Source organism: Sphaerodactylus townsendi, linkage group LG04 (assembly GCF_021028975.2).
Source record: "Sphaerodactylus townsendi isolate TG3544 linkage group LG04, MPM_Stown_v2.3, whole genome shotgun sequence".
In the NCBI taxonomy this organism is placed as follows: domain Eukaryota; kingdom Metazoa; phylum Chordata; class Lepidosauria; order Squamata; family Sphaerodactylidae; genus Sphaerodactylus; species Sphaerodactylus townsendi.
In genome coordinates this window covers 9,103,344-9,172,710 of record NC_059428.1, presented here as the reverse complement: position 1 = coordinate 9,172,710, position 69,367 = coordinate 9,103,344, and the positions used below count along the sequence as shown (strand labels likewise).

Here is a 69,367-nt window from a genome sequence, read left to right as displayed (position 1 = left end):
TAGGCTTGTCAGAAGTCAGAAGTGACTTGGTGCCACTTGGCACACACACAGATAGGCTCTTCAAGGGGGCACACAACAAGGCATTAAAAATTTAAAATGGCATTAGTGTGTGTGTTTGCATATGTATATTGTAAATGTTTTATATGTGTGTTGTGAGCCACCTGAAAAGGGAGGGGCAGCATATTAAATTGAATAAATTATACACGTGTGTGTATAAAATTTGCTTTGTGAGGATAATTTTTTAGAATTTTTTCAGTTTAATAGTCTTTATTCATTTTAAAATTAAAAAAACAATACATTTCGTAATAAAACAAGAGAGATTAAGTACAAATCTATGGTGCCGGATACATTTTCATATTCATCATTAATACATTCTTCAAATAATGAAACATTTAATATGAAATGATTAAAAAAAGACTTCCACTCAATGTCAAGAAGTGGTCCAAAAAGAAAAGAAAAGAAAGAAACACGGAAAAAATCAGCAACAAAAAGAGAAAAAACCATAGTACATATAAAACTTTATTATTTACTTTACTATCAGTAACATCAAATGAAGATAATTTTGTAGGGATAACTCTTACAGGCTCTCCTCCTTTGTTGTGTTTGCTTGTGTGTCTCCAGATTCTTTGTGTGTGTGTTTGTATACATATAAGCACACACACATAATTATATTTATATGTATAACGTGTGTGCACACACAGAGCCCTTTGGGGGAGGGCAGTATATAGAACTTAGTAGTAGTAGTAGTAGTAGTAGTAGTAGTAGTAGTAGTAGTAGTAACAACAACAACAACAAATAAATAAATAAATAAATAAATAAATAAATAAACAACTGCGATTTGAAAATCGAGCTTCAGCGTCTATGGCACAAACCAGCTGAGGTTGTCCCAGTGGTAATCAGCACGCTGGGCGCCATCCCCAAAACACTAGGGCAGCACTTGAAACATCTTCGAATTGACAAAATTAGCATCTGTCATATTCAGAAGGCAGCCCTGCTGGGATCTGCACGAATACTACGCTGATACATTACAACTTCCTAGGCCTCTGGGTGAGGCTCGAATTGTAATGAAGGCCAACAACCAGCTAAAGATCTGGCAGCTGTGAAATCTACAATAATAATGATAATAATAATAAAGCATCTGTCAAATTCAGAAGGCAGCTCTGCTGGGATCTGCACGAATACTACGCCGATACAGTACAACTTCCTAGGCCTCTGGGTGAGGCTCGAATTGTAGTGAAGGCCAACAACCAGCTAAAGATCTGGCAGCTGTGAAATCTACAGTAGTAATAATAATAATAATAATAATAATAATAATAATAATAATAATAATAATAATAATAATAATGTATATATGTGTGTATGTATAACACACATACCCACAATACGAAACTGTAGACATGCAACCAAGTACAACCAGGGATGAGGGCTTATAAGAATTATTCTTACAAAATCATCCTTACAAAGCAAATTGACACATGGAAGCAATTTGTTGGGTGTCATGTTGGAAGTCGCTGTTATGGGTCCCCTCTCCTGTTCTTGAAAGGAGAATGTTAATGGCAAACATGTTCTAAACTCTCTGTTATCCTATAGAACATATTTGTCAGAAAGGCAAGCTGACGGAAGGAAAACCTGTTCTCCCCCCAAAAGTCGGGGGGTGGGATCAACCTCTTTTTTATCCCGCCTTTGAGTGTCCTCTTTGGATCTTTTCCCTTCCTTTGGGACACAGTGAAGATCTCTGCGTAACTGTGATTTCCACAACTGTTGGGCAGATGGATGTTTTACCGTTGCCGGCTGCTTCCCCTCCCTCATTTCTCTCCCCCCCCCTTCCCAGCATCTGTGCCAGGCACGGCTTCCCTCCCTTCTTAGTCTGGCTTCCCCCCAATTCATTCCACTCCTCCACAAACAGTTCCCCGAAGCGCCCTGAGCCCATCCCTTCCCGGGGCCCCGGCAGACTTCTTTCTACCCACACGTAGGTGTAGCCTCTTTAATCTCTCTCTCTCTCTCTCTCTCTTTATTCTCTGACCCATTTTTTTTAAACCGGTGGCAAATCTCTTTTTTTGCTGGCCCTTTCCTGGTTCTTCGTCTAGCAGCTCCCCTGCGCTTCTTCGGGAGCTGAAAGCATTCATATCACGAAGCGAGTGCGTACCTGTGCGTCTCCCAGCGGCAGGTGGTGCCGGTGCCGTGCCTTCCAAAAAAGAAGTGCGCGCGTGAGTGTGTGGGCGGAAGAGTTTAAAGCAAACCATTCGGGACAAGTACAGATACCTTTGTTGGCACAGAACTAAAGTATACACATAGTCAGAAAGATTTATACGTTAAAGCGGTGTAAAAGTCATGGTGAAAACTGATGTTACAAAAAAGTAAAGTTAGTGATTATGTTGCATCCTTATTCATGATTCACACAGATCTTCACTTTTAAAAGTTTCAAGATTTAATAATTACATTAGACATAAGAACAAGCCAGCTGGATCAGATCAGAGTCCATCTAGTCCAGCTCTCTGCTACTCGCAGTGGCCCACCAGGTGCCTTTGGGAGCTTACATGCAAGAGGTGAAAGCAATGGCCTGCTGCTGCTGCTGCTCCCAAGCACCTGGACTGTTAAGGCATTTGCAATCTCAGATCAAAGAGGATCAAGATTGGTAGCCATAGATCGACTTCTCCTCCAAGCCCCTTTTAAAGCTATCCAGGTTAGTGGCCATCACCACCTCCTGTGGCAGTATATTCCAAACACCAATCACACGTTGCGTGAAGAAGTGTTTCCTTTTATTAGTCCTAATTCTTCCCCCCAGCATTTTCAATAAATGCCCCCTGGTTCTAGTATTGTGAGAAAGAGGGAAAAATTTCTCTCTGTCAACATTTTCTACCCCATGCATAATTTTATAGACGTCAATCATATCCCCCCTCAGCCGTCTCCTCTCCAAACTAAAGAGTCCCAAACGCTGCAGCCTCTCCTCATAGGGAAGGTGCTCCAATCCTTCAATCATCCTCGTTGCCCTTCTCTGCACTTTTTCTATCTCTTCAATATCCTTTTTGAGATGTGGCGACCAGAACTGAACACAGTGCTCCAAGTGCGGTCGCACCACTGCTTTATAGAAGGGCATGACAATCTTTGCAGTTTTATTATCAATTCCTTTCCTAATTATCCCCAGCATAGAGTTTGCCTTTTTCACAGCTGCCATGTATTGAGTTGACATTCCCATGGAACTATCAACTAAGACGCCCAAATCCTTTTCCTGGTCTGTGACTGATAGCACTGACTCCTGTAGCGTGTATGTGAAGTTTGGATTTTTTGCCCCTACGTGCATCAGTCGTTTTTAACATTCATGAGAAGTACATTTTTAAGATCCAAGAGAGCCGGCGTAGTGTAGTGGTTAAGAGCAGGTGGATTCTAATCTGGAGAACCGAGTTTGATTCCCCACTCCTCCACCTGAGTGGCAGAGGCTTATCTGGTGAACCAGATGTGTTCCCACAGTCCTACCTTCCTGCTGTGTGACCTTGGACTAGTCACAGTTCTCTCAGAACTCTCTCAGCCCCACCTACCTCACAAGGTGTCTGTTGTGGGGAGGAGAGGGGAAAAGAGCTTTTAAGCCACCTTGAGTCTCCTTACAGGAGAGAAAGGTGGGGTATAAATCCAAACTCCTCCTCCTTCTTCCTCTTCGTCGTCCTCCTCCTAGCTGCTGCTGATGCAAGTTGTGGATCTGTATCAGACTGGAGGAGAGCAAGTTGTTTCTTTTTGCTTTGAGCTGTGTTGACCTGGGCCTCTGGGGCAATAAGTTTCTCCCGCAAGTCCTGATAAAGCTGACAGTGCGAGATAGAGTCCGGCATTTCTCCCCCGCATGGAGGATGGCACACGGAGGACTCTCCCAGGAAGGACAGATGATGGGAAAGAATTCAGCCTGGCCCTCGTAAAGGCGTGCCTGTGCGTGGGTGATTCTAGTTCAGAAAGATACGATAAATTGAAATTGTAATTAAACTGGATGCCTCTCAGAGACCGGGGAGGGAATAAATTCTTTGATTAGATGTTGGAAGCGATATTGCAATTTCATGAGTCCAGAAATGCCATTCTCACAGCAGAGAAAATGGTTGCAGAGGGCAGCTGGGTTGGTCTGCAGCAGAACGGCTGGATTTGAGTCCAGTAGCACCTCAGGGATCCCTGAGAAAGCTGTCTAAAATATAAGGGTAAGACACAAAGAAAGAGGGCTGTTGTAGGGCCAGAGAATTTCAATTTCTAGGAATGCTTAGGAGATATCCCTGCTTGAGTTTTGATTTTGTGGGGTGGGTGGGCCGAATTTGAATTCAGAAGATAAATGAACTAACATGGCTCTTTAGTTTGGAGAGGAGACGTCTGAGGGGGGATATGATTGAAGTCTATAAAATTATGCATGGGGTAGAAAATGTTGACAGAGAGAAATTTTCTCTCTTTCTCACAATACTAGAACCAGGGGGCATTCATTGAAAATGTTGGGGGGAAGAATTAGGACTAATAAAAGGAAACACTTCTTCACGCAACGTGTGATTGGTGTTTGGAATATGCTGCCACAGGAGGTGGTGATGGTCACTAACCTGGATAGCTTTAAAAAGGGCTTGGACAGATTGATGGAGGAGAAGTCGATTAATGGCTACCAATCTTGATCCTCCTTGATCTGAGATTGCAAATGCCTTAGCAGACTAGGTGCTCAGGAGCAGCAGCAGCAGAAGGCCCTTGCTTTCACATCCTGCACGTGAGCTCCCAATGGCACTTGGTGGGCCACTGCAAGTAGCAGAGAGCTGGACTAGATGGATTCTGGTCTGATCCAGCAGTCTTGTTCTTATGTTCTTATGGCACAGTGATTAAGAGTGGTGGACTCGAATCTGGAGAATTGGGTTTGATTCCCCACTCCTCGACATGAACGGCAGACTCTAATCTGGCGAACCAGATTTGTTTCCCCACTCCGCCACGTGAATCCTACCGGGTGACATTGGGCCAGTCCCAGTTCCCTCCAAACTCTCCTAGCCCTACTCATCTACAAGGTGCCTGTTGTGGAGAAAGGGTGGGAAGGAGTTTGTAAGCTGCTTTGAGACTCCTTATGGTTGAGAAAATCCAAACTCCTCCTCCTCTCCTAGAGGAGAGAGTTAAGAACATGTTGCTTTCCCAGCTCATCTACCGGGTTTCGTCTTCAAATTGCATTTGGATCCATTGCCCCTTCCAACTCTGAGGCCCCTTCCGCACATGCAAAATAATGCGTTTTCAAACTACTTCCACAACGGTTTGCAAGTGGATTTTGCCATTCCGCACAGCTTCAAAGAGCACTGAAAGCAGTTTGAAAGTGCATTATTCTGCATGTGCGGAATGAGCCTATGATTCTGTGAATCTACAGAATCCTGGTTTAGGAGTGTCGTGTAGGCCAGTGATGGCGAACTTTTTCGAGACCGAGTGCCCAAATTGCAACCGAAAACCCACTTATTTATCGCAAAGTGCCAACACAGCAATTTAACCGAATACTGAGGTTTTCGTTTAGAAAAAACAGTTGGCTCTGAGGCGCACATTACTTGGGAGTAAGCTTAGTGAAGCAACCGTGCAACGCTTCGAATGGGTGAATCACGACCCTAGGAGGGTTTACTCAGAAGCAAGCCCCATTGCCAGCAACCGAGCTTACTCCCAGGTAAAGGATCATGCCCAGGCTAGCCTAGATGTTTGTGTGGGGGGTGATTTTCCTCCACCGCTGGTGTAGGCCTTGCTTCGCTTCTTCACCACTTGGTGGTACCCGTTTAGGTTATTTCTGGTTGACACCGGAACGAAGAATTAACCTCTTGTCACAACTGGGGTGTAATAAAGGATTGGGCGAATTTGGGGATAAACTTCAGTTTCAGAGGTAAGGGATTGGAACATGTCTGGTGTTATCTTTAACTCGTGTCAATCTTGGTGCGAGAGAGTGAAATGAGATGACATCTAGTATAGTTTGGTTGACTTTAGTCTTGTGTTGTCTGCAGCACAGAGTTGCACTGTACGCTCCGGGTTGTGTAACAATGGAGGGATAGCTAGTATTTGTCACGCTTCCCTGGAACTGTATTGTTGTTGAAGAATTCGCTGCTTCGGAGAGTGATGGAGTCTCCTTCTTTGGAGGTTTTTAAAGAGAGGCTGGATGAACATATGTTGGAAGTGCTTTGATTGTGTGTTTCTGCATGGCAGGGGGTTGGACTTGATGCCTCTTGGGTTCTCTTCCAGCTCTATGACTCTATGATTCTAATTTTAGTAGTATGCTGTTCAGTCCTACCATAATGTATCCAGTCTAGCTGTCCTGGGACTATAATGTCATTTAAGAGCTTCTGCTCGATCCCACCATAATTTATCTAGTCCAGCTGTCCTGGGCCTGAAATGTTGTTTCAAAAGTACTCTGCTGTATTCCACCATGATCTGTCTAATTCAACTGCCCTGGCCTTGTGAATATTGTTTAAGAACTTTAGAAGTTCTTCTGGATCCCAGCATGAGGTCAGGAGTGGCACCTTCCCCTTCCCGAAGTCAGACAAGGAAGCGCCAGGAGGCACATCTGGGCTAAGGGGAATCGATTCTGCTGGGGCAAGGTTGCGAATGCTGACCTTCTGTGTGTCCATATGTTAACGGGCCTTTTGTTCTGCTTCAATGCACTTAGTAATGTAGATAACTAGGCTAACCCTGTTTTGGAGCCTGACAAGAAACTATCGTTTTGGCCTTGGGGTACTTGTCTTCAAAAACAAAGTCTTTCACACCTCGTCGTTCTCACATTCTAGTTCAGAAGAGTCAGAGAGGAATAAATGTTACTGTAAAAGCCAGGATTGCCAAAACTGGCTTTCTGAAGCTGAGTGCCTGTGCCAACTCAATAAAGACTTCTGATTCCATATCTAGAGTCGGCTTATTGATAGTTGATCCAAGACCTAACATGTGATCGATTTAGTCCAACATTATTTCCAAGAATTCCATCAAGAGATCAACAGTTCACCAAAATTTAGACAGCCATCAACAAGCAGACCTTGGTCTACCTTGCGTCCCTCTACTAGTCTAATACCTGTTTCCCACTCCTCAGTTCTAGGAAACATCAAATCAGAATTTTGAAAGGTGCCTGAAGTTATTGTTTCCCCTTCCAATGAAGGAAGCTCAGACCCTCAAAAACGTATACCCCGAAAATCTTGTTGTTCTGTGAGGTGCTGCTGGAATCCAATCTTGCTCCTGTGCTTTCCCTCTGTAGCGCATCTTCTGTTCCAAGGTTTAGTTCTCCTAGTTTTAAGTCACCAAGATTCACATGGCGCTACCTGTCCAGCAGTACAACCGCATCCAGGTGTGTCTGTGTCTAACGTTTCTCCTTTTCATGTTATTTGTAGTTCCCAGAGAATTGGTAGAACTTCATCTGAAACTGATGAGAAAGATCGGGAAGTCCGTCACAGCCGACCGATGGGAAAAATACTTGATCAAGGTACGGTGTTCTGACATTCAATATTTAGAAATCCTTGTGTCAGATTAGTGATAGGATACTGTATTTTTAGATTACTCACTAGGGTAGGGTTCTTACACTAACACAGCTGTAGACTGTTGGGGGTTAGTTCTTAGGTCATTGTATTTTCTGTAGTTTATGCTACAGAAGGGGCAAGTTGCCATCCATATTTATTATTGTCTGTTTAAGCCAGTGGTGGCACTCAGAGCCCTCTCTGTGGGCACACGCAATCAGAGCCGCCCCCACCCTCTCACACATATCTAGGCTGGCCTGGGCCACTGGGCTCGATTGTTAGCATGAAACCTAAGACCTCGTTTTGGGGGAGCAGCATAGGTAACCCTGTTAAGCGCTGTTAAATCCCACTGATTTTCATGCAAATAACTAAAGCATGATCCTTTGCCTGGGAGTACGCTCGGTTGCTGGCAGTGGGGCTTGCTTCTGAGTAAACCCTCCTAAGGTCGTGATTCACCCGTTGAAAGAGTTGCACGGTTGCTTCAAAGCAAACCCACCGACTACCACCAAACTTACTCCCGAGTAACGCATGCCTCGGAGCCAACCATTTTTTCTAAAGTAAAACCTCAGTATTCAGGTTAAATTGCCGTGTTGGCACTTTGCGATAAATAAGTGGGTTTTGGGTTGCAATTTGGGCACTCAGTCTCTAAAAGGTTCACCATCACTGGTTTAAGCTGATCATGTATGCTGTTGTGAAGATTGTTGCTTTTAGTTTATGATGTTATAGCTACCAACGTTTGTTTGTTATATTGCTATATTTATGATGTTTATGATGCTGTGTTTATTGATTTTATGTTTATTGATGCAATATTTACTGATGGTTGTTGTATGATGTTATACTTACTGATGTTTTTATTATGTTGTGCACCGCTCTGAGCCTTTTGGGGGAGGGCAGCATACAAATTAAATATACATACATACGTACGTACATTAGGTGTGATAACTACCAAATGCCTGCTAAGGTGGCCATCAGTGCTCCCTCCAAGCGTTCCCCAGAGCTGCTGAGAGGAACTGAGCCATCTGGGAGAGCTCCCCCTGCTGGATGGCCCCTTATCTGCACAGCACCCATACGGTGGCCGTGCACGCACACAACTTACATCGGTGGCTGCTGAAGGCTGGGAGGACTGATGGCAGCCAGGGCGAGAGTGGGAGGGCAGACAAGATGGCGGAGGTGGCGGCGGCAGCTGCCTCTCAGCATCGCTTCTTCTGTCACCGCTGCAAGGGGGAGGCTAGCCCCAAACTGCTGGGAAGAGGGGCAGGAAGAGGAGAGGGGAAAGCAGGCGGGCGGTGGACAGGCCAGGAAGAAGAAGGCGCCTTCCTGACACTGAGCAGAGTCAACCAGGACCAGCACTGGATTGGTAAACAAGCAAGGAAGTCCAGGGTGGTAGAGAGAAGCAGTGGCAAACCACCCATGCTCCTGTTGTGCCTTGAAAGCCCCCTGGGGTTGCCATGAGTTGGCCGTGGCTCGGAACGCGCTTTATCGTTGGTAGGAATCCTGTTTTGCTTCAGCGTGCGCATGCCCCGTGGAATCCCTCAACGGTTAACACGCCAGTAACTTTTCTTACAGATGTGTCAGGAATTCAACAGCACCTGGGCGTGGGAGATAGAGAAGAAGGGATACCTTGACATGAGCATCGAATGCAAGCTGGGGATTTTAAAGGTATGGTTCAGCGCAGTTTGGTCTCTTTCTCGGGGTGAGCGCCGATGATGGCTGTTCAGCAGACTGGTGCCAGGCTGTGAATTTGTGGACTCCCTTGTCCTTCTGTCTCACGCTTATTCCCGTCTCCGCTTCTGAGTTGCTTTATGCCTCTGCGTTCAGCAGAGGCCAACTTACTGGTGATCCCTGGCCCCTCAATGATGCAGCTGGCCTCCACCCGGGCCAGAGCTTTTACAGCTCTGGCCCCTGCCTGGTGGAACGCTCTACCTCCAGCTACACCTTGCTTGAGGCCTCTGCGGGGGGATCTTAATGATTTTCGCAGGACCTGCAAGACAGAGCTGTTCCACCAGGCCTTTGGGGAGTCCGGCCGCTGATGGTCCCCCCTCCCCTTTTTCTACAACATCTGTGGACCCTGCCGTCCCTCCTCCCCTCCCCCTCTTTTCTTTTCAGGGGATTTATTAGTAGGACGCCATCGATATATTTGATGTTAGAACGCTGCATTTTAATGGGGTTGGTTTAATATATATAGAGCCATTATTTAATGATTATTTAAATCTCAATATTATTGATTTTATTGTGCTCTATCTATTTGTTTGTTCACCGCCCTGAGCCCTCCGGGGGAGGGCGGTTTATAAATATAATTAACAACAACAACAATAATAACAACAATAATAATAATAATGTGGTCTGAATAGGGCAAACGACGGCTTAGCACTGACCTGCAACCTGTGGTTGGGACTGGGCTTGCTAACCGTTGCTTGGGTATCATCCCTAACGCAGTTTCCCAGTTTGGATTTCACAACAAACTGTGATTGGAAGAATCTGGAAGTGGGAATTTGGGCAGTGGTGGAAAGTTTGGGAGCTTGCTGCTTGTTCCTGATCCTCCAAGCAACACTTTTTCGCATACAGGCCTTCTGAGGTCACTTAGACCACCAGAAATGAGGGGCCTTGTACGTAGATGCGTATTGGGGTGTGTGTGTGTGCCCGGAGACATCCCCTTCTCCGGGTACCATCTGTGCCCCTTCACGCTCGGGGCACGGTTCAGGGGCGTTGAGCCCTGCCAGCCTGTGGGGAGCCCACCCGAGTCCTGCCCCCAGCCTCCATGCAGGCTAAGCTTTTCCCCTGGCCTCCGTGCAAACCAAGCCCCCCCCCCGCCTCTGTGCCGGCTGGCAGGTGACCCCATGTCCCTATAGGCCTTACTCCTCTGCTTGTACGAGAAGCCATGTTACCTTCATGCGATCAATCTCTCTGCAAAGGGGAGGACAAGTGAATTGTGAACGCTTGTTCCAGACTGAAAAAAGTTTGGGTCCACATTATATTATTGTTACGTTAATTTTATGACTGTTATTGTTTATGTTGTTTTATGTTGTTATTGTTCTATTGTTGTTTGCCGCCCTGAGTCCTCCTGGGGAGGGCAGGATACAAATTGAAAAATAAAAAAATTAATTAAAAAAAACCTTGATTCTGAATTCAGAACTAAAATGTCTATTTTAAAGGAAGGGGAAGCTGAAAGGCGTAAACTGTTTGCTTTGGTATCCAATTCAGATTTTTTTTTAAAAAAGATTGCATTGTAGTAAAAAAAAAAAAGGCTGAAATCCTCCTCCTGCCGTGTAAACCCAGGTATAACCTCATAAATGAACCAAAATCCACTACTTTGTGTCATGAGGTCTGATGCCAGTGTGTGGGGGTGGGCAAGAGGATAAACGTTTTCCTTCGGCGTTGCTTCCTTTGTCATCCTTTCCCTTCTTCCTCGCAGTACCTTTGTGAGTGTCAGTTCGACGACAATCTAAAGTTCAAGAACATCATCAACGAGGAAGATGCGGACGCCATGCGCCTCCAGCCGATCGGCAGAGACAAGGACGGCTTGACGTACTGGTACCAGTTGGACCAAGAGCATAACGTCAGGGTGTATGTGGAAGAACAGGACGATCAAGACGGGTCTTCGTGGAAGTGCATTGTGAGGTATTTCATTGCTCCAAGGCAGGGCTCCCCAACATTTTTGAGCCTGCAGGCACCTTCAGCACCGGGGCCCAGGATGGCAACCCTTGTACCCATTACTCCTGGTCCTAGTCTTTGTAGGTCGATTCCACACTTGCGTTATCGACCTAAGATCGAGCTGCGTTCGACCTGAGTGCTCCGCACAACCACTGGGATCGACGTGGTTTTGTACCAGCTTCACCCCGTGTAACGGTCAAATTTCCGACTCCAGTTGGGAACGACTACTTTTTCAGGGAACCACGCTCGAACTCAGCTCGATTCCAGTAAAGTGCGGAATCTCTGGTGCCAGGAGTCCCCTATTCAGCCAATCACAACTGAGTGTTTTGGGCATGCGTACAGCTGGCCAATCAAAAAACGCCACCTTCGTCCCTCCATTCCTGTGGCAGTTTTCTTTATAACGTGTGTGGGGATAGATAGAACATGGCCGTAGAACAGTAGCCAATCGGAACGGTGCGGCGAAGAGGCACAAGATGATTCCGCCCTCCGAGCTGGGATCAAGCTGGTTGCAGTGGGGAACAACAATGGCTTCGACCTAGGTCAGTACCCTTCTCAGGGAACTGGGTCGAACCTATTTTACTCATGTGCGGAATCGCCCGTAGCAGCAGAAAACAAGCTTGCTTCTCACCAACACCACATCCCTTCAAATTTATTTATTTATTTATTTATTTATTTATATATATATTCGGTTTATAAACCGCCCTCCCCCTAAGGGCTCAGGGCGGTGAGCATGGCTATCATGTCTAAGCATGGCTATCATGTCCCCTCTTAACCCTCTCTTCCCCAAACTAAACATCCCCAGCTCCCCAAGCCTCTCCCTAAGTCAGCTTCGTATGTCACGTTGCACCCTTCTTCTTTTTCATCCAGAAGCCGGAACGATCTGGCCGAAACGCTTGAACTACTGAAAGCACAAATCGATCCGGCGCTACTGAAGAAGCAGCAGCAGGACAGCTCCTCGCGAGAGAGCCCGAACATCGAAGACGAAGAGGCCAAAAAGGAGGAAGAAACGTCAGGTCAAGGTCTGGCTACTTTTCTTGTCTGGGCATCACAGCCTCGCTATTTGGGCAAATTTTGTACTCCACTAAGGAGTATGGGCGTGTCTGAAAATAGATATCCTTTGGGGCGGAGCTTACCCCGCATTCATCCTTAGGAACGCCACAAAGCCCCTCAAAAGGTGATGCTGTATCTGTCTGTCTAAGAACCCAGTCTCAGTTCTCTCTGAACTCTCTCAGCCCCACCAACCTCACAAGGTGTCCGTTGCGGGGAGAGGAAGGGGAAGGAGTTTTAATCCCCTTGCGTTTCCATACAGGGGAGAAAGGGAGGGGTATAAATCTCAACTCTTCTCCTCCTCCTCCTCCTGCTCCTTCTCTTCCTCCTCTAATCAGTCTGGAGATGGGAAAAAGAAGAAGGGTGGGGTGAAAGGAAAAGGGAGACCAATGATATTGGAACTGTTGTTGACCTCAAACGTAAGCCTGGCGGAACAGCTCTGTCTTGCCGACCTGGCAAAATTGTAGTAGAACTCACAAAGCCTGGATCTGCCAGGCTGAGGCTAGAGTGGGAAAGGCCCTAGCCCTGGTCTAGGATAGCCAGGCAAATTTTGGGACCAGGGCCTGATGCACTATATAGATGCTCCAGCGCTGTAATAAACTGTAATTCCCAGGATTCATTTCATTTCATTTATTGCATTTATTGGCTACCCTTCCCTTTACGTGCTCACTTCAGCTTCCAACAGTCTTTTCAAGCAAAGCTGTAACGTTTAAATGGCGTAAAACAAATATACATTTGCCACGTAGATGTGAAAATGTTTGCTTGGTTAGAATAATCCTCTGAATAATATGGCACTCCAGATGTTCATGGATTACAATTCTCATCATCCCCTGCCAGCATGGCCAATTAACCATGCTGGCAGGGGCTGATGGGAATTGTAGTCCATGAACATCTGGAGTGCCACAATTTCGCCACCACGGCACTAGGCTGATTGAATACCGGGTGTAGTTGCCTCGGGAGACTAGAAAAAGCTTTTGGCTTACAGTTGTCATAACCTCGCTACTTCTGTTTTATGTTTGTTTTTGAAAGCAGAGAGCAACGCAATAAAAGAAAAGGAAGAGATAAAAGAAGAGCTGCCAAAGGAATCGGAGCCTCCCGCGGCTTCCGAAGGGGAGAACACGATAAAATTAGAGAAGGCGGAGGAGAGAGAAATCATAAAGCTGCCAGTTATAGTGAAGCTTGAGAAATCCTGCGAGAACAACGGGGGAGCGCAGATCACCAAAGACGAGAGCGACTCTTTTAAAGAGAACGTGAAGCCCATCAAGGCGGAGGTAAAGGAAAACAAGCTTGAGCCAAAAGACTCGAAAGACGTGAATAGCAACTCGGAGAAGCCCGCTCACGAGCCGGAGAGGCTCGGGTTCTGCGTCGGCGTCAAAGCCCCCCAGGACGCCGCGGACAGGACCGCGGAAGAAAGCGAGAAGCTGAAGAACGACCAGCAGGCCAAGATCCCGCTGAAAAAACGGGAGATCAAGCTGACCGACGACTACGACAGTCCGCTGAAAGGGCCTTTGCGGAAATGCATCACCCCGACCAAGGACGTTTTGAAGGAGGAAGGGAAGCCGGAGGAGGAGACTTTTAAGAGGGTTCCCACGATCACGGACGGGAAGTTCCTCGTGAACGGGGAGGTCAGCTGTGAGAAAATCTTGCCAAATAACAAGCTGGACCGTTCCCCTGACACTAAGGAGGACCCCCCATGTTTGCCAAAGGAGAAAAACAGCGTAAGTGGGGAGAAAGTCCTAGAAACTGCTAGCACGAAAGTAAGAACGGGCGACGGGGCGAGAAGCGTTTTGCATACGGGCAAGGAGACTGACAAGCGGATACCCGACGTTTCCCAAAAAGTGCCTTCGAAGGAGGAAACCAGTCCTCCGGCGAAGGAAGGTTTGCTCGACACCAAGACGTCAGGGGTGATCGCAGAAGCACCTTCGAGCGCTGACGGATCTCTCAAGAAAAGTAAAGAACCCGTTAAAGCAGAGGAACTCCTTGAAAAATCCACGAAATCATCTTCCCCAAAGGTTGGCCTGACGGATGAGGATTTAAAAAGCAAAGATCCGCCCAAGGAGAAGCCGGATTTAACAAAGGCAGATGCGACTCCGCCGCCCGCTCCAGCTGTCTCCTCGGAGAAAGCTGCTGCTGAAAAAGAGGACTGTGATTCTCAAAGTGCGCTCCCTGATACAAAAACGGTACATAAAGAGCCGGACTGTAAACCCCAGAAGGCGTCCGAGGCGCCCAAATCAGACAGCTCCCAAAGCTCGGCCGAAGTACATTCGGAGAGTAAAAAGGAACCCGTGAAAAGCAAATGTAAATATAAGCTACTCTCAGAAGAAGGAAGCCGTCTGACCGAAAACAGGGAAATCACCTCCGAGAGGCAGAAAGACGGGATCAAGCTCACCATCCGGATTTCCAGCAAGAAGAAAACCGATCCTCCTCTGTCCAAGACCCAGGAGGCCGAAAAGGAGGAGGTGGTCAGCATCGGCCGCATCTTAAGGAGATCTCCCCGGATATCGAAGCCCACTCCCAAGATCGTGCAGACCCGAGAACAGAAGCCTGAGAAGAAGCCGGTCGAGGAAGAGGAGGAGAAGCCGGCCCCGGTCCAGAAACAGGACAAGAAAGAGGGCTCAAAAAAGCCGGAGAAGGAGGTGAATTCCAAGGCCGGCAAGGTAAAAACGATGTTCCAGGTTCCTTCTGTCTTAGGATGGTAACTGCTAGTGTTGGTAGAAACCCGAATCTTTCAAGGACCCTTCAGTCCCCGTCCCCCCCCCCCACTGGTAAATTATGCAAATCTGTACAGCTTGGGGTAATTTTAAGTGATGTTGCTGTTCGTTTGAATGGTGTGGGTGCAAAATCGTGCTTGAATGTGTAATCGCTCACTGCTCGTCTTAAATTCTCTGGCCCGGGAAGCAAAAATTCACAGCATCGTTTCTGGTTCTATTTTCCTTCAAGCGGTGAGCCATTTAGGTTTATTTCTTGTCACTGGACTTCTAGGCTGCGCAGCGAAGCAAAGTCCGGTGGGCTGGCACTAGAACCCGGGGCAGGTGGAGATACTCGAGCGGCGATGAGAGTGAGGAGTCGGAGAATGAGGAAGACTCCGAGGAGGAGGAGAGGGAGGGGGAGGAGGAAGAGCCAGCGCCAGCCGAGGATGATGAGCCGTGTAAGAAGTGTGGCCTCCCCAACCATCCGGAGCTGGTAGGTTTTTGGCTTTGGGGACGGCAGAACTGGGGAAAGCCGACGATTCGGAACCTGCTTGTTCGGCGCAGTCTTGTTTTGTGCTAGTAGTCGGTGCTGTTTCCACGGGCCCTCTGACCTCCGCTGCCCTCCTCCCCAGCAGAGCGGAAGTCAAAAAGAGAGGGGGGGGGCAGCCTGGCACAGTAGACCAGGATCTGGGAGACCTGAGTTCGAGTCCCCACACAGCCATGAAACTCGGTCACCAGTCACACACCCTCAGCCTAGCCTACTTTGGAGGGTCGTGGGGGGGGGGATGAAGCGTCTTTGGGGAGAAATCTGGGTGTAAATAAAGTAGATAAGTAAAAAATGAAAGTCTCCCCTTTCCGGGGAGGGGCTGTGGCTCAGTAGAAAAGTTTCTGCTTGGCAAACAGGAAGTACCAGGTTCAATCCCCGGCAGCCGCAGTCGAAAGAATCGGGCAGGAGGTGATTTTGAAAGACCTCTTCCTGAGACGCTGGAGAGACGCTGCCATTCTGGGGACGAAGAAGAGCAGAAGAGTTTGGATTTATGCCCCGTTTCTCTCCTTTAGGGAGACTCAAAGAGGCTCACAAACTCCCACTACAGACCTCTTGTGAGGCAGGTGGGGCTGAGAGAGTCCTGAGCGAACTCTGACTGGCCCGAAGTCACACGGCTGGAACGTAGGAGCGGGGAAACAAATCCGGTTCATCGGGTTAGAGTCCGCTTCTCCTGTGCGGGAGTGGGGATTCAAACCTAGTTCTCCAGACGAGAGCCCACTTGCTCAGAGCCAGCGTGGCATGGTGGTTCAGAGCAGGTGCACTCTAATCTGGAGAACCGGGTTTGATTCCCCGCTCTGCCGCTTGAGCTGTGGAGGCTTATCTGGTGAACTAGATTAGCTTGTGCACTCCCAACACATGCCAGCTGGGTGGCCTTGGGCTAGTCACAGTTCTTCGGAGCTCTCTCAGCCCCACCTACCTCACAGGGTGGTGGGGGGGGGGGAAGGGAAAGGAGATGGTAAGCCCCTTTGAGTCTCCTTACAGGATATAAATCCATATGCGTCCTCTACTACTACTTCTTAGCCTCTGCCCCCTGCCAGCGCTCTGATTCAGTAAAGTCCATTCTGGATCTGATTCAACATAGGGCAGCTGAATGCATTCCTTTATGCCTGTCTCCAGAAGCACCGGCAGATCGATCCCTGGTTTTTCCTATTCACAGCAAGGCAAGCACAGGTGACCTCTGAAAAGGGCTTGCAAGGCGACAAGGCTGCAGCAGAGGAGGGGGAAATCGGGTGGCATGGCCCCTCCACCTTGTGGAGAGGTCCACCATTTCTCCTGAGGCCCTTTCAAAGGACAGTTGCGTTGGTCTTCAGCGGGACAGTTAGATCTGAGTCCAGCGGAGACCGAGAAGGTTTTTCAGATTATGAGCTTTTGAGCATCGGCTCCCTCTGTTCAGAAACATCTGCTTCCGTACGAGGAGGTATCGGATGAAGGGAGCTTGGGCTCTTGAAGCTCATACCCTCAACATCTCGTTCGTCTCTAAAGTTATTCTGGACTCGAATCTAGCTGACATATCTCTAGTGGCGTACCACTAATGGGGACATGGGGTATCCCATGTTCCTGGGTGCGTGCCGTTCTGTGACTGGGGGGGGGGGGGGGCACCAGGCACCGGCCGGGTCCCTGTGCCTGGCCTCTCCCATGGCATGACCGGTGCCCGGAGGCTCCCCCCATGCCGGGGCACCCCTTGCTGACTGAGCTGATCACTGTGGCCACAAGCCAGCTCCCCGCCAATCCCCGTGAGGCCAGGGTGGGGAGAGCCAGGTGGAGGGTGAGTGCGGTGAGGCAGTAATGCCCCCGCGCGCAAATTAGCCCCGGTATGCCATTGCATACCACCTAAGGATCCACAGCGTTCTGTTGCATTAGGCCAGGGGTCTGCAACCTGTGGCTCTCCAGATGTTCATGGACTACAAATCCCATCAGCCCCTGCCAGCATGGCCAATTGGGTGCTGGCAGGGGCTGATGGGAATTGTAGTCCATGAACATCTGGAGAGCCACAGGTTGCAGACCCCTGCATGAGGCCCAAGGTTCAGCACGCTCTTTCTGAACACAGGTGGAAGAGGCAAAGTAGTTTCTCCCCCATTCTTAATTACAGCAAACCCAAACGGCCTGGGTTTAATAGATGCTGTGTTTTGGCGTGGCGTTGACTCTTGTCCCCCGCATCGGCTCCTGACATATTCTAAATAAATAAGCATAAGGTAGTCCGGCCGATTCACGAACACACAGTGCAGCCCGGCGGTCTTCCCGCTTTGCTTGTCTTGCATTCCGTCGCAACGTTTTCAGGATATCGATGCAAACGTTTGGAAACTGTTGTGGTTCCTTTCGCAGGCGCCAAGATGCTAACCTCTTGCCCTGTTTCCGCAGATTCTCTTGTGCGACTCTTGCGACAGCGGCTACCACACGGCGTGTCTGCGGCCTCCTCTGATGATAATCCCCGACGGAGAATGGTTCTGCCCTCCTTGCCAACACGTAGGCTTCATCTTTAATTTTTAAAGAAACCCTCCAACTGCTTTCCACTTCCCACCCTCTTTGGTTATAGTTAAACTCCAGCGTGGTACAGTGGTTAGAGTGTCAGACTAGCATTTGAGAGAACCGGGTTCCGATCCCTGCTCTATTATGGAAGCTCGCTGGGCGACTTTGGGCCAGCCGCACGCTCTTGGCCTACCGCACAGGGCTGTTGTGAGGATAAAATGGAGGAGAGAAAAGTGATGTATGCTGGTTCGGGTCCCCACTGGGAAGCAAGTCAGGGTATAACTGAAGTAAAATGCAAATGAATAAACATACTCTTAAGGCCTGTGTGTGCTTAGTGCTTTTAAAAAGAAATTTGGTTTTCAGGTCCACACCAAGGAAAGCAGTCGAACAAACTATGCTAGGGTCCCCACTGTTTTTGACCACGTGGGCACCTTTGAAATTCTGGCACAGTGTTAGAATCATAGAATCATCAAGTTGGAAGAGACCCCAAGGGCCATCAAGTCCAACCCCCTGCAGTGCAGGAACACACAATCAAAGCACTCCTGACAGATGGCCATCCAGCCTCTGTTGAAAAACCTCCAAAGAAGGAGACTCCACCACACTCCGAGGTGGTGCATGCCACTGTCGAACAGCCCTGACAGTCAAGAGGTTTTTCCTGATGTTTAGGTGGAATCTCTTTTCCTTCACCTTGAACCCATGACTCCTGGTCCTAGCTTGCTCCCTCACCAACCAGACATCCCTTCAAACATCTAAACATGGCTATCACATCACCTCTTAACCTCAACTCCCTGAGTCTCTCCTCATAGCACATGGACTCCAGACCTTTTACCATTTTGGTCGCCCTCCTCTGGACCTGTTCCAACTTATGTTAAGAACATAAGAACATAAGAACTAGCCTGCTGGGTCAGACCAGAGTCCATCTAGTCCAGCACTCTGCTACTTGCAGTAGCCCACCAGGTGCCTTTGGGAGCTCACATGCAGGAGGTGAAAGCAATGGCCTTCTGCTGCTCCTGAGCACCTGGTCTGCCAAGGCATTTGCAATCTGAGATCAAGGAGGATCCAGATTGGTAGCCATAGATCGACTTCTCCTCCATAAATCTGTCCAAGCCCCTTTTAACATGGCCATCATCACCTCCTGTGGCAACATATTCCAAACACCAATCCCACGTTGTGCGAAGAAGTGTTTCCTTTTATTAGTTCTAATTCTTCCAGCATTTTCAATGAATGCCCCCTGTTGTTGGCGCAACCATCAAATGACTGTCAAAAAATGACTGCCACAGAAGGGAGAGCCGGCCGTAAGGTTGCTGCTGTGGATTATTTCCAGTCACACAATGCTAATTCCTTGTGCTCCAGTGGGAGCTGCCTCGCCCACTTCGTAAAAACACTCAGGAGGGCACCAGGAAAGATGCTGGTGGGCCTTGTGGCCTCCGTAGACCCTGCGTTGGGGACCCTTGAATAAAGCCAACTTGCACAATTCCCATTTTTGGCATGTTGTGTGGGAAGACAGAGCACGGATGGCCAGCCCTGTAAGGAATTCCATAGAAGCAGAAATAAAAGGCTTTTTGGGTGTAAAAGACCGTTTATTCAGACATCCTAGAAAGCTCACGATAATGCCTGCAGCAGGAATAAAGACTCCGCCAGAAGCACAGGTTATAATCTCTGTGTCCATCCCATCCTCCCCGGATTCCCATGGAACGGGAGGTCTGGCCCCCCAGATATAGTCTGGCTGAGAAGTTGGAGCTGGCCCATCGCCCGGGCTGTGGAATGTAGTCAAGGCCAGGCGGCTGACCCGCTCATCAACACCATTGAATCCTTTACAAGCCCTCAGCTATTTCTGAGATTTCACAGGACACTGTCTGCTTGCGTTCAGATGCGCCTTTGTAGCCGTAAGGGCTGGGAATCTCGTAAAAACGCGAACACTGATATTGTCTGGAGACAGACGTTGGGGGCTTGAGAAACGGGGTGGGTGGGGAAGAGAACAGCGAGGCTTGGAAAGGATCGACAGGGAAGAGATCCTCCATGTGGCGCTGAGTTCCCTCAGTATCTGGCCATCCTGGTCCCTTCTGATGCTTTGCAAGCCTGGTCGAGCTTGAAAACACCGGTGGTGGTGGTGGTGGAGGAGGAGTTTGGATTTATACCCCACTTTTCTCTCCTGTGAGGAGACTCAAGGTGGCTTACAAGCTCCTTTCCTTTCCTCTCCCCACAACAGACCCCTTGTGAGGTAGGTGGGGCTGAGAGAGTCCTGAGAGAACTGTGACTAGCCCAGGGTCACCCAGCAGGAATGTAGGAGTGTGGAAACAAACCCAGTTCACCAGATAAGCCTCCGTCACTCAGGTGGAGGAGTGGGGAATCGAACCGGGTTCTTCAGCTGCTCTTAACCACTACGTCATGCTGGCTCTCCTGTATTTAGCATATTTTGGGGAGAAAGGAACCCAATGAGTATCTCTTTGCATTTTCTGAAGTTGAATTTTAACCTGCTGTTCCATTGTTTGGTTACCCAACATACGGAGAGCTGTATTTTACCTCTTCATACAATCTGTGTAGAAATTTTTACGACCCCAGGTGAAATACCCACCGTGTTACCTTCACACCTTAGCAGTCATGCCAGCTCGTTCCTGTCACTGAAACAGATCTTCAAGAAATTCCAATTTGCTTCCCTCCGTGGCTAAAACTTGTCTATTTACTCCTCCTTTCTGCTTCCTTTTTTCTTTACCAGTTTCTGATCTGTAAAGAGGACCCGTCCTCTTATCCCGTGACTGCTAAGTTTCCTTAGGAGTCTTGGGGGAGGGACTATGTCAAAGGCCTTTTTGAAAGCCCAAGTGTACAGTGTCCACAGGAATCAACCCCTACATGCATGCGTGTGGACATTTCATGGAATTTCGAAAGGTTAGTGAGGCGAGATTTCCTTTTGCCAGAGGCCTTGCTCATCCTTCCTCAGCAAGACTTGTTCTTCTGTCTGTTCAGCCATTCGAACCTACTAAATGTTGACTGAGAGAAATTTTTCTCTTTCTCACAATACTAGAACCAGGGGGCATTCATTGAAAATGCTGGGGGGAAGAATTAGGACTAATAAAAGGAAACACTTCTTCGCGCAACATGTGATTGGTGTTTGGAATATGCTGCCACAGGAGGTGGTGATGGCCACTAACCTGGATAGATTTAAAAAGGGCTTGGACAGATTGATGGAGGAGAAGTCGATTTATGGCTCCCAATCTTGATCCTCCTAGATCTGAGATTGCAAATGCCTTAGCAGACCAGGTGCTCGGGAGCAGCAGCTGCAGCAGAAGGCCATTGCTTTCACCTCCTGCAGGTGAGCTCCCAAAGGCACCTGGTGGGCCACTGCGAGTAGCAGAGAGCTGGACTAGATGGACTCTGGTCTGATCCAGCTGGCGTGTTCTTATGTTCTAATGTCTTTCACTAGGTTGATCCAGTCAAAAATGAAGCTGTGATTTCCCCAGAGTTACCCGTGGCCCAGACTAGCCCTGTCACATCGTAGGATCATAGAGTTGGAAGAGACCCCAAGGGCCATCAAGTCCAACCCCCTGCAGTGCAGGAACACACAATCACACATCACATCTCAGAAGTTAAGCGGGGTCTGCCCTGGTTAGGACATGGATGGGAGACCACCAAGGAAGTCCAACCTCTCAACAGAGAGGCAGGCGATGGCAAACCAGTTTTAACATCTCTTGCCTTGAAAACTCCATGCGGGATTGCCATAAGCTGGCTTTGACTGACATTTTCCAACCATTTTATCCTCAAAAACCCCCAAAAGCCTGGCTACCGTCCAGTTCCCTGGTCCCAAAGCTTTTTAAAATGACACTGTATATTTGAGTTCTTAGAGAGGTCAAGTGCTTTATTTTGTTGATTCTATTAGCTGAATAGCTGCTGGCTCTTCAGTGTTTTCAAAAGGAGACCAGCGGCCGTTTCTCCTTCACTCCAACATGTTTTGTTGTTGACGTGAGATCTCTTTGTCACAGTCTTGGTCTAATGTAATTATAAATCTGCTTAACATCCCCTCTCTTACAATTTATTACAGATTTTCAGGCTACAGTTTTTCATTATGGGCATCGCTCCATTATGGCTTTTGGCAATTCACCGTGACTGTTCCTAATGCTCCCCCTCCCCCAATTCGGGCATAAAATATTCCACCAGAATCTGCAATGGAAAGTGACCATTTCTATCTTCCATATCACAGTGTATCTCCAGCCGCTTTCGCAGTTTAAAGTACTTGAAAATGTCGTCTTTCTTTAGCTGGGATTTTTGCTGTTTTAAATTTTCTTAGTTTGCCGTGTTAAAAACCTTTCTTTGTTCTCCTGGAGGCGACTTCGGGCATCCTGTATGGGTGATTTCCAACCCTTGCTCAGGGAGGCAGGACAGATTTCTTTTGTCACTTCCTGTAGAGGGTTGGTCATCCCTTCTGGACCCAGTTCGTTTCCTGCCCACAGCAGGGAGAGCAGGACTTGGAGCTAGCTCCAAGCTAAATTTAGCAAATTCTACTCTCTTGGTTCCTTTTCGTCTTTTCGTTTCTGCTGTTAATATCCTTGATTCGTTTACGTGTCGTAAGTCCCTCTGTGTTTGTCTGACTAACTACATTTACCGTTTAGTTTGCCACCTAAACAGGCCGCCATAAAATGGCCGCCTACAGAACTTTCTCCCCACCGCCAGAGACCTTCGGGAGGTTGGTGGCTGAGGGAACGAGGGCAGCCACCCGTAAAGGGTCGCGAAGGCCCGACTCCCCGAGCGCTTCATCCGAGGCTTCGACGGCATTCACCGTCGCCTCGTTCACTGCTGCCTCAACCGCCAACGCACCTTGTATTTGAGAATTCGTGATAGTGCTCATTTGAGGAAGAACTATCAGATTTCCTAGAAAGGTCGTAAACGTCCTGAGAGTAACTTCCATTTTCCTCCTAACGTCTTCATTCTTACAAAAACATCCCTCTTGATCGGAGTTGCCCACATTCTGAAATTTCTGGGCCATTTTCCTCATATCAGAACTTAATCGTGGTGTGGTCCCCGTTAGTTTTTTAGTTTAAAGCCACTTCGTATATTTGGGACGAACTGTTCCTCGGCACACTTACTGATTGTGCCAAAACATTTTGCTACTTTCTCAAGGGCAGCATTTATATCTATTTGTTCAGCATGGAGGTATAGGAAGTCATTCTGTATTGCTACCGCTCTACCTTCTGGATGTTTTCTTTTCATCCCAGTAGCAATCAAAATTTCAATCTGGGGCTGATGATATGTCACTCTCTTACTTCTTTAATCTTTCTACCCATACGGACGTCTCCTTTGACTTACTCTGTAAAAACAAGTCTGTTAATATCTACCATCTTTTCTACCCTGTATCCATGGATAATGTCTGGGTTGCTTCCCGTTCTACAAAGTTCCTTGAATGCTCATTATATGTTTTCCTGTTCTGGTGCCCGTTGTAGAGTTTGGGGGTCCTAGCGTTTGCATGCATGCAGAACTCTCCCTAGTTCTCCCCAGGTTTCCTCAGCACACGATTCCTGTGCAGACATAATGTTAGAAATCATAGAGCTGGAAGAGACCCCAAAGGCCATCAAGTTCTTGATTGCATAAGCAAATTAGGAGTGACTGTAGTAATCACATGTTCCCTGTCTTCTAGAGCTCACCGCTGCAGCCTAACGCTAAACGTGTTTCCCGTTTAACCAAGCGTCCAATCTCTTTTAAAATTCTGCATTTAAACTTTCAAAATTTTAAAATTTTAAAAAGACCCTGAGTTCATCTTAATCATGGGCAGTATTGGTGCTCCCATAGTACCCTGTTTTCCCGAATATAAGACATCCCTGGAAAATAAGACATAGTAGAGGTTTTGCTGAAGTGCGAAATATAAGGTATCCCCCAAAAGTAAGACGTAGCAAAGTTTTTGTTTGGAAGCATGCCCGGCGAACAGAACACAGAAAAATAAGACATCCGCTGAAAATAAGACATAGCGCAACTTGGGGAGCAAAAATTAATATAAGACACTGTCTTATTTTCAGGGAAACACGGTATGTGAGGCACAGTTGAGAGCGGGGAACATTTGCGCAAGGATGTGTGATGGAAACTTTATAGCTGAGCAATAGCAGCCGTATGGGCAAGGCTTCGATGTTTTATATCTGATTTATTTACACATCATCTTTCTGCCTCTGAGAGGCATTGAGGAGTCTCTTGCTTTGGTGGAGAGCTGCTCATGCTGGAGAACAGAGCCTCCATTATTAGAGCATATTAACAGAGCCCGCTACCTTAAGAACTAAGGACTTTAACTGCAAGAATGGGTGTAGGGATACTTTTGGAACAATGCAGCTGTACAATTCAAGAATGCAATAGACACTCTATAATTTATTTTACAATTTTCAGGTGGGTAGCCATGTTAGTAGAAGAGCTAGATTTGAGTCAAGTAGCACATTAGAGACCAACAAAATCTCCAGGATATAAGAGCTAGAAGAGCTAGATTTGAGTTAAGTAGCGCATTAGAGACCAACAAAAACTTGCTCATATCTGATGCAAGGACCCTCTAAAGGTTATACCCTGGTAATCTTGTTGGTCTTAAAGAAGAAGAAGAGTTTGGATTTATATCCCCCCTTTCTCTCCTATAAGGAGACTCAAAGGGCCTTACAATCTCCTTTCCTTCCCACACACCCCTCACACACCCTTTAAGGTGGGTGGGGCTGAGAGAGCTCCAAAGAACTATGTCTAGCCCAAAGTCACCCAGCTGGCATGTGTTAGAGTGCACAAGCTAATCTGGTTCCCCAGATAAGCCTCCACAGCTCAAGTGCCAGAGTGGGGAATTAAACCTGGTTCTCCAGATTAGAGTGCACCTGCTCTTAACCACTACACCATGCTGGCTCTTGACTCCACTCTTGTTTTACCATGGATGCGTCAGTCCCACATTATATATTGATTTTCCAAAATGGTATATTTCATTTTTTTGTTTTGACTCTAATGTCCTTTCTTCACTGATTGGCTGATTACCCACTGGCGCTCTGGAGAGCAGTGGGACCGGAAGCGTGTCTGGGCAAGAAATCTTGTCCTGACGCGCTTCCTCTTTACGGCGCACTGAGAGGAGGTACGTCAGTGCAAGATTCCTTGTCCTGACACGTTTCCTCTTGCCCTGCATGTGCTTCTCGCTTTCCGTGGGGAAGGTAGGAGCACTTCTGGCATGACTTTTCGCGCCAGAGGGGGTGAGGGCACGGAACAGCCTGCAGTAAGTAATCGGCAATTGTGTGCTTTCTGAACAATGATCAGCCCTCTTCTGGAAGTACCGGCACCTATGTGGAGGGATAACGGAGAGGAGTACACGTTAAGGGATCAGCAGCATCAAATGTGCTAACGCCGTGTTTGGTTTTATTTAATTCCCCATAGAAATTACTCTGCGAGAAGTTAGAAGAACAGCTGCAGGATCTCGACGTCGTCTTGAAAAAGAAAGAACGAGCTGAGCGAAGGTATCTGTCCCTGTTCCCTTGACCAGAGTCTTAGTGGCCACTGTGGTTCCGCAAGGCAAGAGAGGCAGAGCCATTGGAGTGGTGCTTTTATTTAGATTCCTTCCTGTGTCTTTACTAGATGTTTTGGGAGTCGCAGAATTTCAAGGAAGAAATTGGAACACATATTTCGGTCATTGGTAGACCATCCTTGTCGAATTTTTGAGTTCCCCAGAACGCTTTCCCGGGGGAGAAGTCACAAACGACTGTTCTCTTCAGAGGTTCTCAGTACAAGTTTTAAGCCATGTCTGTAAACGAAAGGTTAATGCTAAAAGAGACAACTTTGCATCCTGGTACTGGTCAGGTCAAGGGTCAAGGTAGTCTTCTGTGCAATCACTGGATCATTACTGACCCATAGGGTGACATCACATCACGACGATTCCCCAGGCAGGCCGTGTTTACGGAGTAGTTTGCCACTGCTTTCCTGGTCAGCTACACTTTGCTTGCAGGATGCCGGGTAACTCATTTTACTGATCTTGGAAGGATCGAAGGATGAGTCAGCCTTGAGCCAGATACCTGAAACCAACTCCTGTCAGGATCGAACTTGAGCCGCATGTGTAGCTTATGACTGCAGTACTACAGTTTACCACTCTGCCCCAGTGGCATAGCGCCAATGGGGCAGGGGGGAGCCCCGCCCCAGGCGCGTGCCATTGGGATCACACCCCTCCCCCTTCCACCCTCAGCACCCCCACCCCACCCTGTGCCCCCCACCACTTCCTTAGTTCCTCGCTCCTGCTCCTTAGTTCCTCTCTCTTCCCCCTTAGTTCTTCTGTAGCCTGGTAAAAACTACACTTCCCATGAGATCTTGCTCCTGGGAAGTGTAGTTCCCACCAGGCTGCAGGAGAGAGGAACTAAAGCAGGAGCCTTCAAACTATGGCCCTCCAGATGTTCAGGAACTACAATTCCCATCAGCCCTGCTACTTGGCCATGCTGGCAGAGGCTGATGGGAATTGTAGCTCCTGAACATCTGGAGGGCCATAGTTTGAAGACCTCTGAACTAATCGGGGGCGGGGGGAGGCGCAGGGGCGGTGCTGGGTGCCATTTTGCCCCTCCACGCCTCTGCTCTGCCCCATCGGGCTCCTTTGTATTGATCATGATGGGAACGATTATGAAAATATAGCTGGGAAAATTGATCAAAAGTCAGACGGACGATATCGGGGTGGATCCAACCACCTCCCTTCCTCCAGCGGAAGACGCACTTAATTTAGAAGACGTCTGCTCGGATGGGAGCAAGGCTTGAAACCTGAGCCAGAAGGAAGAGGTGGGGTTTGGAGGCATAAATATAGCTCAGTAGAGTGGTTCTTACTTAAAGCCAGCGGCCACGATCATTTTCCTGGGGGTAGAAAGGTTACAGCGGAGTAAAGATGAAGGTGTAGTCTGGTGTTTGATCACAGCAAGCTGCAAAAGGGCTTTTGTGAGGAAGTGGAAACTTTGAAGCAGAAGAGCGGTAACAGCTCCGCCAGAGGATTTTATTTTTCAGCTGCGCTTTGACCCTCCGTGGGTCATCTTCTGTGTGTTTGTGGGGAGCCTCCCCTGAAGTTAATTTTCATTAGATGGTGTTGACAGCTAGAAGATCTTGTGCTTTTCAAGAACCGCTTCCAAGACCTTCTTTCTCAACACACAGACACGCCCTCCATTTTTGCTCTTGACCAAGCTGTCTGTTCTCCTTTTGTACGCGTGCAAATGAGAGAACGCTTTGGGCATGTAAATAAAAAATACTGAGTTTTTTGGTACGGAAAAAGACCGTACTTGGAGCATACACTAACACATGATAATGTTGTAACGTTTAACTGGGTTGTTGTGAGGCTATAATAGGCATGCTGATCTGAGCTCCTTGGCCGGAATAAAAATTGTACATAAGCTTACATAAATGTAAACAGGTGCTTGTAACAAATAACAAAGTGGGGCATCAGGAAAGGTGCGGCACCTGGAAAAATGACAGGTGTTGTGAAGAACTTCATTGTTAACTCATCACTGTTTTCTTTTTCTCTCCCTCCATGTTCCCCTCAAAGGAAAGAACGCCTTGTGTACGTGGGGATTAGTATAGAAAACATCATTCCACCGCAAGTAAGTTAAATTGGACGTAACGATTTTATTTTTCCTTTTATGCTTGTGTCTGCTCCGCTCCCTGTGCTCTGGTTAATGAAATCTCGCCATGCGCGTATGAATCTTGGAAACAGTGAGGGCTGCAAACTTAACTGGATTGGGCACTGTTTTTAATCTGGAAGCTTTTATGCCAATCAGTCATTTATGGTTTCATGTTGTGTGTGTGAATGCTGGGTTTTTAAGTGCCGGGTTTTAAATAACTGGTAATTTGGAGGGTGGAGTAAGCTGCTTCAGGCAAGTTCTGCGTAGAGGCAGCATACAAATTTTCTTGACATTAGCTACCATGTTTCCCCAAAAATAAGACAGGGTCTTATATTAATTTTTGCACCAAAAGATCCATTAGGGCGTATTTTAGGGGAAATACGGTACCTTCACAATTCATTAAGGCGGGCTCTCAGCAACCCGTCACGTGTGATGCAAGCCGCGTCCTCATTGGCAGGGAGCACTCTGCTGGATCACACCATCCTGATCTGTAACTACCGGTAGGGCTTATGTTTAGAGTAGGGCTTACATTTTAAGCATCCTCCAAAAATCCTGAAAAATCATGATAGGGCTTATTTTCGGCATAGGGCTTATTTTCGGGGAAACACGGTACACTGAAGAACACAAATGTTGAGCAAAACAGATAAGCGGGATCTAGCCTAACGCAACCTGTGTCTTCACCATGACATTCAGTGTTAATTGCGTTCGCTTGCAAATTCAGTCTGGAGAGCGTGGTTCTGTCACAGCTAGGTGCGTCAGCCGGCTATTTCCAGTTAAAGTCAGAAGGTTTGAGGTTGCGCTCAGACGTTTCAGATGCTGGAGAGACGCTCTTATGTCAGCTGTGACTCTTGCTGCCCCTAATACCTGGTCTGACTTGGAAACAGGAGCCAGAAATACCCGAAAGTGTGGAAGAAAAGAAGAAAGATCCCAAAAAATCCAAGGTGAAGTTGCACGAAAGGAGGTCGACGCGGCAAAGGAAGTGCATAAGCTATAGGTAAGTGAACTCTGTGTGCGTGCGTGCGTGCGTGCCTGTTCGTGCTCGTGTGGAACATTCCCTCCCCCACATTTAATTTTTTAAAAATATTTCCTTTATATCCCATCTTCCTGGATGAGACTCGAGGTGAATGGATGAATGTTTATTTACAGTTAACAACCAGTAATACAATAATTCATAAAAGGCCAAATTCCAAATGACATGATAGCCCTGTTTAGATATTTGAAGGGATGCCATGTCGAAGAGGGAGCAACCTTGTTTTCTGCTACCTCAGAGACTTGGGCACGGAGCAATGGATTCAAAATGCAGGAAAAGAGATTCCACCTAAACATTAGGAAGGACTTTCTGACTGTCAGGGCTGTTCGACAGTGGAATTCACTGCCTTGGAGAGCGGTGGAGTCTCCTTCTTTGGAGGTTTTTAAACAGAGGCTGGATCAACATATGTCAGGAGTTCTTTGATTGTGTGTTCCTGCATGGCAGGGGGTTGGACTTGATGGCCCTTGGGGTCTCTTCCAACTCCATGATTCTATGATTCACCATCTCTCTAGGCATCCCGTTACTCTTTCCTAATATCCAACTGGTGCCTTTCCACTTGCAATTTGAACCTGTTACTGTGAGGCAGCTTCATATGCTCTTTGGACCTATTTTGGCTGGAGTTGGAAGGTCATTTTGACCTCCAACTCATTTTTTTTTGTACAGGGTTAGAAGGTTTCTACCATTGCTGGAGGCCCAGGGTTTTTGTGTTGTGAAAAAAGTTCTTTTTATGGTTTACATCAGTGGTAGCGAACCTATGGCACGGGTGCCAGAGGTGGCACTTGGAGCCCTGTCTATGGGCACGCGCAGAGTTCGTCATGTGGGGGGGAAATCGCCCCCCCCCCATCTAGGCTGGCCTGGGCCTCTGGGCTTGATTATTAGCTTTAAACCTAAGACCTAGTTTTGTGGAAGCAGTGTAGGTAACCCTAAGCGCTGTTAAACCCCACTGATTTTCATGTGAAGAACTAAAGCGTGATCCTTTACCTGGGAGTAAGCTCGGTTGCTGTCAATGGGGCTTGCTTCTGAGTAAACCCTGCTAGGGTTGTGATTCACCCGTTAGAAGCCACCGACTACCACCAAGCTTACTCCTGAGTAACGCATGCCTCGGAGCCAACCGGTTTTTCTAAACTAAAACCTCAGTATTCAGGTTAAATTGCCGTGTTGGGACTTTGCGATAAATAAGTGGGTTTTGGGTTGCAATTTGGGCACTCGGTCTCAAAAAGGTTCGCCATCACTGGTTTACATCATGGAGATCCGGCGCAGGAGAACCCGGGTCCTTTTCAGCAGCAAACTTCATATCACCAACTAGCATTTAATGAAGCTCCCAAGTGTTCCTTTATAATGCCAAGCAGCTTTGATTTTCTGTAAGCAGCCATAAGAGTTTGCAACTATCCTTAGAGGAAAGGCAGCATTTATCCTCATAAAAGGGGACAGTTTATGTCTGAAAAGCATCCAGCAAGAAAAGGGTTAGGTCTGTGTCTTGCACTGCTAGTTTGTTAAAAGCCCAGGCTCCTGAGATCACTTTTCAGAATAAAACGCTTGGAGCTTTGCAACACACGCACAAGCATGTAATGTGCCTTACCACTCAATCTCTAGGGGCTTCCTTTAAACTTACATTTTAAAGCCTGTGTTGGTGGCGCGTGTCTACGCTCCTTCTGGAATAACTAGCCGAAAATCAGTGTAGCAGCAGATCCCAGGCTGTGTCCGAGCTGCTCGGCATCACCTTCATTAACTCCAGCTACCGTATTGAGCCGACAGCCGTCTTTGCGGGAGAAGCCGGCCCTGGTTACCAAGAAGCTGTGGGCTGGGTTTCACGGGCGAAGCAAATTTGATGACCCAGCAGAAATGCCTCCTCGCTCCAGGATATCCGACTGCCCCCCCCCAGGAGGGGTGGGGGGGGGCATCCTGCCATTGTCTTTCAAGGCCTGTTCTGCCCTTCTGTGTTTCATTTTAGCTTGTTGTCTGTACCAGTGACGAAGGGAGGGGGAACTGCCCGTGCGCCCCCTCCCACCCCCGAAATGCCCCCGCCCCCCACGTGGCTGTGATTGCGGCGCCCTGGGTGAGCTGCCCCAGATGTCCCTATTGCAGCTACGCCTCTAGTCTGTGCTGGCTTGATTTGATAGGTCACCCTTTGCATCAAGACGTAACATAAGGAGGTCTGTGACATGAGGTCGGATCCACATCTAAAAATTGAGAGGAGACCCTGATGAGCCACAGTCAATAAGATAACATGTCATGAAAAACCCTCAGTGCGCTTTGTTTTACTCTCTTGGAACTTGTTACATTCCAGCAGCAAAATCCCAGCTCATTTCCCCTCACATGTAACAAGGGGAAGTTTGCCTTTGGCCATGCCAAGAGGAGCGCCTGTGTCTGAGTTCGATCCTTTTGCATTTGCTCTCGAAGTAAAGCCGACCAAATCCGCTTCCCAACTTCGCATTGTTAAATTTCATTGTTGAGTCCAAGCCCATTTGCCTTTTCTCGCTCCAAATAATAACGCCAGGGCTTATCTTAGAAGCCAGGCTCAAGAGGTTTGCACAGTGACTTGCCAGACGTATTCGACTTTGTACCCTTCCGGGATTTCTAGCTGAACGTCTTCGTGGAGGACTGTTAGAAATGTGATCGAGGGCACATGCTGGTTGTGTGCGTTGTGTGGAATTGTGTGTGGTGGGGAATACCATTTCACAAAGAGGCTGCCTGCACGCTCCAGATAAAGGGGGCTTTAAGCAAAAACTGGTGGGGCGCCCTGTGTCTTTGATGCTCTGATTACGTTAATCTGTCAATATAGACCAGGGGTCTGTAACGTGCAGCTCTCCAGATGTTCATGGACTACAATTCCCATCAGGGAATTGGCCATGGTGGCAGGGGATGATGGGAATTGTAGTCCGTGAACATCTGGAGAGCCGCAGGTTGCAGACCCCTGATATAGACCAAATGTCAAGTCCTGGATCTGTTACCAATATCAGACTCATTGATTTAAATTAAAGCCTTCATTGACAGACATCAGCATGGCCACGGAAGAAGCCAGTTCTAAAGACTGCCTTCTCAAGCTGTCCAAAAGGAATAACGTCCTTTTTTTAAAAAAAGGGACCATTTTAACGGGCTTAGGTGCCGACTCAGTGTTTACCAGCCGGAGGAAAATGCTTCTCATTGGTTTAATACAGTGATGGCGAACCTTTTCAAGACGGAGTGCCCAAATTGCAACCCAAAACCCACTTATTTATGGCAAAGTGCCAACACGGCAATTTAACCTGAATACTGAAGTTTTAGTTTAGAAAAAAACGGTTGGCTCCAAGGCGTGCGTTACTCGGGAGTAAGCTTGGCGGTAGTCGGTGACTTTGCTTTGAATCAACCGTGCAGCTCTCCCAAAGGGTGAATCACGACCCTAGGAGGGTTTACTCAGAAGCAAGCCCCATTGCCAGCAACTAAGCTTACTCCCAGGTAAAGGATCGCACTATAGTTCTTCGCATGAAAATCAGTGGGGTTTAACAGCGCTTAACAGAGTTACCTACACTGCTTCCCCAAAACTAGGTCTTAGGTTTAATGCTAATAATCAAGCCCAGCAGCCCAGGCCAGCCTAGATGTGTGTGTGTGTGTGTGGGGTGTCTCTGTTTGTGCATGCCCACAGAGAGGGCTCTGAGTGCCACCTCTGGCACCCGTGCCATAGGTTTGCCACCACTGGTTTAATATTTATATCTAAAAGATTGATGTGATAGAAGAGCAAAAACCTTCTTTTCCACATCACCGTCTCCTACTGAATTCAGACTCTGGGCATCCTTTCAGTATCCAGCAATGCACATTTTCACGGTACTTGTGCTGAAGCGGTTGGGTGCGGGAGGGAACGTGAGCCGTCTTGTCGTTTTTAGCAGCTGCGTGCTCCTGCGTAACATGCCGTGTTTCTGTGGTGGGGTGGCCAGATTCCCAACAGGGCACGGCTGTGGTGTCCCATTCATTGTGATTTGGGCTGCCAGGTACCATTGGTACAGAAGTGCTCTGGTTCCTGAAACAGAGCCCTTCGGCGGGGGCGGTCTATTAAATTTAATAAATAGTAATAATAATAGCATGGACCATTCGGTCAATCTACTGTGTATTCTTCTGCAATGGGATGGAAAGAACCCACAGATTTGTTCTGCTAACTCGGTAGCCTTTCTGGAATGCCCTCCAGATGTTATGGACTACAGTTCCCATCACCCCCTGCCAGCATCGTGCTGGCAGGGGATTATGGGAACTGTAGTCCATAACATCTGGAGGACCGCGAGTTTGACACCTGTGCACTAGAGGGACAGGAGCCAGAAGGGAGCACCAAAATGAGAGCGGCGAATCCGTTGCTGTCCCGTTAGCCACCCATCTGTCGGTTTTTGTTAAGTAGCCACCTACGACGTCCATTCACAGGATTACTTCTTTTCATGTGCCCGTCTTGTGACGTGACCGAAGTTCTGTTTTAACCCCACTAAGGTGAGCGTTTCTACACCTCGCTCCTATTTTTAGAGCCCCCAAAGCATACGGTGGAAATGACTGAAGCATCTTGCTGAAGTGGGTTTGAACTACATCTGCTCATGAGATTTGCTGGGTCAAAGGCTGGTTTGCCTTGGAGGTGTTTGGCCCACCTTGGGCAGCCCAAGATTTTTTTGTGTCCGTGAAGGGTGGCTAACGGACTAGCATTCACAACCTTCCGGCTCACACCTTCAGCGGATTGTTATTGTCTTCCCCACCCTGCTCCCCAATAAGCAACTCTTTGAAAAATCTCTCTTTGGGTGTGCAGTGCCCCGGGACCCATCTTGTTGGGAGCTGGGAGGCAGGGTAGGCGCTCCCCTTGGTGAGAACAACCAACCTGCAGAGAGATCCCACATTCTGCACGTTTATCTTTTCTCGTGGGTAGGATCCCGTTTCTTTTTAAACGCAGTAACGTTGCTAAGCTTCTGGAAAACTGCAGTGGCGGTAAACCCCGGTGAAATGCGCGCCCTGAAACTTAACGAAACCAAACCATGCATTGTCCACAATTCAGAAGGCAAAGGACTGTACAGTTTTATGCACGGCGCGTTCATTGAGGGCTTGCTTCCTGCCGAACGATGTTTGACAGAGGTTGTTTTCGCCTAGGTGACAGGACACATCTTTTTCGTTCTGAGCAGCCAAGCTGGGAACCCGATAACACGTTTTGGAATCTGCGCGTCCATTCCAGAATTTGTGCAGTAGATGCGCCGGGGCACACAGGGGCCCCCCCCCCCCCCCCAAAAAAAAAGGGTGATGATTTTCATGCAAAAGACGATGACGTCTATGAAGTGGCCCATAAGAGCTCGGGGAAAGAAAACCTTTGGTTGGAAAAAAAACAACCTGGAAGCGTCTTCATTATTGTATATAAAGCTGAAGTTGCTCTCCCTGCCCCCCTCCCCTCCCGGCCCGCACACACGTCTTTGGATCCCCCCCCCCCCCACCTGTGAACTCTACCTGCATGGAAACCATGATGCATTTTAAATCGGGGCAGAGAGGCCCGTTCTCCTCGGCCCTCCCCAGGGGCTAACTGCAGTTGACTTAACGGCTGGTGTTTTTAGCTTTGCAGTACATGACTGTCTAAATACTGTATTCCTTGTAAATGAAGTTTTAAAAAAAAAATGTTACGGCTGGTGCCAATATTTTTGTTAATGAAAACGTTCAATGTCGTCTCACTAGGGTCTGGTCAGAGCTCTTTGTGTATATGCTGGGCCTGTTCCCTTTTTATAGCCCGGAGGCCTAATTGTGTAACTTTTTTTTCTTTCATAATGTTTTTGTTTGTTTGTTTATAATATCGACTGTCATTTCTTTCGTATAAATATGACATGTAAATTGTCATAATAAAAAAAACCCATTTAAATAAGTTGCCGTACACGCCACCTTGTTGGAGAGGGCCATGCAGTGTAGTGGCTAGAGCCGGGGGGGCCTTCCCCCTAGCCTGGTGCCTGTGACCTCTTTCCTGATGCTCTCCACATGTTTGTAGAAAGTAGAGCAGGGGTGGGCAATTATTTTTTCCATGGGGCCACATAAGAAACAGAAAATATTGTGGAGGGCCGGGCCAAAAGGCAGGGGGGCAAGGCGCTTTTGAAAACCCCGCAGAAGCCGGCAGCCAAGGCAACTGGCTTCTGCGGGGCTTTCAAAGACGCTTCGCTCCCCAGCACGGCAGGGGGGCCAGTCAGGGTCATCCAGCGGCCGGATGTGGCCCGCGGGCCTTATAATGCCCAGGTCTGAAGTAGAGGGAGCCTTCTGATTGGCCACTGAAGGTTGGATTGGCTGCGCAGTCTTAAAAGCATTGCTTCGGCGGCAGCCACCATCACAGTGCGAGCATTTTTCTGCCTGGCTCAGCTCCGCCTCCTGTGGCAGCCATGTTGTACCTGCACCCACCTCACCGTGTCGCCATTCCAACAGCGGCACAGGCGCAAAAAAGATTGGGACCTCTTGGGTTAGAATGTTGCAGGAGGGCTGGGAGCAGTGGTGGGATTCAACTAATTTAACAACTGGAAGAGCAGCAGTGACGTAGGAGGTTAAGAGCTCTTGTATCTAATCTGAAGGAATCGGGTTTGATTCCCAGCTCTGCAGCCTGAGCTGTGGAGGCTTATCTGGGGAATTCAGATTAGCCTGTACACTCCCACACATGCCAGCTGGGTGACCTTGGGCTAGTCACAGCTTCTCGGAGCTCTCTCAGCCCCACCTACCTCACAGGGTGTTTGTTGTGAGGGGGGAAGACGATTGTCAGCCCCTTTGAGTCTCCTACAGGAGAGAAAGGGGGGATATAAATCCAAACTCTTCTTCTTCTCTTCTTTACAAGCACCATTTTAACAACCGGTTCTACCGAAGTGGTGCGAACCGGCTGAATCCTACCACTGGCTGGGAGGGCCCGAGTTTGAATCCCCGCTCTGCCACTAAATGACCTGGTTTCAGTATCTCGCAGCTCCTCTCAGCCTACTTGCATGTCGAGAGGCAGGAGGTATGACGCCGTTGCCTTCTGCACCGTCCCGAGCGGCACCTTCTTCCACGCGTGCAAAAGTACGATCGCTCTATAGATGGTGATTCTCTCTACTTAAGCTATTTTATGGGGTTGTTGTGAGGATAAAATGGAGGAGGGGCGATCCGTCCGCGGTGCCCCAGTTCCTTAGTGGGTGACCTAACAAAGGGCCAGATAGCTGGATATCACGTTGTTGTGGAAGATGGGAGAGCAGATATGCTTAACAAATTTGCAGGTGGTAGGAAACTGGGAGCAGCTGGGAAGTTATTTGGAGCAGGTGGCAACGCAAGGTAGCAGCAGCGCAAGCCCTCTTCCCTCCCACTGGTCTCAGGGTGGGTGGGCCACGAAGAGCCCCTTCCCTTGTCCCCCTCCCTAACCCCCCATTCACAAGTGTGGAAGTCAAGGGCTAAAATGTGCCAAGCTGTAGAGTTTGGGGGCGCAGACCCGTTGTACTAATTAAGCTATAAAAAAAAGGTGTGACTCTTGACACCGGAACGGAAAATAGTTACAAAAAGTCATGTAGGTATATTGTGCGCTTTCAGGTTTTGCACGTGATCGCTTGGCATATGGCCCCTACAAAGGTAAGCTCCAGTGGTGGATACTAGTGAGACTTATTCTGGCCTTGCCCCACCTGCTAGGGTGGGATTGGGTGGCTGGGTACATTTCTCCCCCTTGATGTCTTGACTGCAGGAATGAAGTCTTTCTTAAGGATATGCTCTGAGCTGGATGGGCCAGGTCATCCCAGTCTTCATCAGATCTTGGAAGTTACGCAGCACTGAGGAAGGGTAGAGTTTACCAACCACCTCTGGTAGCTTCTTGCCTCCAGGGTCAATTTAAGTTGGATGTTGCTTGACAGCACTTTTTACACACACAGAGAAAAAGAGTTGGATTTATAGCCCTAATTTCTCTCCTGTAAGGAGACGCAAAGGGGCTTACAATCTCCTTCCCCCCCCCCCCCGCCCCCGCAACAAACACCCTGTGAGGTAGGTGGGGCTGAGAGAGCTCTGAAGAACTGTGACTAGCCCAAAGTCACCCAGCTGGCGTGTGTGGGAGTGTACAGGCTAATCTGAATTCCCCAGATAAGCCTCCACAGCTCAAGTGGCTGAGTGGGGAATCAAACCCTGTTCTCCAGATTACAACTATGACTAGCCCAAAGTCACCCAGCTGGTGTGTGTTGGAGTGCACAAGCTAATCTGGTTCACCAGATAAGCCTCCACAAGTCAAGTGGCAGAGCGGGGAATAAAACCCGGTTCTCCAGGTTAGAGTGCACCTGCTCTTAACCACTACACCACGCTGGCAGGCAGAGCAAATCAAATGATACTGTTTTAGGGTTTTACCCCAGATCAGAATCCTGATTTGCAACCCCTTGCAGTGAAGGGTTTGAGGAAGCGGGTTTTAGAACCTGCCTTGCGCCTTACGCATCTCTAGAAAAGGGGATGCTTGCGATATGTGGCTGATGTGCAAAAAGCTGCAGTAGTTGCAAGCTGGATGGTTAGGCAGTAAAGTGGGGGATAGATAACCTGGGCTGAGTGTGAGGCATCTGCCTATCACCTTATGCTTTCCTTTATTGGACCGTGGCTCTGGAAAACAGTTGGCCACCGTGTCTAGCATCAATTCTCACTATACTAGAACCAGGGGGCATCCATTGAAAATGCTGGGGGGAAGAATTAGGACTAATAAAAGGAAACGCTTCTTCACACAATGTGTGATTGGTGTTTGGAATATGCTGCCACAGGAGGTGGTGATGGCCACTAACCTGGATAGCTTTAAAAGGGGCTTGGACAGATTTATGGAGGAGACGTCGATCTATGGCTCCCAATCTTAATCCTCCTTGATCTCAGATTGCAAATGCCTTAGCAGACCAGGTGCTCAGGAGCAGCAGCAGCAGCAGAAGGCCACTGCTTTCACATCCTGCCTGTGAGCTCCCAAAGGCACCTGGTGGGCCACTGCGAGTAGCAGAGTGCTGGACTAGATGGACTCTGGTCTGATCCAGCTGGCTTGTTCTTATGTTCTTAATTTTATAATCCACCTTGAGTCCCTGTAAGAAAGACAGGTCACAGATGGAAGTAATTTAATAAATTTCCCAGCCCCACTTTGGCTTTCAGTCCTGACAAAAAGGAGCAGAGGTATGTTAAAACTGTCTTGGTGGAGGGGGCTATGGCAGGCTGGAGCCACAATCCACTGGCCCCCAAAGAAACCTGTGCGTGTGTGTTAAGTGCTGTCAAGTCACCTCTGATGTCTGGTGACTCTATGAAGAAGAAGAGGAGGAGGAGGAGTCCCTTTCTCTCCTGCAGAAGACTCAAAGGGGCTTACAATCTCCTTGCCCTTTCCCCCTCACAACAACCACCCTGTGAGGTAGGTGGGGCTGAGAGAGCTCCGAGAAGCTGTGACTAGCCCAAGGTCACCCAGCTGGCGTGTGTGGGAGTGCACAGGCTAATCTGAATTCCCCAGATAAGCCTCCACAGCTCAGGCGGCAGAGCTGGGAATCAAACCCGGTTCCTCCAGATTAGATACACGAGCTCTTAACCTCCTACGCCACTGCTGCTCCTCGATGACCTCCAAGACGTCCTGCCGTTAACAGTTTTGCCCAATGTCTGTGTTGTGCTGAATTTCGAGGGGGCCAGGAGGAACGGTGTTCTTCATTTAGCTGCAAAGTGGCATCTGGCAGCACCTGAAAAGTTAAGTGGACATTTATTCCAAAAGACTAGATTTCACTTTAGTGTAAGTCTTTGAGAGCTGAGGTGTCTTCATAGCCCAAAGAGAGAGCCAGCATGGTGTAGTGGTTAAGAGCAGGTGGATTCTAATCTGGAGAACGGGTTTGATCCTCCACCTGAGTGGCGGAGGCTTATCTGGTGAACCAGATGTGTTTCCACACTCCTACATTCTTGCAGGATAACCTTGGACCAGTCACAGTTCTCTCCAAATTCTCTCAGCCCCACCAACCTGTTGTGGGGAGAGGAAGGAAAGGGAGCTTGTAAATCACCTTGAGTCTCCTTACAGGTGAGGAAGGCGGGGTATAAATCCAAACTCTTCTTCAAAGCTGCAAATGCCAGAAGGGCAAGAGAATGAGGAGTTAGTTACTGCAAAGAGATCTTTCCCAGCGTAGGTGTGTGTGGTGGTGTCACACCGCCAGGGCTGTCTAGGGTTTCCCCTGTTGCCAACCTCCTAGAATTATACCTGATCTCCAGTCTACACAAATCACTTATTAACAGTATTTATTCCACTTCTCCCCAAGAAAATGGCAGCTTTGGGATGTAGATTGGAGGGCATTATCCTTTCCTGAAGTCCTTCCCCTTCTTAAACCCTCCTCACCCCCATCCTCCTTTAAATGCCAGGTATTTCCGAAGCTGAAGATGGCAACCTGCCACAAGGGGGGTCCTAGAGATGCCCTAGGACATAGGTGTCAAAATCGTGGCCCTCCAGATGTTATGGACTACAGTTCCCATCATCCCCTGCCAGCGGCAAGGGATAATGGGAACTGTAGTCCATAACATCTGGAGGGCCACGAGTTTAACACCTGTGCCCTAGGATTACAGCGGATCTCCAGAGGAAGCACAACAGTCCCCCTGGAGAAAATGGCAGCTTTGGAGGGTGGACCAAATGGCATTATACTTAGCTGAGGTCTCTCCCCAAACCCCGCCCTCACCAGGCTTTACCCCCCAATTTCCAGGAATCTCCCGACAGAGTTGGCAACCCTCCGTGTTACACAGCTGGAACAGTCTAAAAGGGCCGCCCATTGTCATTCGGATGCTTTCCTTCACACAGACCTGGCTACTTGGACCGGAAGTAAGAAATGGAGGACTTCCCCATAGACCACGTGACTAGGGCGGGGGCTTTCCCTCTCTACCGGCCCGGATTCCATCCAATATGGCTGCCAGGGACCGAGGAAAAAGGGGTGGTCGCGTTGTGATGACGTCGCCGCCGCAGCCACGTCGCCGCAGGGAGGCGGCTTGGCGTCTCTATGGTGACCGGGGAGGAGAGAGAAGGGAGCGCTTCCGGCTGGTCTTCCGGTCGAGGCGGCCGGGATCTTTGGCGCCCAGGGCCCGCCATGAGCCTCCTGAAGCGGATCCCGCCGCCCGGCGAAGGGGTGCGGCTGCAGCAATCCGACACCGAGGCGGTGCTGGGAGGGAGAGGCCTGGGCACCGGGAGCCTCTACATCGCCGAGAGGTGACTGCGAGGCGGGGCCCGGGCCGAATGTTTTGACTGTGGTGGAGCCTCCAGCCGCAGAGGCAGTGTACCTCGTAGAGGGCGAGGCGCGGGCAGCAGGGGCAGGCCTCGGAGGTCCGGAAACCCGTCTCGGTGGGCCTTTGGGAGCTCCTTGTTTGTTTCCTGGAGGGACAGAGTGGAGCTTCCTTATGCAGGAGCAGATCGCCCCCGGGTAGAGCAAGGAAGTGAAGTTTGGGCTGTGCTGGGGCTGCCCTCGGAGCTTCCGTGCCGGGGAGGGGGGGTCGCTGGGTTGGAGGCTTTCCCGCCTCCGGGTGGGGGGAGGGTCTGAGAGGCCCCCCCCGAATCACTGCTGATTTCCAGGGTTCAGAGGCACAGTGCCCCTGGACAAAAGGGTTGCTTCAGAAGCTGGACTCAACCCAGCATGGTGTAGCGGTCAAGACCAGGTGGATTCTAATCTGGAGAACCGGGCTTGATTCCCCACTCCTCCACCTGAGTGGCAGAGGCTTATCAGGGGAACCAGGTGTGTTTCCACACTCCTACATTCCTGCTTGGTGACCTTGGGCCAGTCACAGTTCTCTCAGAACTCTCTCAGCCCCAACTGCCTCACAAGGTGTCTGTTGTGGGGAGAGAAACTTGTCAGCCACCCTGAGTCTCCTTACAGGATAGAAGGGTGGGATATAAGTCCAATATCTCCTTCTTCATTGTCAGGGCAGCACTCGAACCCAGGCCTCTGGTCGTAGGCTTGCCAACGTCCCCATGGTGGCTGGGATTCCAGCTGAGATTAGTTCCCCTGCAGAAAGCAGCTTTGGAAGGTGAACTCTCTGGCATCCCACCTCTGCTTTGGTCTCCTTCCAAACCCCACCCTCCCCCCTGAAATTCTCCAGGCTGGAGTTGGCAGCTGTCATAAGAACATAAGAACAAGCCAGCTGGATCAGACCAGAGTCCATCTAGTCCAGCTCTCTGCTACTCGCAGTGGCCCACCAGGTGCCTTTGGGAGCTCACCTGCAGGAGGTGAAAGCAATGGCCTTCTGTGGCTGCTGCTCCCGAGCACCTGGTCTGCTAAGGCATTTGCAATCTAAGATCTAGGAGGATTAAGATTGGTAGCCATAGATCAACTTCTCCTCCATAAATCTGTCCAAGCTCCTTTTTAAAGCTATCCAGGTTAGTGGCCATCACCACCTCCTGTGGCAGCATATTCCAAACACCAATCACCCGTTGCGTGAAGAAGCGTTTCCTTTTATTAGTCCTAATTCTTCCCCCCAGCATTTTCAATGAATGCCGCCTGGTTCTAGTATTGTGAGAAAGAGAGACAGAGCCCGGGGCCCTTCAAAGACTTGCAACGTTCATTCAAGCATCCCTATCAAGTTGGGAGAAGGAGGAAATCAGGAATCTTTATCTTCAATGACAGCCGCTTGCAATCTCAAAGTGTCTTACCAGTACCCTTCTGCTCCCCACAACAGGCCCCTTGTGAGGTAGGTGGAGATGAGAGAGTTCTGTGAGAACTGTGACTCCTCCAAGGTCACCCTGTACACTTCATGTGGTGGAGCTGGGAATCGAACCTGGTTCTTCAGATTAGTCTGGCTGTTGTGGGTTTTCCGGGCGGCGTGGCCAGTTTCGCCTGCATCTGTGGCTGGCATGTCCGGATTACAGTCCACCATTTTTAACCCATACATGGTGCTGACTCTCATGACTGAAAATGGGGTTCTCATCGGGTGTGTTTTCCCCCCCAAGCCGCCTGTCATGGATCGAGAACTCCGGCCTTGGCTTCTCATTGGACTACCCCACTATAAGCCTCCACGCTATTTCCCGGGACCTGACTAATTATCCGTGGGAGCATTTGTACGTCATGGTGAATGCAAAATTCGAAGGTAAGGCGTCCCTTTGGCTCTGTCGGAAGGAATCATCCTGCTGGTCAGGAGTTTTGGATTCGAATCCTTGCGTAGGTGCAAAGTATGGTGGGTCTGTTCGAGCAAGCGACTGGGATGCTGGCATAGCCCACTTCACAAGGTTAGCTTGGGGTGGTTGGGTGGAATCATCTCATGTATGGGGTGTTGTGGGGTTTCCGGCCTGGATGGACGTGTTCCAGTAGCATTTTCTCCGGACGTTTCGCCTGCATCTGTGGCTGGCATCTGCAGAGGATCTGATGGTAGGAAAGCAAGTGGAGTATATATACCTGTGGAATGTCCAGGGTGGGAGAAAGAACCATTTGCCTCTTAACAAGTGTGAAGAGTGCAATTAGCAAGCTTGATTTGCATGCGTTGGGTCGGATCCACCCATTTTAGCATATGCAAGTAACAATAAAGTTGCCAGCCACTGATGCAGGCTGTTCATTTTGTTTATATTGGGTGTTGACTAGCACTGTATTAAATAATGTCACTTTGCCTTATACATGCCAACTGCTTTGATGTAATAGGTTTTTCGCTTTGTTCCTTAGTTTAAGTTCCACTTCACTTCTACCTTATTATTTATTTGTAAAGATACGCTTGACACCATCTGAGCTCTACAAGTCGAGGGGGGGCGGCGGCATAAGATATCCAGTGTCCAGTGTATTTTTAAATGTGGCTGATATTAAGCTTTTCCCTTTCTGTGTGTTACGTTTTACCCCACTCTTCCTTGTGGAGGTTTGTGGCATTGCTCACCAATATCCCCTCCTCCATATTATTGCTACAACAGCCATGCAAGGTAGGCTGGGCTGACACTGACCTGCCCAAGGTCATCCAGTCCACTTCATTGCTGACCAGTGGCATACCGGCAGAAAATGGTGCCCGGGGCAAGACCAGAGTTTTCCGCAGGGCCCCCCCCCCACATGGAGCCTGGGGCAAGACCTGATTTTCCCACCCCCGTGGCCCCCCTTCAGGCCCCATGCAGAAGCTCCGGGAAGCCGCTCACCACCATCCTCTGCCTCCTTGGGACGCCTACTGGCCAAGCGGGGGATGTGCCCCAAATTTGCTCCCTCCCCCCAAATTGTGCCTCTGCTTCCTCGGGCCTGGTGCCCAGCAGGCCCAAAGATGGCAAGAGCCCCGGCATGGAGGGAGCCTCTGGGCGCTGCACCACAGAAGAGGCTGGGCGCAAGGACCCGGCCAGCATTCACCCCTGTGACCAGATGGCGTGCGCTTGGGGACATTTGACACCTCATGTCCCCATAGGCGATACGCCCCTGTTGCTGAGTAACCTTTGTACTCTGGTCTCCTGATTCCAACACTCACCACTGCAGCATGCTGGCTCTTCATGTCCATCTGAAGTGACGCAGATGAGATTCTGGCCAACTGGTTCCCTCCCGAACAAGAGGACAAGGAGCAGGATCTACCACACCACAGCCACACAGCCTGGAAAACCCACCACAACCATTCGCTCCTGAGCTCACAGCGGGTTTTGCTCGGTCTTTCTTGTGTGCCGGTTGCGCCTTGGCCCAAATGTGCATATCACCCATCAAAGCAGCGAGCCCAAATGTTTCAGGTTTTGTGACCGACAGCCTATCTTTTGATCCCTTTGCAGAAGAATCGAAAGAGTCCCCCATGGGCGACGGGGAGCAGGAAGAGGAGGAAGAGGACAGTGACGATGAGCTGGAGCCTATTTCAGAGTTCAGATTCATACCCAGCGACAAGTCGGCCCGTAAGTAGGAAGTTGAGTGGCGTCGCAGTCTTGCTCTGGAACCCACGACTGTGTTGTGGGGAACAACTCGGCCACTAGAATTGGACCGCAGTTGCTGCTAATAAGGTAGAAAATACAATCACTAACACAGCGTAGGAGTATGTCCTTGCATGACATCAGGTCATTTTTGATGTCTTGCATGACATCAGCTATCAGTCACAGACCAGGAAAGGGATTTGGGCGTCTTAGTTGATAGTTCCATGGGAATGTCAACTCAATGCATGGCAGCTGTGAAAAAGGGAAACTCTATGCTGGGGATCATTAGGAAAGGAATTGATAATAATCCTGCAAGGATTGTCACGCCCTTATATAAAGCCGTGGTGCGACTGCACTTGGAGTACTGTGTTCAGTTCTGGTCGCCACATCTTAAAAAGGATATCGAAGAGATAGAAAAAGTGCAGAGAAGGGCAACGAGGATGATTGAAGGACTGGAGCACCTTCCCTATGAGGAGAGGTTGCAGCGTTTGGGACTCTAGTCTGGAGAGGAGACGTCTGAGGGGGGATATGATTGAAGTCTATAAAATTATGCATGGGGTAGAAAATGTTGACAGAGAGAAATTTTTCTCTCTTTCTCACAATACTAGAACCAGGGGGCATTCATTGAAAATGCTGGGGGGAAGAATGAGGCCTAATAAAAGGAAACACTTCTTCACGCAACGTGTGATTGGTGTTTGGAATATGCTGCCACAGGAGGTGGTGATGGCCACTAACCTGGATGGCTTTAAAAAGGGCTTGGACAGATTTATGGAGGAGAAGTTGATCTATGGCTACCAATCTTGATCCTCCTTGATCTGAGATTGCAAATGCCTTAGCAGACCAGATGCTCAGGAGCAGCAGCAGCAGAAGGCCGTTGCTTTCACATCCTGCATGTGAGCTCCCAAAGGCACCTGGTGGGCCACTGCGAGTAGCAGAATGCTGGACTAGATGGACTCTGGTCTGATCCAGCAGGCTAGTTCTTATGTTCTTATGTTCTTATTTTTGAGTCATGGTGACCCTGTGAATCAGTGGTAAGACATCACCAGGAATATTGTGTACAGTTCTGGCCACTGCAATTCAAGAGGTATATTGACAAGCTGGAACGGGTCCAGAGGAGGGCGACCAACATGGTCAAAGGTCTGGAATCCATGCCCTATGAGGAGAGACTTAGGGAGCTGGGGATATTTAGTTTGGTGAAGAGAAGGTTAAGAGGTGACATGATAGCCATGTTTAGATATTTGAAGGGACGTCACGTTGGTGAGGGAGCAAGCTTGTTTTCTGCTGCTGCAGAGACTACGACCAGGAGTCATGGGTTCAAGGTGCAGGAAAAGAGATTCCACCTAAACATCAGGAAGAACTTCCTGACCGTCAGGGCTGTTTGACAGTGGAACGCACTGCCTGGGAGTGTGATGGAGTCTCCTTCTGTGGAGGTTTTTAAAGAAGAAGAAGAAGAGTTTGGATTTATATCCCCCCTTTCTCTCCTGCAGGAGACTGAAAGGGGCTTACAATCTCCTTTCCCTTCCCCCCTCACAACAAACACCCTGTGAGGTAGGTGGGGCTGAGAGAGCTCAGAAGAACTGTGACTAGCCCAAGGTCACCCAGCTGGCGTGTGTGGGAGTGCACAGGCTAATCTGAATTCCCCAGATAAGCCTCCACAGCTCAGGTGGCAGAGCTGGGAATCAAACCCGGTTCTTCCAGATTAGATACACAAGCTCTTAACCTCCTACGCCACAGAAGGTTGGCTGGCCATCTGTCAGGAGCGCTTTGATTGTGTGTTCCTGCATTGCAGGGGGTTGGGCTGGATGGCCCTGGGGGTCTCTTCCAACTAGGATTCTAGGATTCTATGATACTTTCTTCCACCACTAAATGCTGACTCAGTCGCCCTCTAAGCACAGTCCTTCTGCATGTTGACTGAACGCTTGGGGTACGAGAACTGACACAGACGCACCAGCTGAGACGAGGCAGTTTCACACGGTTCTCTCTCAGCCCGTCAACTTACTGTTTGTGCTTGCGTGTGTGTGTGTTTTTTTTTTTTTTTTAACCAGTGGAAGCCATGTTCTCCGCGATGTGTGAATGCCAAGCCCTGCACCCGGATCCTGAAGATGAGGACTCCGACAACAACTACGATGGTGATGAGTACGACGTGGAGGCCCACGGTTAGTGGAGCGTTGGTGGACCCGGAGTTCACCCTGTTGCCTTATGGACTAGACTTCCCATCTAGGGCTTCGCCAGCATGGCCAATTGGCCATGCTGGCAGGGGCTGATGGGAATTGTAGTCCATAACATCTGGAGTGCCAAAGGTTCGCCACCACTGCCCTAGGAAGTAGCTCTTTTGCATTTTCCCCAAAGTGAAAAAAGTCAAAGTGATCTTTGTGGCAGTCCTTTATCTGGTTCTGGTGGGTTTTCCTGACAGTGTGGCCGTGGTCTGGTGAATGCAATACTACTGCTGCTGCAGGGCATGAATATTTGAATCATTCCCCTGGACTGATAAGCCCCACCTGCAATACAATACTATCAACCACATATTTGCATAGCGAGTTCCACCCCAACACTTACTGATTGGCTCCCCACCCTGGGACATGGACAATATCTACCCCAAACATTTCCTTCTCTCTGGACACAACAACAACAACACAAGCCTTTATTGGCATATAAAACAGGACAAAATTTTAAAACAAAACAAGGTTAAGAAATGCAGTTAAAACTACTAACTTCCAGTCTAAAATTTGCAACAGTTTCACAAAAGAGCACATCAGAGCTGTTCAGGAGATTGGGCATCTTATAACACTCCTGCCACTGAGAACGTTGCAAGAAAATGGAATTCATGTATTTCACGCGTATCTTATTGTATTTAGGGCATAGAAACAAAGAATGGTCAAGTGTTTCAACTGTAGTCCTATCAAATAAACAAACTCTTTTAGAACGTTCCATATTCTTAAATCTTCCCTCCAGCAGAGCTGATGGCAGCACATTACATCTTGCAGTAGCCAAGGCTCTTCCCTGGGTGGGATTAATCAGCAGACGAAGATATGCTGCCATAATTCCACGCTCGCATGGGATTAATAATGTAGTCGGAGAACAGGTTGTCTTGGCAGCAAGAGTCAAATTATGAAAATCAAGATCCAAGAGCCTATTCTTAACTAGTCTGAAGGCTTCCACCTTTGTGAGCATACAGAGTGATTCCAAGGGGAAACTTCTCTCTGGACACAGTGTGTAACAGACTTCTCTCTGTGATACACCTCTGAAGATGCCAGCCACAGACGCAGGCGAAACGTTAGGAACAAGATCCACCAGACCATGGCCAAACAGCCCGGAAAACCCACCAGAACCAGTTGAATCCGGCCGTCAAACCCTTCAACAATACATAGTCATTTATCTGTTCCTTTTAAACCATTCCTTGCCTTTGGTCCATAGCAGGTTAGGAACTTTTTTATTAAAGTATTTATCACAGTGATCCATGCAACAGTCACCCACATGTATCAAACAATCCAGCATTAAGAACCAGGCTTTTGGAAGAACTATATGCTTGGTCAATCATTCATTACGCATTGTTGAAGACTCCCTCTCTCCCTCCCTCCCTCCCTCTCTCTCTCTCTCTCTCTCTCTCTCTCTCTCTCTCTCTCATGGTTTTTCAGTATATTTCTGGGTATCGATCTGCTTCAGAATTAGATCGAGACTGATCTGTCAATGAATGTTAGCCAGGACAAGTCAAACTGGTCCCCTCTGATTTAGAGGCAATATATTTTTGGTGGGCACAAACAGCACATAGGTATTGTATTATGCGCTGCCTGCGAGTCTCCTGCAGCATCTATTAGAGATGGGTCGTTGAATGGATCCTTATGCCGAGCTCCGATAACATGGGTGAGAGCCAGCGTGGTGTAGTGGTTAAAAGCAGGTGAATTCTAATGTGGAGACCCCGGTTTGATTTCCCGCTCCTCCACCTGAATAGTACAGGCTTATCTGGTGAACCAGGTGTGTTTCCGCACTCCTACATTCCTGCTGGGTGACCTTGGGCTAGTCACAGTTCTCTCAGAACTCTCTCAGCCTCACCCACCTCACAAGGGGTCTGTTGTGGGGAGAGGAAGGGAAAGGAGCTTGTCAGCCACCTTGAGTCTTTTTGCAGGAGAGAAAGGTGAAGTATAAATCCAAACTCTTCTTCGTTTCGAACCACGCAGATCTTACCATGCCTAGCATACCTTGGAAGCATGTAGGCTTATGCACCTGTTACTGATAAAAAATAATACTTTGGTCTCTCTTTCTCGTGATCGCATAATGCCTTCTCTGAGCCTGTGAATCCTGGCAGCTAAAAAGATAAAGGAACTTATCTTTTCCCATTGAGCTAAACACCCTGACCAGGATCTAAGAGCTATTTTGGGCATATCCAAAGCCTTCTGTTTACTACCCTGGCATCAGAGCTTGGCGCCGTGTCATAAGGAGCTTTTGAAACAGCAGAGTAAGTTATTGTGATGACTTGGCGTGAATGGGTGTCCCTTTGTGTTTTGAACAGAGGCACTTAGTTAGACCAGATCTTTTCCCCCATCCCTGCTGATGACCCTTAGTCACGGACGAATGCATCCTGTCTCTCTGAAAAGACGAGGAGTTTGGATTCATAAACCCTCTTTCTGTCGTGTAAGGAGACTCAAAGGGGCTGACAGTCTCCTTTCCTCCCCCCACAACAAACACCCTGTGAGGTAGGTGGGGCTGAGAGAGCTCTGAAGAACTGCGACTCGCCCAAAGTCACCCAGCTGGCATGTGTTGGAGTGCACAGCCAATCTAGTTCACCAGATAAGCCTCCACAGCTCACGTGGCAGAGCGGGGAGTCAAACCCGATTCTCCAGATTAGAGTGCACCTGCTCTTAACCACTGCGCCACGCTAGCTCTGCCACAGAGGCTAACCCCAATTCCTGATTCTTTACCGGAACAAAGCAAAGCAAAGCCTTTATTGGCATACATAGAACAACAGCAACAAAACACAACAAACATAAAAAATTTAAAAGGCAAAAAGGATAACCTCAGATAAATACATATTATTACTGGCTCTGAATTATTTCCATAACAAAGCTTGCAACCTCTTCACAAAAAAAACAGAATCAGAATTGTTCAACAAGAGAAATAATCTAATCTAATCTGTTAACTCAGATTGGAAGAGAGGGTGTAGATTGACATATTTAGATCTAATTTTAGCAAATTTAGTGCAATGTAATAGCTGGTGAGCCAATGTTTCGACTACCTTAGAGTTACAGCTACACAACCTTTTAGATTTTTCCAGGTTATTAAACCTGCCATGTAGTAAGGCAGATGGCATAACATTGAAACTAGCAATTGTGAAGGCTCTCCTTGAGCAGGGGTTAGTTAGAAAATATAAGTAGTGGGCCATACGACCCTGCTCAAATGGAATTAAAAATTGTGTGGGAGAGCAAGTTCTTTTAGCTGCTAGATACAGTTCTGCAAATTCCCAATCTAAGAGACGGCCTTGGAGTAGTTTGTACGCTTCTGAGCAGGAAAGAGAGTAGAGTGATTTTACCGGAACCCTTATTCAAGTATTGAATTATCTTCTCCGTTTTGTTTTTCCTCTCCCAATTTTAAAAAAGTGTGTGTTTGTGTGTGTATCCATTTGGTGCTTAAATCTGGAACCGAGAGCTCTGCCTTCAACATAGTTTCAGGAGCGGTGGCTGAGTTGGTTTGCAGCAGACGAGCTAGATTTGATTCTAGCTGCCCCTTAGAAGACAGAGCAGGTTTTGAGGGTCTGAGCTTTTGAACGGCAGAGCTCCCTCGGTCGAAGGCTTTTGACCGTCCAAAGCTCGTATTCCAAAAAATCACGTTGGCCTCTGATGAGTTCTACTGGAATCGGAAAAACTCTTGTTTCACACAAAGTTGTTAGTTTGGTCAGTTGAGATGCTGTGATTGAGAAAATTGTTTGCTTCCGCATTAGAATTAGTCACAAACGAACATGAGACTTGGTTCCGGTGGGTTTTCCGGGCTGTGTGGCCGTGGTCTGGTAGATCTTTTTTGAATTTTAAAATACTTTACTGAGAGTTTAAAAGAAGTTACAAAACTAAAAAAAAAGAAGTATTAGAAGAGAAAATTAAAAAAAAATGAATCTGTACAGATTTAGTCTTGTTTTATACATTTTCTCTCTGTATAAGCTTCAGTTTCATTAACGTTATCAATTCATTCATTGCATAATCAACATTTAATACAGAACGAAAATCGTCATATAACACAGAACAAAGCAGGAGAAAGTATGTATATTTATGTATTTATAAAAACGGTGATGTTATGAGAAAGGAGAAGAGGGGAGAGGGGGAAGAAAAGTAGAGCAGGAAGGGGATCAGAAAAATAAAAAAGAAGGAAAGAAAAAAAACACCTATGTTGACCTCCTTCAACAATAGATCTATGATCTTTTAATGTTTCAATTAATATAAATTAAAAAGCTAACTTTAATTGTCATGTTCTCTTGAATGTCAATAACTGTCATCCTTATCCTTAGTCTAAAGAGAAACCTTAGTCTAAAGAGTGGTCTGGTGGATCTTGTTCCTAACGTTTCGCCTGCATCTGTCATCTTCAGAGGTGTATCACAGAGAGAAGTCTGTTACGCACTGTGTCCAGTGAGAAGGGAATATTTGGGGTATATATTGTCCATGTCCCAAGGTGGGGAACCAATCAGTAAGTGTTTGGGTGGAACTTGCTATGCAAAGGTGTGGTTAATAGTATTGTGTTGCGGGTGGGGGTTGAAAGCCTTCGACAATACATTGAATATGAGAGTTATCTTTAGTTTTCATGCGCTGCCTTTATCAAAACAGTTGTTTTGTGTATTGTTGATACATGGTACTTTGATACAAGAGCTTTTATGCCAAAAGGTATCTGTGCTTTCAGACTTTCAAACAGATGCGGGCAGCAGGGCTAGGTAGCCGTTAGGATCCATTCCGCACCAAAGCAGGGCAAAGTAGGCGCCGGGACCCAGGTGGAGCAACACACAGTCTACTAACATCTTTATGTGAAACAAGAGCATAGCTCTCTTAAACCTGCATTCCAGGTTTTGCCTTCCGATTTTTGTTGTTGAAGAAAAGTCACAAAACAAATTGATGGAGAAGGCAAACCAGTGAACTTGGTCACGCAAGAAGCCGGGCGGGTTGAATAAGGCTGGACCAGAGTCAACAAGATCCTTTGTCAACCGGCCTTTGTCAACCAACATGAACCATCAGAGCTAGGTTGTTCCGTGTGCAGACGCTGCTGTGTTGGACTGTCAGCTAAGGAGCTGTCTTTGGGGCTGTCTTTTTCCCTGCAGAGAGGGGTCAAGGCGACATCCCATCGTTCTGTACGTACGAAGAAGGCCTCTCTCACTTAACAGCCGAGGGCCAGGCGACCCTGGAGAGACTGGAGGGCATGCTGGCGCAGTCGATCAGCACCCAGTACCACATGGCTGGGGTCCGGACGGAAGATTCCATCAGAGATTTCGAAGGTGGGGAATCAGACTTGCGTTGCTGCGTGCTGAATTCAGGAAGCGCAGCATGGTTTTGAGGTGGCCGTGTTATAGCCAGAAAGACAGCCAGCGTGGTTTAGTGCAGTGGTGGCGAACCTGTGGCACGGATGCCAGAGGTGGCACTCAGCGCTCTCTGTGGGCATGCGCAAACAGAGCCCCCCCCCCCCTCCCGCCCACATATACATCTAGGCTGGCCTGGGCCCCTGGGCTCAATTATTAGCATTAAACCTAAGACTTAGTTTTGGGGAATCAGTGGAGGTAACCCTGTTAAGCGCTGTTAAACCCCACTGATTTTCATGCGAAGAACTAAAGTGCGATCCTTTACCTGGGAGTAAGCTCGGATGCTGGCAATGGGGCTTGCTTCTGAGTAAACCCTCCTAGGGTCGTGATTCACCCGTTGGAAGAGTTGCACGGTTGCTTCAAAGGAAAGCCACTGACTACCACCAGGCTTACTCCCGAGTAACGCACACCTTGGAGCCAACCTTTTTTTCTAAAGTAAAACCTCAGCATTCAGGTTAAATTGCCGTGTTGGCACTTTGCGATAAATAAGCGGGTTTGAGGTTGCAATTTGGGCACTCGGTCTCGAAAAGGTTCGCCATCACTGGTATAGTGCTTAAGAGAAGGTGGATTCCAATCTGGAGAACCGGGTTTGATTCCCCACTCCTCCACCTGAGTGGCGGAGGCTTATCTGGTGAACCAGATGTGTTTCCACACTCCTACATTCCTGCTGGGTGACCTTGGGCTAGTACCAGTTCTTTGGAACTCTCAGCCCCACCTACCTCAGAAGGTGTCCGTTGTGGGGAGAGGAGCTTGTAAGCCACCTTGGGTCTCCTTAGAGGAGAGAAAGATGGGGTATAAATCCAAACTCTTCTTCTTGTTCTTCTGAGCTTGCTTTAAATGCTGGAAATGCACAGGAGATGTTTGCGGAAGGCCAATCTGCCTTCTTGGCTGAGGGGCAAAGCTTAAAAAAATCTCGGTAAGCAAATAAGACTTTTTAACAGGAGCTAAACGGCTGAACTGTGACAGTGACGGAGAAATTTCTTGCGTTTGCAAGCAGTCTCATACAAGAAACTGCCTCTCAAGGGCTTGCAAACATAAGCCTTTCACAGATTTCAGAGGTAGGTCAGAATAGTACTGGGGGGTGGAATTATATATCACTTTCCCACTGCCTATGTTCTTGCCATGTTTCTGGGATGCAGAACACCCTGGGGCTGGAACACCCTCCCGTAGCATTCAGACCTTTGCCCTCCGTAATCTCTTTGCAAATGGGAATGTCCCAGCAGCAGTGGCGTAGGAGGTTAAGAACTCGTGTATCTAATCTGGGGGAACCGGGTTTGATTCCCAGCTCTGCCGCCTGAGCTGTGGAGGCTTATCTGGGGGATTCAGATTAGCCTGTGCACTCCCACACGCCAGCTGGGTGACCTTGGGCGAGTCACAGCTTCTCGGAGCTCTCTCAGCCCCACCCACCTCACAGGGTGTTTGTTGTGAAGGGGGAAGGGCAAGGAGATTGTCAGCCCCTTTGAGTCTCCTGCAGGAGAGAAAGGGGGGATATAAAGCCAAACTCTTCTTCTTCCTTGTAGCCGAGTGCCTGTCTACAGGCCGTTGCTGTAAGGAGCTGGATGTTGAACATTGGTTAAAAAAACTGGTTTCTCCTTCAGGGTCTCCAGAGTCCCAGTGTCTTGAGCCAGTAGGTTTTTTTTTAAAAAGGAACAGTTTTTAAAAAGAAGTTTCAAAGTATTTCCTTGGCGGGGCAGGCGGGAGTTCCAAGATGGGATCATATGGGATATTAGAAGAACAATTTCTCTCTCATTCAGTGACTTATCCGGTGTGCTCTGTTCATGGTTTCTGCTCGGTTTGTGGAAGAGGGTCCCACAATTTGGGTTAAGCAGTAACCCTTCTAGCCCAGTGATGGTGAACCTTTTTGAAACCAAGTGCCCAAATTGCAACCCAAAACCCACTTACTTATCGCAAAGTGCCAACCCGGCAATTTAACCTGAATGCTGAGGTTTTAGTTTAGAAAAAAATGGTTGGCTCCCTCTTCCTCTGCTCCCACCCGCTCAAGCAGGGGCCAGCCTGCTCTAGCCCCCAGCAAGTCCCATGCGCACCGCTCTGTGCCTCTCTAGCATCTCTGCCTCCCCAGGCAGCAGCCACCTGGCGCACAAGCACCCGGCCCGCCAGCCGAGTCCTCCCTGCTCACCGCGGTGCATGCACGTCATGCTCAGTGGCCCAGACCAGCCTAGATGTGTGTGTGGGGGTGTGTGTGTGATTTTCCGCCCCCCATGATGAACTCTGTGTGTGCGTGCCCACAGAGAGGGCTCCGAGTGCCACCTCTGGCACCCGTGCCATAGGTTCGCCATCACTGTTCTAGCCTCTTCGGACCTACAGCTGCATGGTACTTGAAGTAACAGACTGTTACCAGCAGGGGGTGTCAGTTCCTCAGTGGTCTGCCATTTTGCCCACGGCTCTTTGCTTTGGCTTCTAGATGGAATGGAGGTGGACTCGTCGCCAGCTGTTGCCGGGCAATTTGAAGATGCGGATGTTGACCATTGAGGATGCGGGCGGCCGTTAAGGTTTGCATCCCTCATTTTCTCCCTCGTGTAAAGCGGTTTATCTGCTCCCCACCCCATCCCGAGCCTCGGAGCTCACTAACCAAATGTAGAAATCCATTCTCCGTCCAAATGGCTTCAATAATCTACTTTACAAAATACATACAATAGGAAGAAGGACAATATTTTGGTGGTCTTTCTCTCTACACTGCGTGGGGATCTTGTGTGTCCAGAGGCATAGGTGGGGGGGGTGCCCCTGGGGCAACCCCAACTCCGGGCGGCCCCCCCCCCAGTGCCTTATTTACCTTAGCCAGTTGAAGCTCCGCTGACTGAAGGAGCAGAGGGGGGCCCAGCGGCAGCCTCACCAGGCTGCTCCTTCAGTGGGCGGAGGCTCCACCAGTTGAAGGAGCAACGGAGCCAGGCCGAGGGGCGCCCGGCAGCAGCCCCACCAGGCCGCCCCTCAGGAAAGAAAGCAGGGAGGGAGGGGCCGCTGCTATGCCTTCATATTTTTTTTTGTGCGTGCCCCCCTTGGCTTACACCAGGACACGTGACCCCATATGTCCCTGTGGGCGCTATGTGTGCATGCGTGCGCCAGCCATCCCTTGGCCTACATCCCACGTCTTCCAGGGGGAAGGATTCACCTGCTCCTGCAACCATCAGCTCAGCGCCCTGGCACGCCGCTGCACCAGGAGAATCTGTACCCAAGCGTATGTGGCAGTGGAAGGCTGCCATATTTCAAAGCAGCACTTGCTGATGGTCTAGGGCAGCCATTCTCAACTAGGGTTCCGTGGTACCCTGGGGTGCCGTGAGCATGTCCCAGGGGTACCGTGGCAACACTACCGCCCCCCCCCCCCCCTCATTTTTGTGGTGTCTCCCACCGGCGCCAGCAAGGACATGGAGCTGGCCCATGGGGCAGGGCCTGCCACAAGGTCAGCAGCCACCCCCCCCCCCCCCCAGTGCTTCCCTTCACCCTGGGAGGGGACGGTGGGGGGTATGGCAAGCAGGGGCAATGGGATGGGAAGGTGGAGGGTGGCGGCGGGGGTACCGTGAGATATGAAGAGTGAGGTCAAGGGTACCCTGACCTCGAAAAGGTTGGGAAGCACTGCTCTAGGGGCATCTGGCAGCGTTTGTATAAGCCGGGGAGAAAAATTGCAGGAAAATTAGTCCTGCTTTAAATTAGTTCTGCATTCCACTGAACGGGGGAAGGGGAGTTAGGCTACTATTTGCCAAGCAGAGTGAAGATGTTGTGCCAACTACTCAATCTGGGGCAGAGAAGCCAGGAGTTCCTTTGAGCAAGATGTGGTCCTTCTCCGGGCCTATGGCTCTGCTCCCACGTCTGTTTAATTTCCTGCACTTTCCACGTTGCTGCTCTTCGCCCAGATAGAACACGTTTTAATGTGACACTCTAAACTTGCGATATGCTCTAAATAGACGCCGTCCAGAATCCACCAACAAACTTGCATGATTGAGCCTAGTGTTTTGAGGTTCCTCCGGGTGCAATTGAGGGAGGGGTCCGTGCCCGCCACAAAGCAAGGTCTGTCTTGACTCGGTGGCGACAGACGGCTTCACCCTGCTGTGTGACTGCCAATGGGCACTGGTGACTTTTGAAAAGGGCAAACCCCAGCCGCGCCTGAACTCTTTTATCTTGTGCCTTTCAGATACTTCTCGCAGCTTTCCAGAGTGGGCTCTGCAGGCTTGACTCCACGGGACTTATCCTTTCTGTATTACCGGCCCAAACGTGGAGGTTTAGGCCTATCAACGCTTTTTAGAGATGCGCTTATAAAAACACCCTTGATATTGTGGGATTGCTTACTTTGTTTCTTAAATTCAGGAGGGTCGTGAGACCTCGCGTGGCTTAATAATCGTGGCCTGCTAGCGTGCGGCCTTTATGAGAGTGCTGGAAGTTAAGGAATAAAGTTGCCTTTAGAACAGAGTTCTAGATTGTCCTAGAATTTCCCCCCGTATTTTTGTGCCTCCTTTTCCACCGGGATGGAAACGCTGCCGCAGAGACGCGCCGCGTAGCAGGGGCTGCAGATCGAAAGCATCGCGATCTCTCCCCTTCTCCGAGGAATTAGGTCGCCCAATCAGATGATCTGGTCTATCATGGCTTTCACAGTGCATTTCGCTTAGAGGACCCACCTGTGCTGTCCCAGGAATGAGAACCTTCTCGTGTCTTTGCTACAAACAAAAACGGTTCAATAAATATAATTTTTTTAGAATCTTACCACTTGGCTGTTTCTTGCAATATTCTTTCCCTGGGCCTCAGAGGATTCTTTCTCCCCCACTTGAGCTTTAATTCATCGTCCTTTCTGATGCACCGCCGATCGGGTAGGGTGGTCGAGGGAAATGGCTTTCTCACAATTGCCTCTCCACCACGCCCAAATAGAAAGCAAATCCTCCCCACCACTACAGATGACTGCTTGGGAAGCAAGGGGTAGGGAGGATCGGCTGCAAACTTTCCCAGAATCAAATTCTAACTGCTTAAAAGAGGGTTTCTCTTGGTACTGCTAGAAAGAGCATGTCCTCTTGAGTCTTGGAGGGGTGGATACACATTTAGGCAGAATATAGAATTTCTCTTCCTTAGAAGAAGAGTAGTAGTAGTTCGGATTTATACCCAACTTTCTCTCCTGTAAGAAGACTCAAGATGACTGACGAGCTCCTTTCCCTCCCTCTCCCCACAACAGCCACCTCGTGAGGTGGGTGGGGCTGAGAGAGTTCCAAAGAACTGTGACTAGCCAAAGGTCACCCAGCAGGAATGCAGGAGTGCAGAAATGCATCCGGTTCATCAGATAAGCCTCTGCCACTCAGGTGGAGGAGTGGGGAATCAAACCTGGTTCTCCAGATCCGAATCCACCTGCTCCTGGTACAGCTAACAACTGAGTCTTTGCAATCAGAGCCTGTTCTTCCCTGTTTGTCTTCTGTTGCCCAGCTCCGTAGGTGGAAGGCAAGGACTTTTCATCTGTATTATTGCTTCTATTATGGTAGGTTTTTTGGTTGCAGACAAATTTTATACACAACTCGGGGGGGGGGGGGGGTTGTGGGCCAAGCTGCCTCCTCTTCTTTCTGTACTGAGCTTCATATTTGCCTTCCAATTTTCAGGCATGGAAGACTTTAACAATTCGCACTGTTCAAACGTTACGGTGTCCATCTTGCTCCAAGGGCTCTGCACAAGTACACTGCAAAGTCCGTTACGCATGTGATCAGGCAAAGGTCAGGTCAGGTCATTCTATTCCTCGCACCATGAATAGCATTTGATCCTTCACCTGGCAGCTTGGCGTCGTGGCCATCTAGAGCCAGCGTGGTGTAGTGGTTAAGAGCAGGTGGATTCTAATCTGGAGAACCAGGTTTGATTCCCAGCTCCGCCTTAGAGGCGGGTCCCTATGTAAAAGAATAAATGGACATAAATCCAACATTAACAACTGCAACTCTCAAAAACCAGGGCAATTCTATTTCCAGGTAATTCTATTTCTGACCTAGGAGTGTGTGTGTGTGTATTTTGACATATGCTGACCACATAAGGTTTTCAAGGCAAGACATTTGGAGGCCGTTTACCATTGCCTGCTTCCCCGTTGGCTGAGAGAGTTCGGAGAGAACTGTGACCGGCCTGAGGTCACTCTGCAGGCTTCATGTGGAGGAGCGAGGAATCCAACCCAGTTATTCAGCTTAGAGTCTTCTGCTCTTTGCCACTAGACCACACTGGCTCCCCAACCTAAGAGTGGCAGTTCTCAATCAAAGACTCGTCAAGGGAAATTATCCGAGACTGCTGTCCATTCACAGACTCAGAGCAATGGATCCCCCAGGACTGAATAGGGACGGGATTTTTATCTCATTGCAGATGCTGATTTTCTGTCGTCGCCCCTCCCACCCCACCCCATCTTTTCCATTCTGTTCTAATGAAGAAGAAGAGTTTTGATTTATATCCCCCCTTTCTCTCCTGCAGGAGACTCAAAGGGGCTGACAATCTCCTTGCCCTTCCCCCCTCGCAACAAACACTTTGTGAGCTAGGTGGGGCTGAGAGAGCTCCAAAGAACTGTGACTAGCCCAAAGTCACCCAGCTGGTGTGTGTGGGCATGTACAGGCTAATCTGAATTCCCCAGATAAGCCTCCACAGCTCAGGCGGCAGAGCTGGGAATCAAGCCCGGTTCCTCCAGATTAGATACACGAGCTCTTAACCTCCTACGCCACTGCTGCTCCTACGCCACTTCTGCTGCAAGCTTGTTTTCTGCTGCTTCAGAGACTTATACAAGGAGTAATGGATTCAAGCTATGGGAAAAGAGACTCCACCTAAATATTAGAACTTCCTGATGGGAAGGGCTATTTGGCAGTAGAATACATTGCCTTAGAGTGTAATGGAGTCTCCTTATTAGGAGTTTTTTCAACAAAAGTTGGTTGGTTTGATTGTGTATCTCTGCATGGCAGGAGGTTGGACTTGGCCCTTGTAGTGTCTTCCAGCTCTATGACTGAATATGTTGCATTTCCTTATGCCAATAAAGGCTTATGTATGTAGCATTTGGTAGCACTTACAGGAATTCCAATTATATACCCAGCAATGACTATGGCATGAGTGGTTGTTCGTTAAAGACCTGTCACTGAATTTTCTCTTTCTGGGACTCACTATATGTCAACAGTAAATGTGTGTCTAAAGGTCAGATTGCCAGTTTCCCTTTGAAATGCACAGCTGTAGCTTGTAGAATCCTAGAGCTGGAAGGAGCCATAGAGGCCATCTAGTCCAACCCGCTGTTCAATACAGAATCAGCCTAATGTATCCCTGACAAGCAGTGGTGGGATCCAAAAATGTTAGTAACAGGTTCCCATGGTGGGGGGATCCAAACTGTGGTGTAGTGCCAATGGGGCTGGGTGGGGCAAGACGGGGGCGTGGCTGGGCATTCTGGGGGCGGGGCATTCCTGGGTGGGGCTGTGGCAAGGACGCAGCCACTGCGCCGGTCCTTGGGCGGGAAACGAATGCATATAGGCGCAGGCTGCCACGCATGCCGGTGCACCTCCTGCTAGACTGCTTCAAGTTCTGCACGCTACTGCGGAGGAGGGGCACAACTAAGGCAAAAATCACGTGGCAAAATCACCAATTAGTAACCCCCTCTCGGCACACACAAATAATTAGTAACCTACTCTTGGGAACCTGTGAGAACCTGCTGGATCCCACCTCTGCTGACAAGTGTTACAAGCTATAGCTGTAAACTTGATTCTGCTGTAACAGTGCAAGACCTAGAAATATGTAGGTAAGTGATGTGAGTCAGGTTCTTTGCTAGCACAAGTAAGGTGTGGGATACTGAAAAATCATGGCCAATATCGGCCAATCGGAAGCCTTCTCTTGTCTTATATGGATGTGGAGGACCGGCCGAAGAATGGGGCTCGTAGTCTGAAGTGAGCAAACGCTTCTTGCAACTTTGCTGGTGAGGTCAGAAATACATGTCTTGACTCAGGAAAAAACAAGCCTATTCTTTAATGGCACAAACAAACGCCATTCTGTGAAATTCTAAAACTGTATTCCCCAAACAGCAGCCTGAATGTTGCTGAAGAGATATTAGTGTCTGGCCTTCCATCCGTGTGGAATACGTCTACACCAGTTCTGATGAGTCTCTTAAATGTTAAAATGGCGGCGTAATTGCGGAAGTACTTCATCCCACAAGACAGCCACCAATACAGACCCTGAAATGATAAAAGGAAAAAACAGGTTTTTGAGGGAAGCAAGGAAAACTTTAGATTTATACCCCACTTTTCTCTAAGAAGAAGAAGAAGAGTTTTGATTTATATCCCCCCTTTCTCTCCTGCAGGAGACTCAAAGGGGCTGACAATCTCCTTGCCCTTCCCCCCTCACAACAAACACCCTGTGAGGTGGGTGGGGCTGAGAGAGCCCAGAAGAGCTGTGACTAGCCCAAGGTCACCCAGCTGGCGTGTGTGGGAGTGCACAGGATAATCTGAATCCCCCAGATAAACCTCCACAGCTCAGGGGGCAGAGCTGGGAATCAAACCCGGTTCCTTTAGATTAGATACATGAGCTCTTAACCTCCTACGCCACTGCTGTAAGAAGTCTCAAAGCAGCTCACAAACTCCTTTCCCTTCCTCTCCCTACAACCGACACCTTGTGAGGTAGGTGGGGCTGAGAGAATTCTCAGAGAACTGGGAGTAGCCCAAGGTCTTATGAAGAAAAATTACTCCGCCGGGCTCAAAAGAACAGCAATAAAACCATGAACTTTTAATAGAAATAATTAAAAGCACCATATCCATTAACCCAAATATCAACACTTCTGATCTTCAAGGACCAAGAGTCTGATTCACTAGAAGCCTGCACTGTAGTGTCATAATCCCAATCAGGTGAAAAGCTCACAGGTTCTCGTCTACGGGAAAACTGTGGTGGCTTAATCAGCTGGACCTCTAAAACCCCCCCAATTCAACTGATACAAAATGTAAGCCGGAATAGCCATTGCTGTCACTATACTGGCAACAGTTAATGATTTCTTCCAACCAAACGCTGTTCTTCTTCTCCTGACTGGGGAAGCACTAAAATGCTGTTTAACTTTAACTAGCATCTGTTGTTTTGAAGGTTAGAAGCACCACCAAGGGAGGCTGCGGAGGGAGGATGGGTCACCTTTGCTTTAGAGAAAAAGAGTTTGGATTTATACCCTACCCATCTCTCCTGTAAGGAGACTTAAGGAGGCTTATAAGCTCCTTTCCCTTCCTCTCCCCACAACAGACTCCTGGTGAGGTCGGTGGGGCTGAGAGAGTTCCGAAGAACTGCGATTAGCCCAAGGTCACCCAGCAGGAATGTAGGAGTGCGGAAACACATCTGGTTCACCAGATAAGCCTCTGCCACTCAGGTGGAGGAGTGGGGAATCAAACCCGGTTCTCCGGATTAGAATCCACCTGCTCTTAACCACTATACCAGGCTGGCTCTCTTTTCATCACACCTGATGGCAAGAGAGTCATTTCCCAGCAGCCACTGATGTGACTCCAGAATGGCCCGAAGCAAGATCGAGTCGAGGTGGCGTCACGTCACAACATTTTCTAGGCAGACTGTGTTTCCAGGGTGGTTTGACGTTGCCTTCCCCTGCACAGACCTACAAGATCTGGCAAGAAGCAACAGTCTTAAACGAAAGGCTGATGTCTGAAGTAAGGCTATCCCCCCCCCCCCGCCATGTTTCTCAGGTTCAGAAGAACTGACGCAGGTGTAAACTTACCTACACAGGGTGCTATCCAGTAGACCAGAATGTAATTCCAGAATTTGTCCAGGAAGCAATTCAAGTGCAAAGAGAAAGCCAGAGCGGGGTTGAATATTGCCCCTGTGAGATGCGCTCCTGTAAAAAAAAAAAACACCGCATCATTTCTAAGTCTTGGATTATCCCTCTGATTTTAAAACCCTGTGATACTAGAGTCAATATCTTACAGTCAATAATACCCAGGGGGTATTAAACACCTGTTACTTCTAGCAGAACTGATAAGACAACATTGTAGAAGGAGGAGGAGTTTAGATTTATATCCCCCTTTCTCTCCTGTAAGGAGACTCAAGATGGCTTACAAGCTCCTTTCCCTTCCCCCCCCACCCCCCACAACAAACACCCTATGAGGTGGGTGGGGTTGAGAGAGCTCCAAAGAAATGACTAGCCCAAGTTCTCCCAGCTGGCATGTGTTGGAGTGCACAAGCTAATCTGGTTCACCAGATAAGCCTCCACAGCTCAAGTGGCAGAGCAGGGAATCAAGCCTGGTTCTCCAACCAGGAGGCAACTAGCTATCTTTCTATACCAGATGTGGTCTAGTCGACTGCAGATGCTGAGAATCTTCCAAAGAACAGCTCTGGCGGGTGTAAAGTAAACTCTATCATCCTGTTTGTTCATTCCTTCTTGGAATTCACTGGCTTTTTGAACTCTGCAGAATTACCATCCCCCCCTTCACTGTAAGAGCATCCAACATCGAACAAAACTGCCAGGGGAGATTGAGAAATCTGAGGTTTTCACAAGAAGAAGAAGAGAAGAGTTTGGATTTATATCCCCCCTTTCTCTCTTGCAGGAGACTCAAAGGGGTTTACAATCTCCTTGCCCTTCCCCCCTCACAACAAACACCCTGTGAGTTGGGTGGGGCTGAGAGAGCTCCGAGAAGCTGTGACTAGCCCAAGGTCACCCAGCTGGCGTGTGTGGGAGTGCACAGGCTAATCTGAATTCCCCAGATAAGCCTCCACAGCTCAGGCGGCAGAGCGGGGAATCAAACCTGGTTCCTCCAGATTAGAGACACGAGCTCTTAACCTCCTACGCCACTGCTGCTCCAGGCACTTGAAAGCATATCAGTCAAAGGTTTCCTGCCTTGAAACAGAATCTCCCCCTCCGTTGTCTGGCTCCATTGTTACAGTGGTCAATATCTTGCAAAAGTTAATCTTGGGTTAAAAAGCGGCTCCCGTCCTTCATTATTGCAGCCAGACTGGCCACTTTCTGTACTTAGCTGACAACAGCAGTTGAACTTTGCTTGCTGCAGTAATGTCGCTGTTTTCAAACATCTCAGTGCGACTGTCAAAGTTGAACGAGGCTGTCTAAGTTGAAATGGAGCGTGAAATTTAAATGGCCAATTAGCGAGATATTTCCCCCCAAAGCCAACAGAGGTGGGACGACATGCCTCATTCCCCTTGATCATTAAGGGACGGTTTTTTCCTTGCCTTAATTGAACCGAACACCCTGTAGAGCTAATGGTTGTACATAATTAGGAACATTCCCATCAGCAAATGCAACTTAGAGAGAAAACCAGCCCAGCGGTTTGGAGCATGACCCCATTCTGGCAAGAGAGAAGTGAAGATGGATTTGATTTCAAAATCCAAGCACTCTTTTTAAAAAGAGCATTTATTTAGAGTATTCTCACAGCGCTGGAAAAACGCTCAGAAACACATGTTGTTTCCGCTCCTTCAGGTTGAAAGGAAGAAATTAGTTCAACGTTAGCTCAGCGGTATCGATGCAAGCCAACTTCCTGGCTGCAAAGAAGGCTGAGACCACAGGGATGAGCAACAAATTCTTGGAAGAAGAAGAAGGGGGGTTTGGATTTATATCCCCCCTTTCTCTCCTGTAGGAGACTCAAAGGGGCTGACAATCCCTTTGCCCTTCCCCCATTCTTTCCATATCGGCAATTCACTGGATCATAGGTAGCAGTGACGTAAATGCCATCAAGTCACAGGTGTGTCAAGGCAACCGCTTTATAAACAATCCTTGCACGTGCCTTCAAACCAGCGGGTGCTAGCCTCCCCCTGAAGCCTGTGCGCTAACTTGCCCATGAAGCTCATTCATCCCATCCTCAAAACACTAGTTCTGATATCTCCCAAAAAAGAGAGGACCTTTTCATTTAACGTTTGAGTCCGAAGAAGAAGAAGAAGAAGAAGAGGAGGAGGAGGAGTAGTTTGGATTTTATCCCCCTTTCTCTCCTGCAGGAGACTCAAAGGGGCTTACAATCTCCTTGGCCTTCCCCCCTCACAACAAACACCCTGTGAGGTGGGTGGGGCTGAGAGAGCTCCGAGAAGCTGTGACTAGCCCAAGGTCACCCAGCTGGCGTGTGTGGGAGAGTACAGGCTAATCTGAATTCCCCAGAGAAGCCTCCACAGCTCAGGCGGCAGAGCTGGGACTCAAACCCGGTTCCTCCAGATTAGATACATGAGCTCTTAACCTCCTACGCCACTGCTGCTGCTACGCCACAGTGTGGCGATGTATTCAAATGATGCCACTTTTGACGTCAAAACAACAGGCGTTTGGAAGCTTGGCCTCGTTTGCTGAATTGGTCTTCTTTACTGAATGGGAAAGGTCTACAGATTGCGGTCCCCAGTGACATCTGAGTTGAGGACACTCAACTTGTTGTTAACATCAGTCGGTGCCAAGAAGAGCTGAGGTGGCTGACACGGCCTTTCCTCTTGTTTGTTGTCGTCGCCAGCAATATTTTGCAATTCAGTACTTGAACGAACGTAGTCAAAGACAAAACTGGGCTGACTGGTGATGCTTCTTCGGTGGTGGTGGGGATTTATATAGAAGAAGAAGGAGGAGGAGGAGTTTGGATTTATATTCCCCCTTTCTCTCCTGCAGGAGACTCAAAGGGGCTGACAATCTCCTTGCCCTTCCCCCCTCACAACAAACACCCAGTGAGGTAGGTGGGGCTGAGAGAGCTCTGAGAAGCTGTGACTAGCCCAAGGTCAGCCAGCTGGCGTGTGTGGGAGTGCCCAGGCTAATCTGAATTCCCCAGATAAGCCTCCACAGCTCAGGTGGCAGAGCTGGGAATCAAACCCGGTTCCTCCAGATTAGATACATGAGCTCTTAACCTCCTACGCCACTGCTGCTCCTATATATAACTATTTATTCTGCCAGTTTGGTCAGCATACAAGGAGAATGGCAAAGCTGGTCTGTTACAAACGTTCATGCAACTGTATCACACCGTTCAAAGCAGCTTAACAAACTGAAAACACAACAGTGATGACAGATGTTCACAAAAGCCCATGCCCACAAGCTAGTGACGAGGATGTTTTCTATATCCCCTGCGGCCAGGTGATAATTTGCAGGGGCGGGCAGAATGTGGATTAATCGACCAGTCCAACCACATTTGGGAGTAGATAGGGAAGGTCTTTATCTCTCTATTTAAGCGCTTTCTCAAGTTTACTTTCTCTTTTTCATGAATGCTTCCTGTTCCAATCTACATTTGTCGCTGGCCAGTAAAGAAAAATTTGCCACAGGCTATCAGAGATTCTGTAACATCTTTGTAATCTTCAACAAAGTAAAATGATTATGTTGGCACTGGTAGCAACAGGCACCTTGATCGAAAGTCTTACAGCAACTGTTCTTTGTGTCACTTCCAAGGCTGTGGTTGTATGCACAGTGACTCAGGAGTCCCATTGAAGTTAATACCACTCACTTCTAAGGATTAACATCTTCCTCTTGGAGCTTTCTGGGTGACCTTGGACTGGTCTTAGTTCTCCCAAAACTTTCTCGGCCCATCCAGAGGCAGGCAATGGCAAACCACCTCCAAAGGTATTTTGCCTTGAAAACCCTCCAGCGCAAAGGTGTAATGGGCGAAAATGGCGCCCAGGGCATGACCGGTTCTCTGCACCCGCCCTGCCTGGCTCCCTGCACCCCCCGTGCCCCACTCATGGCAGCCAGTTGGGAGGCCAAGGAGGGCAGGGTTCAGCAGCAGGCGGCTCAGGTGGGTGCTGCAGCGATAGGCTGGCTGGGAGGGCAGGAGCCGGTCTGTAGGGAGGCCGGGGAGGGCAGGGCTCAGTGGCGGGTGGCTCAGGTGGGAGGGCAGGAGCTGGCTTGCGGCCGTGGCAAACAACTTGGCCAGCAAGCAGCACCCCGGCATGGAGGGAGCTTCCGGGTTCCGGCTGGGTTACTGCCAGTGGTGGGATCCAAAAATTTTAGTAACAGGTTCCCATGGTGGTGGGATTCAAACAGTGGCGTAGCACCAATGGGACTGGGCGGGGCACGATGGGGGCATGGCTGGGCATTCCGGGGGCGGGGCATTGCTGGGCGGGGCTGTGGCAAGGACGCAGCCGCTGCGCCGGTCCTTGGGCGGGAAACGAATGCACGCAGGCGCAGGCTGCCACGCACGCCAGTGCACCTCCTGCTAGACTGCTTCAAGTTCTGCGCGCTACTGCTGAGGAGTGGAGGAGGGGCGTAACTAAGGCAAAAATCAGGTGGCAAAATCACTAATTAGTAACCCCCTCTCGGGACACACAAATAATTAGTAACCTACTCTCGGAAACCTGTGAGAACCTGCTGGATCCCACCTCTGGTTACTGCGCTGCAGGAGAGGCCGGGCGCAAGGACCACGTGACAATGGTGTGGCCCGGGGACATGTGACACCACATGTCCCCGAGGGAGGTATGCCCGTGCTATAGGGTCACCATACGTTCAGCTGTGACTTGATGGCATTTCACACATACACAATCATACTTCAACTGCGGTCCTCTGCACACTTACTTACCTGATACCCGTGTCCAAGCTTACTTACCTGATACCTGTGTCCAACACCTCCATGATCCTCAGTGTTACCACTTTTAAGTAAATAAATCTAAATAACTGGTTGTTGTGGGTTTTGGGGTTTTTTCTAAATAACTATTTTCTCTCCATTAAGCCAGTATAAGGTCCAATTCATCTCCCATTTACGACATTATTATAGATCAGTGGTGGCGAACCTTTGGCACTCCAGATGTTATGGACTACAATTCCCATCAGCCCCTGCCAGCATGGCCAACTCTCAGTAGGAGTGCAAAATGTAGATTCTCCCTAATGCTTTGTTATTTATGTTGGCCATGCTGGCAGGGGCTGATGGGAATTGTAGTCCATAACATCTGGAGTGCCAAAGGTTCACCACCACTGTTATAGATAATAGAGTGAACTTTAAAACTGCCTAATCAAATAGTGGTTGGCTACTGAGTTCAGCTATAATTTGTGGGCCCCTAACAACAGAATAGGAAATTATCATTACATGCTACATCGATAAACAGCAAACAGTTGCAACGGGATTTTCTGAACAGCACAGCTCACTGTATGTAATTTTTTTCAGAACAGCCTTGATTTGGCCAACTGAAAGAAGGGCCATACGCTTCCCAAAATCTAGGCACTTTCTCCAACGAGCCACTCCCCGGTACTGGTACTATCATAGAGAAAGCACCTGCTCTTATATAATCCACACTGGAATTTGCTAAAACTGGTACCTTTCCTGTTACTGCGTACGCTTCCTGTTGAGCATGAAAAACTCTTCTGAACAGGGTTTGTTGCAAGTTTCCAAGAGGACATTCCTTAACAGTGTCAATATTTTTCGCAGCAATGGAATATTCTATCCAAGACTCACCATTCTAGAGAAACTGAACACCTTATTTCTACTTTCCAAAAGAACAAGGATAACACTGAAAATAAATCAGATAAGAAACACTCTGGGACCTTTCGCTGAGCCCCAATGCGCCGATAACAAGGAAAATCCTTTACGTTTTAAGGAGCTTGAGTTTTGCAAACCCCAGCCAAAGGAAGCTGAGAAAGATTTTTTGTTGTTGCAAGTTTATAAACCAGCTTAGCCCGACAAGTCCAAAGTTTTGGCTTAGGAAATTTCAGATGTTTCAACACCCTTACCCATGCCTCAAAGACACAAATATATAGCCCTGCAAATTCTACATGTCTTTGAATCGGATATAACCAAGATACGTCTTCTGCTGTCCTCATCCACCACCCCACTTGAGTTTTAAGGTGCAAATAATACAAAAATGACCACGTGGACTGTCATCAATGGAAATAGGCCCAGTTGAGGATCAGTCCATGGCCAGCCCTTTAGCCTGACCTTATCTCCTTTTGATCACGTGTACTATTAATTGTTAGCAGCCACTCCTGATAGTAGGGCAAACGTGCCCACAGAACACATTTCAGTCAAGGCCTCGGGGAGGGGGGAATTGCGCTGTTAGCTATTATAAAGTCCAAACTGGAAAAACGATGTGCAGGAAACTGTATAACAACCTAGAATCATAGAGTTGGAAGAGACCAGAAGGGCCATCAAGTTCAACCCCCTGCCATGCAGGAACACACAATCAAAGCACTCCCGACATGTGTTCATCCAGGCTCTGTTTAAAAACCTCCAAAGGAGACTCCATCACTCTCTGAGGCAGTGAATTCCACAGGAAGTTCTTCCTAATGTTTAGGTGGAATCTCTTTTCCTGCAACTTGAATCCATTACTTTGTGTCCTAGTCTCTGAGGCAGCAGAAAACAAGCTTGCTCCCTCTTCCACATGGCATCCTTTCAAATAATTTAAACATGGCTATCATGTACCCCCTTAATCTTTGCTTCCCCAGACTTAACATCCCCAGCTCCCTCTCACTTTGCTCCCTCACTCCAGTCCTTTTAACATTTTGGTTGCTCTCCTCTGGACATGTTCCATCTAGCCAATATCCTTCTTATATTGCGGTGGCCAGAACTGAACACAGTACTCTAAGTGAGGTCTGACTAATGCAGAGCAGAGTGGTACAATTACTTCCCTCAATCTAGACACTTTTCTCTTATTGATGCATCCCAGAATCGCATTGGCTGTCTTGGCTGCCGTATCACACTGCTGACTCATGTTCAATTTGTGGTCTGCTAAGACTCCCAGATCCCTTTCACATGTAGTGTTGTCAAGCCAGGTGTCACCCATCCTATATCTATATATCTCATAGTTTTATGCCAATAAAAGCTATTGATTGATTGATCGACAACCTCATCGTTGAAAATCACTGAAGCCTGGTTTATAACCGAAGAGAAGGGAGAAGTCGGGGGGAAACAAACCTTCGTATACCAAAGCGGTGACCAGCAAAGCAAGAAGATGAACTTTTGCCTGGTGATCCATTGATTCGAATTTCCGCAAGGTCAGATGGAACAAGGAGGAGAAAAGGAGCTCGAGAATAAACGCATTGCCCACAGTTGTCTGGATCGGGTCATTGCATTTCTCTGACAGCGCCGTCGAATGCGCCGGTATGATCCCCAACGACCAGATCCACTTCATGTAAAGGTTCGCCAGCATTGCCCCGGCCAACTGGCCCGAAGTTTGCAGCCCCCAGGTCTTGACCGGGCTCTTGTTCGTGCAGAGAAGCTGGAAGCTGCTGGCGGGGTTGTTGACGCTGCTGGGCAGTGTCAGGCAGTGAAAAGCCGTGCAGGCGTAGGTGAGGGCGAGGGCCACTTGCGGCTTGGGGGGCAAATCAGCCAGGAGGCGAAGCTCGTGGGTGCAGGCGCAGATCTGGAAGGCGCCGCTCAGCTCCTGGATGAAGGAGTACAGCTGCGGGTTACGTACAAATCGGCGGGCCAGTTGCCTGCCGGCTGCCGCGAGCGCCACGGTGCCGACCATCACAAGCAGCGAGATGGCGGCGTCGTAGGCGGCCATGGTGGAAAGGCCTGAGACACCTGAAGCAGGAACCAGGAACGGGCCAGGGCTTTCTACTTCCTTGGGTTCTTCTCCAAGTCCCTTGGGCAGGCCTTTTGCTTTCTGCACATGCTCGCTGAGTCTCTGATGCCTTCTTGTCCCCGGCAATATGCTGGGGGCTTGACAGCTCCCCCTCCCTGCCCCTGGAGATCGTCAGGGGAGTCTCAGCCCCCTCGCCTTCATCTGACCGCCAGCATCACCTATGACCCATCCACACACATCACACTGGAGGCAACAGTGACCTTTCTCCCGGGGGAGGGGCTGCCAGCCAGGCCAGCTCTCCCTTAGCCCTGCTCAGCCTCCTCTCCTCTGTAGAGTGCCGGGTTGCCCGGCATTCCCTTCTGCCAGCCCGGCTTGCCCTTCACAAGCCCGGTCTCTCTTGGGGTCAGCTCGACTCGCTCCACGTGGGTTTCTCAGTCCCCCCTTCCTCCTGCTCTTGTTACCAGAGGGGGCTGAGCGCCGGATCTCTGCAGCCACCTGCAAAATGGGAGCTCTGACTCTCGCAAACTCGTGCCCCCGAGGAGGTCTCCAGTGCTACTGGACTCGGCTCCACCCCTCCTGCAAACTGTTGGGGCGGACTCTCCTGGGGCTGGCGTGAAGCTCCAGGCGAAGAAGAGCGGGCAGCTCCGGACTCCCTTCCTTTCGCGCCCCGCCTCCTACCCAGACTCCGGCTGAAGTCAGGCAGGATCTCGGGCTGGTTCCCCTCTGCCGGCGCGGCTGCAAGCGAGCCTCTCCCGCAGCGGAGCCGAGCTCGTCCAGCCCACGTGGGCGCGTGCCCGGCTGCCCCCAGCAGGGCCGAGGGAGCGCGCGCCGCGTGCCCGGGCAGAGGCAGCATCCGCGGCAGGACTGCGCGCGCGCAAGGGAGCGTCCTTGGAGGACCCTGGACGGAAGGGAAGGCCGGTCCCACTGGAGCTGGTGGCCCAGGACTGAGCGCAGGCTGCAGAAGAAGAAGGTGTCCCCCCTTTCTCTCCTGTAAGAGACTCAAAGGGGCCTATAAACGCCTTTCTCTCCCCCACCCCCACCTGTGAGGGGGGTGGGGCAGAGAGAGCTCTGAAGGACTGTGACTGCTAGCCTAAGGTCACCCAGCTGGCGTGTGTGTTGGAGCGCACAAGCTAATCTGGTTCCCCCGATAAGCCTCCACAGCTCAGGCCGCAGAGTGGGGAATCCAGCCCGGTTCTCCAGATTAGAGTGCACCTGCTCTTCACTTGTGCTAAGCAT

General features: G+C 48.9%; 3 protein-coding genes across 5 annotated transcripts; 2 read left to right on the top strand and 1 right to left on the bottom strand.

Annotated features, from left to right (window-relative positions):
- Nucleotides 1-7,336: 7,336 nt before the first annotated feature.
- On the top strand, nucleotides 7,337-28,449 carry RSF1 (remodeling and spacing factor 1). Of its 3 annotated transcripts, none has more exons than XM_048495622.1 (10): nucleotides 7,337-7,423; nucleotides 9,021-9,113; nucleotides 10,867-11,072; nucleotides 11,973-12,124; nucleotides 13,185-14,809; nucleotides 15,135-15,335; nucleotides 17,748-17,852; nucleotides 25,221-25,300; nucleotides 27,349-27,403; nucleotides 28,309-28,449. In XM_048495622.1, exons 1-10 carry the CDS (start codon nucleotides 7,367-7,369, stop codon nucleotides 28,420-28,422), a joined length of 2,688 nt encoding a protein of 895 aa, XP_048351579.1. In that variant the 5' UTR covers nucleotides 7,337-7,366; the 3' UTR covers nucleotides 28,423-28,449. The 3 variants fall into 3 exon arrangements, with proteins under 3 accessions (XP_048351579.1, XP_048351577.1, XP_048351580.1); XM_048495620.1 differs by having other exon boundaries at nucleotides 13,182-14,809; XM_048495623.1 differs by lacking the exon at nucleotides 15,135-15,335 and having other exon boundaries at nucleotides 13,182-14,809.
- Nucleotides 28,450-39,394: 10,945 nt separating this feature from the next.
- Nucleotides 39,395-55,468, top strand: CLNS1A (chloride nucleotide-sensitive channel 1A). The gene is made up of 7 exons (XM_048495095.1): nucleotides 39,395-39,588; nucleotides 41,320-41,456; nucleotides 43,084-43,200; nucleotides 45,261-45,371; nucleotides 50,504-50,677; nucleotides 53,181-53,268; nucleotides 54,903-55,468. The coding sequence occupies exons 1-6, from the start codon at nucleotides 39,470-39,472 to the stop codon at nucleotides 53,246-53,248; spliced, it is 726 nt and encodes a 241-aa protein (XP_048351052.1). The 5' UTR covers nucleotides 39,395-39,469; the 3' UTR covers nucleotides 53,249-53,268; nucleotides 54,903-55,468.
- Nucleotides 55,469-58,681: 3,213 nt separating this feature from the next.
- AQP11 (aquaporin 11) lies at nucleotides 58,682-68,936 on the bottom strand. The gene is made up of 3 exons (XM_048494423.1): nucleotides 67,519-68,936; nucleotides 60,441-60,557; nucleotides 58,682-58,911 (listed from the first exon to the last, which is right to left on the bottom strand). Exons 1-3 carry the CDS (start codon nucleotides 68,108-68,110, stop codon nucleotides 58,844-58,846), a joined length of 777 nt encoding a protein of 258 aa, XP_048350380.1. The 5' UTR covers nucleotides 68,111-68,936; the 3' UTR covers nucleotides 58,682-58,843.
- Between the last annotated feature and the right edge of the window lie 431 nt (nucleotides 68,937-69,367).

Bases quoted from the DNA above. Each gene is read 5' to 3' on its own strand.
- RSF1 (XM_048495620.1), top strand. From the start codon at position 7,367: ATGAGAAAGATCGGGAAGTCCGTCACAGCCGACCGATGGGAAAAATAC. The intron at 7,424-9,020 runs GTACGGTGTTCT...CTTTTCTTACAG, and splicing joins GGGAAAAATACTTGATCAAG to ATGTGTCAGGAATTCAACAG. The intron at 27,404-28,308 runs GTAAGTTAAATT...ACTTGGAAACAG, and splicing joins AAAACATCATTCCACCGCAA to GAGCCAGAAATACCCGAAAG.
- CLNS1A (XM_048495095.1), top strand. From the start codon at position 39,470: ATGAGCCTCCTGAAGCGGATCCCGCCGCCCGGCGAAGGGGTGCGGCTG. The intron at 41,457-43,083 runs GTAAGGCGTCCC...ATCCCTTTGCAG, and splicing joins GGTGAATGCAAAATTCGAAG to AAGAATCGAAAGAGTCCCCC. The intron at 43,201-45,260 runs GTAAGTAGGAAG...TTTTTTAACCAG, and splicing joins ACCCAGCGACAAGTCGGCCC to TGGAAGCCATGTTCTCCGCG.
- AQP11 (XM_048494423.1), bottom strand. From the start codon at position 68,110: ATGGCCGCCTACGACGCCGCCATCTCGCTGCTTGTGATGGTCGGCACC. The intron at 60,558-67,518 runs GTTTGTTTCCCC...TTTTTTTTACAG, and splicing joins CACCGCTTTGGTATACGAAG to GAGCGCATCTCACAGGGGCA. The intron at 58,912-60,440 runs GTAAGTTTACAC...TTATCATTTCAG, and splicing joins CTGGATAGCACCCTGTGTAG to GGTCTGTATTGGTGGCTGTC.